The sequence below is a fragment of the Mixophyes fleayi genome, chromosome 5 (genome assembly GCF_038048845.1).
Source record: "Mixophyes fleayi isolate aMixFle1 chromosome 5, aMixFle1.hap1, whole genome shotgun sequence".
Taxonomy (NCBI): Eukaryota; Metazoa; Chordata; class Amphibia; order Anura; family Limnodynastidae; genus Mixophyes; species Mixophyes fleayi.
Genome location: NC_134406.1, coordinates 241,975,016 through 242,047,104, shown reverse-complemented (window position 1 = coordinate 242,047,104; position 72,089 = coordinate 241,975,016). Strand labels below are relative to the sequence as shown.

General features: G+C 43.6%; 1 protein-coding gene across 1 annotated transcript; it reads right to left on the bottom strand.

Moving 5' to 3' along the window:
* Nucleotides 1-14,516: 14,516 nt before the first annotated feature.
* On the bottom strand, nucleotides 14,517-68,785 carry ATP6V0D2 (ATPase H+ transporting V0 subunit d2). The gene is made up of 8 exons (XM_075213745.1): nucleotides 68,348-68,785; nucleotides 47,059-47,230; nucleotides 46,638-46,812; nucleotides 43,931-44,014; nucleotides 39,521-39,598; nucleotides 30,334-30,510; nucleotides 27,994-28,077; nucleotides 14,517-15,906 (listed from the first exon to the last, which is right to left on the bottom strand). The coding sequence occupies exons 1-8, from the start codon at nucleotides 68,472-68,474 to the stop codon at nucleotides 15,745-15,747; spliced, it is 1,059 nt and encodes a 352-aa protein (XP_075069846.1). The 5' UTR covers nucleotides 68,475-68,785; the 3' UTR covers nucleotides 14,517-15,744.
* Between the last annotated feature and the right edge of the window lie 3,304 nt (nucleotides 68,786-72,089).

Below are 72,089 nucleotides of genomic sequence, written 5' to 3'. Positions count from 1 at the left end.
GAAGATCTGAGTATGCGGCATGCTGGCATCCTCAGACCTTCGGAAGGCATTATATGGGTACAAAAAATAAAAAAAAACACGATTGGACAACTGATTGGACAATTGTTGTTTTAAAGGCGCTATTTTGTTTGAGATAGAGACCAGTGAAACCAATAATCCCATTCAGTTATTGTGATTGCCATTTTATTATTGTTTACAATCTGCATTATTTACACCCTGTTTACAACTTTTTCACAATTGTCTGTTGTCAATTTCCTTTGATCCCAAATCCACCAATCAGAGGCAGAACTAGTGAGCAGGGAGGTGGGAAACTGAGCCCCCTAACTTTCTGCATCTGCCATGCAGCGGGCCCCATTATCTCCATTGGCCCCGTTGCACTGCATCTGCCACACCAATGGTAGTTCAGCCCCTGCCACATAGCCGGATTAAGGGGGGGGGCACAGGGGGCACGTGCTCCGGGCCCCCCTCTCTCCGAGGCCCCCCGCCGCTGCGCGCATAACCTCTACTGATTTTTTTTTTTTCTTAATGGCGGCGGCGGCGGGGGGCCCTCGGAGAGAGGGGGAGGGTTGTGGTCGGGTTCGGGGCTCCCTACGTTGGTGGGGGGAGCAGGATAGTGAAAAAAAATATATATATAGATACTACTCACCTCATCGCAGCGCCGGTGTCCCTCCTCCCTGCACTGTTAACACTGAATGACAGGCGTGACGTCATCAAGTTACGCCTGTCATTCAGTGAGGAGCAGCGCGGAGAGGGCCAGGAAAGAAACAGGAAGACAGAAGAGAAGAAAGAAGCTACAAGAAAGGTAAGTAAAAAAAAAAAAAGGGAATAACGAAGAAAGGGACACTATGTAGGAAAAAGGGGGAGAAGAAAGGGACACAATGTAGGAAAAAGGGGGCGAAGAAAGGGACTCTATGTAGCAAAAAAGGGGAGAAGAAAGGGACACTATGGAGGAAAAAGGGGGAGAAGAAAGGGACACTATGTAGGAAAAAGGGGGAGAAGAAAGGGTCACTATGTAGGAAAAAGGGGGAGAAGAAAGGGACAGTATGGAGGAAAAAGGGGGAGAAGAAAGGGACACTATGTAGGAAAAAGGGGGAGAAGAAAGGACACTATGGAGGAAAAAGGGGGAGAAGAAAGGGACAGTATGGAGGAAAAAGGGGGAGAAGAAAGGGACAGTATGGAGGAAAAAGGGGGAGAAGAAAGGGACACTATGTAGGAAAAAGGGGGAGAAGAAAGGGTCACTATGTAGGAAAAAGGGGGAGAAGAAAGGGACACTATGTAGGAAAAAGGGGGAGAAGAAAGGGACACTATGTAGGAAAAAGGGGGAGAAGAAAGGGACACTATGTAGGAAAAAGGGGGAGAAGAAAGGGACACTTTGTAGGAAAAAGGGGGAGGAGAAAGGGACACTATAGAGGAAAAAGGGGGAGGAGAAAGGGACACTTTGTAGGAAAAAAGGGGAGGAGAAAGGGACACTATGTAGGAAAAAGGGGGAGAAGAGAGGCACACAATGGAGGAAAAAGGGGAAGAAGAGAGGCACAGTAAGGAAAAAGGGGGAGAAAAGAGGCACAGTAAGGAAAAAAGGGGAGAAGAGAAGCATAATAAGGTAAAAAAGGGGATAAGAGAGGCACAGTAAGGAAAAAAGGGGGAGAAGAGAAGCACAGTAAGGAAAAAAGGGGGAGAAGAGAAGCACAGTAAGGAAAAAAGGGGGAGAAGAGAGGCACAGTAAGGTAAAAAGGGGGAGAAGAGAGGCACAATAGTGGGGATAATTAATTAATTTAAGATGGGGTGGTTTGGGCGCTACTGAATGTGGGGGGGAGAATGAGGTCCCTTTATTAAAATGTGCCTATGAATTATTTAATGGCAGTGACGTTTGCGAGAAATAGGTATATTTCTGAAATGTAAATACTATTAATTTATTGCTGGGGCTGTTTGTAGGGAGGGAAATAGGTTTATTTATTAAATGTGAATACTATTATTTTAATGTTGGGGCTGGAGGAAAGCCTAATTATTAATCATGGGTGGTACTGATTTAACGCCGGGGGTGGCTGTAATTTTCTAAATGTACCCATTTTTTTTTCCCAAGTAGGGCCCCTAACATTCCAGGATCCAGACAAGCCGCAACTAAAGAAACCTGCAGCACAGGTGGTGAAAGTGAGAAGAACAGGTAGGAGAGAGCAGCAAAGTCTGTGAAATGTTGTGATTCTAGTGGGACAATCCCAATTTTTGGTGACCGTTCAATGGTGTATACAACAATGCAGGTTTTTTGTCTGTAGGAGGGTGGCCTGGCCATGCCCAATAATGCTTTATCAATGGTATTTTAATTTGCGGTATCATTGCTAGTTTTAATGTGCATTATAAATTTTATTTTTAAAGTTCGGTATCATTGCTAGTTTTAGCGTGCGGTATCATTGCTAGTTTTAGTGTACGTTATCAATGGTATTTTTAATGTATGATATCATTGCTAGTTTTAATGTGTGGTGTCAATACCCATTTTAATGTGGTGTTTTGATGATTGTTTTAATGTACAGTATTTTAGTTTGTGGAAGCAATGATTTTTCTTATGCAGACAACCTAAGCGAGCCATCTGGGAGAGCTGTAAGTGTCATACTGTGTGGGCTGTAGGTTATGTAATGCAGGATGTGTCACTATGCCCTTAATTTTAGATCTTAGGGGCCCCCCTGTCTTAAGTGCCCCGGGCCCCCCGAAGCCTTAATCCAGCTCTGCCCTACCACCAATACCCTTATCTCCCTTTAATAACTGTGCCATGGTGATTTTTATGAAGTGTTGCCTGTGTGTGTGGTTCTATACGTAAGCTTGGTGACAGGTACAATGAGTATCCTGAGTCAACCCCTGGTAGGAGAATCCCTTCTGCATCCTTCAAGCGACAGCGAAGATTCAGGTGGAGGCATTGTCCCAGGGATGCAAACAATTATTTAAAACCTGAGTCTGTCCCTGGAAAATATACAGAGTTGACAATTATGCCTGAATGTACTGCACAGTGTTCTATTGAATGTATCACAACCATGAACAGGTGGCTTGGAACTGCATATATATCAGATAATAGCCCAGTTACACAGAAAAACCCTAATGCCTACCAAGATGTATGCATGGATGGCTATTCAATGTGAATGCAAATTCACTGATTGTGCTCTGGTTATTAATTATTATTATCATTATTATCCTTTATTTATAAGGCGCCACAAGATTACCGTACACAATACAAACAATAGACCATATAATGAAAACAGTACAGAACAATAAAGGAGTAATACTATGACTTCAGAGGCTCCAGGCATCGCAGGCATCGCAGTTAAAGTGAAGTTGGAGCAGAAGAGTAGGTAGAAAGAAGGCAGGGAAGAGGGCCCTGCTCGTAAGAGCTTACATCCTAAGGGGAGGGCAAACAGATGGCTGGCACAAAGGGAGTCAGAGGAGGGGAACAAGCGCAGGAGTCGCAAGGTGATGAAAGGAGCGAGGACATGAGAGCGAGTATGGAGAGAGGGGAAAGGTGATGAGAACGAGCATGAAGGGTTAGGTGAAAGGCTGGTAGGCTTTGAGGAAGAGATGATTTTTAAGTGCTCGTTTGAAGGAACACAAATTAGGGGACAATCTGATGGAGCGTGGGAGGTTGTTCCAGTGCAGGGGGCAGCTCAAGTGAAGTCTTATATTCTGGAATGGAATGAGGTGATCAGAGTGGAGGAGAGGCGGCGGTCATTGGTCGATCACAGGGAACGGGCAGGAGTGTGAATGCAGAGGAGATTGGAGAAATAAGGGGCAGTAGAGTGGGAGAGGGACTTGTAGGTGAGGATAAGAGGTTTAAAAAGTATTCTGTAGGGGAAGGGGAGCCAGTGTAAGGCAAAGCAGAGTGGGGAGGCAGAAGAGAAGCGTAGAGAAAGGAAGATAAGTCTCGCAACCGCATTGAGTACAGAACAAAGAGGGGCCGAGATGGGAATGAGGGAGGCCGGTGATAAGAAGGTTGCAGTAATCTAGTTTGGAATTGATGAGTGCATGGACAATGGTTTTGGTTGCATCCTGAGATAGGAAGGGCCAGATGTGGGCAGTGTTGCGTAGTTGGAAGCGACAGGATTGGGTAAGGGATTGAATGTGGGGAGGGGGGCAAAAGAGAGGGAGGAGTCAAGGGTGACGCTCAGGCAGCAGAGTTGGGAGACAGAAGAGATGGTGGTGTTGTTAACAGTGATGGAGAGATCTAGGTGGGAGGAGGATCTAGATCAGTGTTGGCTAACCTGTGACACTCCAGGTGTTGTGAAACTACAAGTACCAGCATGCTTTGCCAATATATATAGCAGCTTTTTGCTGGAAGGGTATGCTGGGACTTGTAATTTCACAACACCTGGAGTGTCACAGGTTAGCCAACACTGATCTAGATGAAGGGAAAACTATGAGTTTGGTTTTTGCAATGTTAATTTAAGAAAGCGTGATAGATCAAAAAACATTTCCTACTGCACTTGCATATACAGGGGTAGATTTATTAAACCTAAAAAGGAAAAGTAGAGGTGTTGTCCATAGCAACACCTCCACTTTGTGGTGCCTTATAAATAAAAGATAATAATAATAATAATAATAATAATAATAATAATAGCGACCAATCAGATTCTAGCTATCATTTTTTAGAATGTACTAGACAAGTGATAGTTAGAATCTGATTGGTTGCTATGGGCAACGCTCCACTTTTCCTTTTTAGGGAGTTTAAGAAATCTACCCCACAGTGTTTCAGTCACAGGGAGCAAAAAAAATGGGTGGTAATCCTATTAAGTTGAAACAAGGGTGAATCCAGATCCAAGGTCGCTCTAAATCTGTGGAGTATAAATACCCACCCCTTTTACCCTAATACTCAGTTTTCTGCTTCATCCGATTGATAATTGCATATCTGTATAATAATGTCCATAAAACTGTATTTTCTCTGATAAAAAAATTTGACAAATTTAAATTCTAAAACATTGTTTTTATGCACACACATTTCCTAAATAAAAGGCAGTTACTTGAGCATTCCTTCAATAACAAAAATTAACAATTGAATTAATGCTCACAACATCCTTATCATGGTCATACATTGTAACTAGTAAACCAGTCAGAACAATGTTTATCTGTCCTATTCTGGATTCATACCGCACACTTGTGGTGGAGTGACGTGACAAGATTGACTAGACAAGAGCAGAATCTGCAGATTCACCTTAAAGCCCAATCTAACCCAATTCCCCACATTGTCTGTATTAAACTTAACAAACTGTATGATAACAATCATAGCATTCCAGTTAGCCTACGAAGGGAAAATTGTGGTGATGTAGTCACTATCAGCTGAGCCCACCGGGAAGGAGATCTGGAGGAGGGTGGAGGTGGGGGGTGACTGCTGATGTAACTTGTAAAAAAAAGGCATTTGTTTGTTCCTACCCAAATTCTGCTTGTGATTTGCTCTGATTCACTATGCCCTCTTTCTACTAGTCTTCTATAATCTGTGTGGGAGCAGCAGGCAGCTGAGTGACAGCTAGGGAGGGTGCATCAAAATTAAAAGGTAGGGTTTTGTTTCTATGTGTTGAAGTGTGATTCATTTGATAGTTTCCTTTTGTTAGTTTTTCTTTTTTAGATAAACGTGTTTTATTTTTAAGAGGTTTGAGGAGTAGGCTGAACAGGAGCCACCTTGGTCCTCCACCAAATGCTCCCCCAGCCTCAGCTAACAGTGACCGCAGAGAAGCAGGTCAGGCGGTTGGACAGCCAGAACCTTCTGCTGACCCCACCAGTAGCAGCTCTAGTAAAGCATCGGCAGTGGTACTACCTGTGGCTGCTGAGAGAATCCGTTCTTACAGCAGTCATCATTGCTTCCACTTCCTAGATATGGAAAGTTTGAAGGTCGATAGCTTTGCAAAACTGGGGCAGTGTGGAGACTTCTGCGTTGGTCTTCCTAGTTACGATGGACCAATTCTCATTATGTTGCAAGCATTGCAAACATTGTCTGTGGCTGACGTGGATGCGGTCGTGGCTGCAGATCTCACCCATACTGTGTCATCTGTCGGACAGCTCTGGCAGCACAAGCCTGATTGGCAGTGCTCCTGCAGTAGACACTCTGGGTCTGAGTCATTAAGGAGAGCAAGGCAAAAAAGGAGTAAATTTGCACCTTGACAAAACCGAGTTGGGTATCTCCTCCAGCGTCCCGGGACGTCATTTTCGGTTCCCTTCGTCCCGACCGTTGCCATGGAGATGGTCAGGATGCTTTCTAATACAGCTCCACGTCCCGGCAATGTTGACAGCCGGACGCGAGCGCAGAATAAAAGAAACAGCCTGCGGGCTAATTAATTACTATTGAATTAATTAGGCAGGTCCTGGGGATAGCTTCAGGGTTAAGCCCTGATTGGCTCCCTTCAATATTTAAGGCAGGGAGGGCTTAGCCTCCCTGCCGGTTATAGCATTCTGTTACCAGTTTGCTGACCTGCTCCTGTGTTGTGTTTGGTGAAAACCTTTGGATTGACTTCTGTGTATGATCTCTATATGTAGAGAAAAGAGAGTGTATGATCTCTGCCTGTTTCCTAGATCCTGATACCTGCTAGTTGCCCTGACCTTCTGCCTGTTACCTGGACTTTGAACCATCGCTTGTGGCCCTGACCTTCTGCCTGTACCTGGACTTGAATCATCGCTTGTTGCCCTGACCTTCTGCCTGTTAACCGGATTTGCATCGTTGCCTGTGGCCCTGACCCTGCTTTTATCTGACAGTCCGCCTGTGCTCTGTTAGCCCAGTCAGACATTACCATCTGTGTTCCAGTCCGCAGACCTCTGGCCTGTCCCTACTCTGTGTATTACCTCCCACTCCTGAGTGCTGCTGTGTGATCATAAACTTGTACTACACTGAGTATAAGACCTGGGGGCATCCGAGTACCTGTGAGCATAACCAGTCTCTACGGGAAAGGCAGCTGCTATAGGTGAAGACCTCTTCCGCAAGTTCTACAAGTTTATGACGCACTGGTGGTCCTAACAATAACAACAAAATAATGCCAATGGTACTAACTTTGAGGAAATGCTGGCAGTTTGACGTCACTTACAATGGAGACATGGAGATTTTAGTTTTTAAATCGGCAATGCCGCTTTCGTTTTAAAGCGGCTAATCTTAACCCTAAGCCTAACCCTAACACTAAACCTGACCCTAACCCTAACCCTAATCCTAAAAGTAACCCTAACTTTAATACTCTGATTACTTTATGTAGACGGCGGGTCCTGGCATTGCCGCTTTAAAAACGAGTGTCTCCATTTTAAGTGATGCCATTTTAAAATGCCTGCATTTCCTTCTTTCGGACTGTATAGAAGCCGTCACTACGTCCTATCGGAGATGTGGTTTGTCTTCATAATAGTAAGTCTACCTTTTATATATTTCGGAATTAGTACCATTGGCATTATTTTGTCGTTATACTGGTTGTGAACCCTTTTATCTTAATATCTCTCTAATAAATTCTGTGAATTCCCACTCATATATACAGTAGTCCCAATATTTTATGGTAATAAAATATTCCATTCGAAGATGTTTAATGTAATGAATATGGGTTACGGATACCTTCAGTGTTTTTTACAGGGATTAAAACCACTTTAACTTATGTGAATCCCTGTCTTTAAAGACTGCTGAACATATTTCATGCTAATTATTTGATATTAGTTATATTTATCAGATAACCATAGTTACGAGAGAGGTACCTCTTAGTTGTAGGATAATAGATAGAAGAGAATATATATTTATGATAGTATAGGTATTATTTATCAATTATATACTTGTTTGTTTATATAATTGTTTGTTTAAACTACAAATTATATTTTTGATTCAAAATACTAGAAAATTCTTTTAGAAACTCATAGCTCACCAATAAATGTGCCAGTGTGGCTTCTAGGGATAATTTCCATGTGATATTACTTATTTGTGTGCCTTTGGTGCAGTGAAGAGTGGTGGAGGGTTCCTTGGGCTTCCTCTGGAATTGCTACAACCAGGACACTACCCAAAGAAGACCCTGCGGTAACCAGACTGAGGTGGAGGCACTGTGCAATCTGGAGTACAAGGTACTGAATTCATTTGCAGACCGCACACACAAATTCATATATACACCGTAACTGGGAAAAGGGATGTTATATACAAATTGTGGATCTGCCAGAAACCCTGAAATGTCCCTGCAGAAATTTATCACCTCTATACTTTCATCCATGCTGAATGTAGCAGATAAGTGCAAAGGTTTGATCATGGAAAGATCACATTGCGTAGGCCCCGGAATAATATATAGAATAGATCACATGTGGTGATATTTCACTGTCTAAATTTTATTTACAAGGAGACTCTATGGTTGGCCTCATAGAAGCAAGGTGATCTGGTCTTGGAAGGCAAGAAATGATTCTTATTCCAGGATTATTTGGCCAAAGTTACGAGGACTCGTAAAGAATTCTCTATGATTTATGCACGCTTGATTAGAGATGGACAAAAATTTGCTCTCTTATGACCAGCACGCTTGGTGTTATTTGATAGCAAAAATTATAAGGACTTCAACACAGTAGAGGATGCTAAAGTCTTACTTCAGGAGGGTGATTACCACTTCATTTTGATTTTTGATCATGTATGTTTTCTTCCATATTTGTTATATTTTTCTGTTTCTGTTTTATTTCTGTCTTATATTAGGTTGAACTCAGATTCTCTTGTTACCGTCCATGTCTCTCTATACTCAGATATATTTCGGTGTATGTGAGTTAAACACGCTGGTGGGATCCATGGTCTTTGTATCTCTTTAACTTATGTCTGCTTTAGGGGACAAGTAAGCTCTATATAGCTTTCTGATATCATTTTATGTCAGGGTTAAAGATATGTTCTTGGAATGTACCTGAGAAACGGAAATAAATATCCCCCTATACACCTATTCACCTTAACAAACTTAGGAGGGAATTCAGTTGTCCACGGAGTGCCTCCAGAACGGTCGTGGGAACATTCCGTGGCTATGCAACATTGTGGACATCACCTCACACCACATAGAGGTGCACAGGAAAATCCATGATGTTGGGGTACCGTATTACCCGGAAATGTGCGCAGCCGCGATGTTAGGTGACACATAGCGCACAACTGAATACATTCCTAAAAGTTGATGTAGCAATGCTGCAGGATACGCATTTAGTTGATACTAATAAATATGATGAAAATGTGAGGTTTGCCTGATGCCACCTATAATTCCAAAGTAAGAGCCAGTAGAAAAAAAACTTGATACCAGTAAAAAAAAAACTTTCTGACAACTGTCCATTCCAATGATCCTGAGGAAGATTTGTTGTTGTCGATGGGGCTAGATATATTCTATGTATTTTATATGCCTCCAGTATATGCAGTAAAACCTTACAGAGACTTGTTGGAAAATGTTATACCCAGGCCAATGCTTCCCTAATAGTTGGAGGGGATTTTAATATAACAGCCTCGCTGTCAATGGGCATACAGATCCAGGGGTTGCCAATACACAACCACCAACAACAACTAAAATGGGGGTACATTATTTTGCATGTCAGTTCAATCTCATAGACATTTGGAGGTCAAGGAATCCCCCAGACAAAGAATTTTCTTGCCTATCGGCCATTGATTACTTACAAGTGTCTGGGAAACTATTGCCTAGCGTGATAGATGCGAAAATAGAATCTACATGTTTGTCAGACAATGCAACAGTCTGGCTTCAGGTGTCATCTCGACTTCACAGAAGGCCCTGTAATCAATGGGAATTCCCAGCGTATTTATCTAATCCTCTACAATTCAGAAATACCCTAGATGCTACCTGGCAATCTCTTGTAACTGCTAATCAGGAACATAAATCGGATCTTCTTTTATTGTGGCAGACTGCTAAAGCCGTACTTCAAGGTGAAATGGTTTCTTATGTTCAGAAACATAACAAATCTTCTGGGATGTATTTATAGGCACAGAAGGAATTAACAGATGCTTTTAAAAAGTTTAAATCTATCCCCTCTCAGACGAATAAGATGACATATCTACAGAAAAAGGTACAATATGATAATGTTCTAACACAAATGGGAGATATATATTCCTTCCATAGAAATGATCGTCTTTACAAACTTGTCAAGAATCAGTAGCTGATAAGGAGTGCTGGTGCTGAATTGCTGTTTGGAGGAGTTTGGGGTACCTCTTGGTAAGTTAGCTCTCAATTTAAACACACATATATGTATGGGCCAAAAATATGGACTCTCATTGTTCAGAGTTAGGACCACCCTATTAGCGCCGTGAAGTGGCGGGTGGCTTCCATACATTTGCAAATGAGTGCAACTGAGAGTTCTGCATTTTTATGTACAAATAGAAATAGCAGCTCCTTTGCTGGCTATAACAGTGTGCTGGGGGGGGGGGGGGGGTGGTTCTTTGAATTTGTTGCTTGCAAGCACCTGCCATGAAGCTATAAATTGATTGATTAACTTCCACTTCTGTATTGTAAGAATCCGAGTTGTCTTATAGCTAACCTTTTGAGAGGTGAATGATCTTCTAATAATATTGTGGCATTGTGTCATGAGGATGGATGGAAGGCAGTGGCGGAACCAGGTCGCCTCCCCCCCCCTTCCTACCAGGGGCTTGCTGCCAACAGCTGCACACTGTGCAGGTCCGTTCAGCAGTGACAGTATGTTGCCCGGCTGCTCTGATTGTGTTTTAAACACAATCAGAGCAGCCAGGCAGCACATTGTCACTGCCGAGCGGACCTGCACATACTGTGCAGCCGCCGGCAGGGGTAGACACTTTAGAAAGGGGCGGGGCCTAAATCCCCCCCCCCCCCTAAAATCGCCCTGGGTAAGACAAATGTCTAGATCCGCCCCTGATGGAAGGTGCATAGGGTATAGACATTTCTAATACTTTAAAGGTGAAATAAGGGTCATTTTGGAATAGACTGTCTCTTCCCCAGGACACAACAGGGAGAAGTGCTTACTGCTCCTATTACGACTAAGGAGCTGAGCAAGGCGATTAACCACCTTCAGCTCTCCAAGGCTACTGGTCCTGATAAACTAAGTGTAGAATTATATAAGATCCTCATTCATAGGATTAATGACACCTTACAGTCACTCTTCAACACATACATTAAAGAGGGGCTTTACCAGCTTACATAAATACGGCTCTTATTAAGGTCCTACCAAAACCCGGTAGAGATCTGGAACAAATAGACTCTTATAGGCCGATCTCTCTACTAAATGTAGACTATAAATTTGTTGACAAGAATATTAGGAGAGGCTAAAAGTATTTCTTTCCTTGATTATGGACAGGAACTGGACAGGTCTTGTTTGGGGACTGCACTCTGCGGGTAATATCAGAAATCTAATCGCTGTCACTCAAAAACTCTGAGAGCCACGAGCAGAAATCCACGTTAAAGTTACCGTACTAACGAGTAACTCGGTAAATTGAATCCCCCCATTAAAGTTATCTGTTCATTGGATGCCAAAAAGGCCTTTGATTTAGTCACGTGGGATCTCCTTTTTGAGCCCCTTTCCCTTCGAAAATTCAGTTTTCTAGGCAAATTTGTTCACTTAATACAAACTTTACATTCAGACCCCAAAAAGCAGGTAGCCAGTAATAGTTATTTATCAGCTCACTTTTTGGTGCAGCAGGGAAGTTAGCAGGGGTGTCCCCTCTTGCCTTTGTTATTTGCAATTGCTTTGGAGCCTATAGCAATAATCTTACAACTAACTGCCAATTTTAGGGGAATTTGGATAGACTCAACCGAGACAAAAATGACATTATTTGCTGATGATCAGATTTGTATCTGCTCCAGCCTCCTTGACTCATATAATAGTTGATATTGTTAATAACATACTGGTAGGTTAATTGGCTGCTAACAAAATTGACCCTAGTCTGTGTGTGTGTGTGTGTGTGTGTGTGTGTGTGTGTGTGTGTGTGTGTGTGTGTGTGTGTGTGTGTGTGTGTGTGTGTTAGGGACTTTAGACTGTCAGCTCCAATGGGGCAGGGACTGATGTGAGTGAGTTCTCTGTACAGCGCTGTGGAATTAGTGACGCTATATAAATAAATGGTAAAATGGTAATAATAACTTTGGTACTTTCCCAGCTTATAGAGTCAATTTCCAAAAGTCAGAGATTATCCCAGTGACTGGTAAAGATCGGATTAAAAATTTCCCCATCAATTTAAATATCTAGTTAGAAGTATAGCATTTAATATTAACTGTCTATATAGAGGCAATTTTGCTCCTGTAATTGACAAGATATCCAAATTACTAAAAAATTGTAGCCTTCTCCCTTGTCTTTATTTGGTAGGATTGTGGCACTTACAAAGTGTCATTTTTCCAAAGAGATCATTTAGTATTTAAATGCTCATAATACATTTATTAAATGCTGTGCCTCTTTATTCTCCAGAGTTTAATGACAAAATAAAATAATTTGAAACCTACAGTCTAAACTGCAATTAAATAGACAACAGTATTCCATAGACAGTAGTATTCTTCCAGTATAGTTCTCAATGGTTGCTAGATAGAGATGATTTTACTAAACACCGGCAAGTCTACTACATCTTAGCAGAAAGCACATTCCTTCGCACATGAAGGATAACATACTTTTATGGATACTTACCTATCATGGTTATCTAGAAATAATAAATAAACACATCATTTTACCAGTTCTGGGTATATAATGTGCTGGGTAATCCGGGTTTTCAGGAGCTAAAGTCTAAACCTGACTTCCCAAATTCGCATTTCTTTATGTATTTACAGATCAGACATTTCATCCGTTCTGTTACCATGCCGACAGAGAGTGATCAGGATGCTGGTTAGTTTGCTGGGCTTTCTGAGGACAAACAAACAACTAGATGTATCTGAGCCAGATAACGTACAGTCTAGATGCATCAATAGCTGCCAGAGAGATGGAATCGAAATTAAATCTTTGGGAACTTTGCTCAAGAATTTTGAAGGCTCTATGAAAGTCCATTTTAAACTTATTAATAGGGTTTACACCTCTCATCTGATTTTCTGAGGAATTGGGCAGATGCCTAAAGTGTAAACATTCTCGTGCAACTGTTTATCATTATATGTGGGAGTGAGAGAATGTTCTGAGATAAAGATATGTTACTTAATAACTCCACTTTCCTTCATGCCACATCTGGTGAAGGAGCCACTGGCCAAGCTATGCTCCAATGTTGATAACTGGGTAGGCAGACGAGAGCCATCGGTCCATTACTCACTGTGATTGTCACCGTCGCTAAGAAAGTGATCTTAAACAATTGGACATCTCCCATCCACCGTTTCTGGGAATTGTTTGCAATTCTTGTATTTTTTTATTTATTTTAAAGAACTTTATTTAAAAATTCCATCACACATTTTATAGAAAGAAAGTAAGAGTCGAAAAAGAGCCATAGTAGATGGTGTCATAAATCCAGCAGGGATGGTGTTCCAGCCAGAGCCAATATTATAATTGCCAACATTGGGTCGTGGAAAATTGTGTCACCTTGCCCCCTCCTCGATGAAAGCGAAAGTGACAGGCCACTTCTAGGTTCCAATGAGATTTAACCTCACCTTGTCCTATGAGTGTTTGTTATGCAGATCTTGTTGTAGAAATCCTTGTCATGGCGCAGTGGATTGTACCGGGAGATTGCTAATTGCTTATAATTACTCCACAAACTGCTTTGCAGTTGGTTGTACTTGTGAGGAAATAAAACCTACTCAAATGGCGCCATCTAGTATGAAGTAGAGCAAATTACATCCACATATTAAAAGAAAAATGTAATACTGTGAAAAATCATACTTGCCAAGTTTAAATATCTCCCCACTGCGATCTAGGTCAAGTGACAAGTTAGGGGGGGGGGGCGTCGCACCACAAATTGCACCATTTTGGCTGCCATTGCATCATCACGCCAGAAGAAAAGACTGCAAACAACTTGAGTATAATCCTGCTCTTCAAACCCCAAACCATACACACGTCTTTCATACATTTTATATAAGAATCATCATCATCACCATTTATTTATATAGCGCCACTGATTCTGCAGCGCTGTACAGAGACTTCATTCACATCAGTCCCTGCCCCATTGGGGCTTACAGTCTAAATTCCCTAACACACAGACAGACAGACACAGACGGGGGTCAATTTTGTTAGCAGACAATTAACCTACCAGTATGTTTTTGGAGTGTGGGAGGAAAGACCCCAGTTTTGAACCAATGTGAATTGCAACGAATATGTTTTATTTACATTTAAAATATAATTGGCAAATAATTAAAATTACAAATAAAAAAATTAATGTTTAAGAAAGGGTTAGACAAATTTTTAGCGGAAAGGTGTATCCAGGGATACGAACGTTAATTTAAAATGAAGGATAGTAGTGGATATAGGGTAAAAATAGGACTGCAATATTGAGTCTGGGGGGATTTTCAAAATTGAAACAGATTGGTGGTTGTTCACTCTGGATTAATTTCAAATATAAGTGCAGGATCGCAGGAGATCCAAAATAGGTTGAACTTGATGGACTGGTGTCTTTTTTCAACCTCATCAACTATGTTACTACGTTACTATGTAAATGTTCTTCAGTGATGCTGCACACCTACTTTACACAAATGCACCTGTTCTACAGAGAAGTACATGGATTTACAGATCAAAATAGCCATGCCCGTGGGTGGAGATGAGGTCAGGATTTGGACTGGTCAAGGCGCCCCTCACTAAGGGCCCCAAGTTTTGCACTAAAAACCATTACGCTCAACATTTGGGCGGTGCCTACAGCTTTTGAAGCGCTAGGATGCCCCATTCTCCCCTCCCCTCCAACCACCTTCATTGCTGAGCACAGGGCACATGGCACCTGTTCACCTCTGCTCTGCCATGCAGTGGTAAACGGGTGCTGCCATGCAGTTCACAGTGACCAGAGAACACATCCCAACTTTCCCTCCTGCGGGATAAAGCTGCCCCGATCTGGATAGTGGGACAGAGCCCTCAAATCAGGACTGTCCCACCTAAATCGGGCCAGTTTGGAGGTATCCTATAAAGCGGAAAGGGGGTTTATTTTGTAAGACTGGATTATGTAAATGAGCTTGCCGTGGTACAGAAGGTACATTTAGGGAGCCACTTGGCACTTGAGTTCTTTGGGGGGGTCAGAGGTGCCATAAACCCAATCTAATCCCTATACTTTTTGTGGGGCGTACTTTGTACCTCCAAGTGAAACTACATTTGTAAGCGCACTCTGAGCAATGTAGTAAAATCATCAAAGTTATAATGTCCCCTAATTCATGATAAGTTAAGGCATAAATTAAGCTAAACAGCAGAGAACTGAAAAGCTGAAATGAAGGAAGGGGTTGGCCCTAAGGTAGAATCAGGTTGGATTTTGAGTATCCACAAAACTGCAAATAGAGGTGCATATTAATTTTTGGCAGTTCTGTAAACCGGGAAGAGGGCGCTGTGAGGCTGAGCATGCGCTAGCTGGACAAGTAGTCCCACTTGTGCACATGAAGAAGCATTGCGGGTTCCAGGGGAGGGCTAGCAAATGTTAGCCTGGGGAGCAGACTTGACTCAGTAGGTGGCCCAGTGACCCAGCCCAAGGTAGTCCACTAGGGGCCCCTGGCAGGTACACACTATTTGCGGTTTGTGGATCAACCTTACTGGTCCAACCTGTGTAATATTGGACATTTTAGGTACAATGTCTAATGATAATCGCGTTCTACAGTGCTAAAGAATGTAATAGTGTTTCATAAATAAAAGATTAGATAACACCTCTATCTGCTAATACATTTACTACATTTCTTGAGGGTTAAACCGACTGGTGACATTTTACAGAATGGGGATGTAGTTATTGATTTTAGTTCTGTGCCTCTGAGAAATGCATTCTGCAATCCAGACAACATTCCGGCATTCCTGTTCCTTCAACTTGATGTAAGAGTAGAAGACACCGAAGTGGAACTGATTGTTAAATGCCAGCACGTTCAATTTCACCTAGAGAGAAAACAAAAATATATAAATATATATATTTTTAATATTGAACATGTAAATCACAAAAAAGCACACAAAATGTACTTTCAAAAATCATATAAAGTAAGAAAACCATTAAATATGCATGAAATCTACTTGTAATAACTATCTCAAAGTTCTTTTTAATTTACAAAATTGTTGCTATAAATTGTAATTCTATGCAGTGATAATGTAAGATTTAGTAGATTGTAGTTACGACAGAGGCTGTCAAATTTGTCAAAATCAACCCTGTTAGGGCCAAGTTCTAAATACAAAACAAACAAACAACCCCCTTCCCATTACATAGTATATTTAAAGGTGTACAATATCCAAGTCACATTGTAAGAAATACTATGTGATGGCCTCAGGGTTTTCTCCCACTTCAGTACTAATAACTAAAAAGAAGATATAACGTAATAGTTGTACTATTTATTGCTTTAAAGAGCAAAGTAAATTTGATCACCTTAATGTTAAATGTTTTGTTTTTTCAGTTATCCCATTGGACTATGGTGGAGGAAGATATAAAGGGAAGTCTGTGATTTACATTTTAGTTAAGAACTTTTTATTGAGGTAGGTGGGGCGGGTTTATATTAATGTATAACGTATATAAATACTAACACAGCTCCCTCCCTATGAATAGAGGACACCATAAAGGTTTATCACTAACACAATTACCTTTTCTTTTTTTAAATGAAGGTAGCTATATTTTCTATTTTCTAGTAATTGGAAGCCTGGCAAGTGGAAGGACCCCCTTTAGTGCTGCCAGACAGTATTGCTGGGGACCAGGTTTTCTATCTCTGAGACAAGCAGTGATAATTAGAACTGAGGGAGGTAATTGTGCGCAGGCCAGGTATGGTACGGGTGTGCTCGGCTAGCCTCGATGGTATGTGGAACCAACCGGTGCATGGGATCGCTGCCGGTACTGGAGTCCTGAGGCTGGAACAGCTTTTGGAGTGGCAGGAGAACATTATACGGGCAATAAGCAAGGTTGGTAAAAAGCACATTGATGATAGTTAGGCATTTGTAACCCATTCACTTCAAAGAGGTTTGGTGCAAGTACATCCTCTTTGGGCTGGCTTGCGGTGCATTGTCATTAGCTCAGAAAAGTTGGGTTCCACAATGCCTTGGGAATTAGTGTCCCAGTTTAAGGATGCACTACAGCGGTGCGCTTAAGTCAAATGGAAGATAATATGGATGTCCCGAGGATGGATGACTCGTAATGGGACATCCTGATCAGTATTAATCAGTAGCAATGGCTGAGTACAGTGTTCTCCCTCCACCATATCTGTCACGGGCACTAGGAGTCTTTACCCAGGGATCACCAGGTGGTAAGCTTACCAGAGCAATGTAGATGGTAATAGAGTACTCTGGTAGCAGGGTGATCACGGAACAGGCAATGGTAGATGATGAGATGCTCAGGAAAGTCTATGACTAGCAGCACTGGTAATATGGAGGTATTAATACACGAGGAACTGTATGGACAAGGACACGTGAAGGTAGTCAGTGGTCTGCGATAGCAAGTTGTACCACTGCTATAGTGAGGAGGAATGTCCAACAGCAACGAGGAGGTGATGAGAGTCAGCGGTCTGCGGAGAGCAAGTTGTACCGCTGTCTGAGTGAAGGAATGGAATCCAAGTGGAGGTATCCGGGTAGTCAGTGGTCTGCGATAGCAAGTTGTACCACTGCTATGTGAGAGGATACTGGAACAGGTGATACAGGAAACAGGGATCAGTGGTCTGCCTTCAGCAAGTTGTACCACTGAATATATATGTGAGGAGGTGTACGGGGAGAGACTGCAACACAGGATGTACACGGGCACCTTAAACACGATCCACAATAATATGCACAATATATATAAATGACTGAACAGGTCTGCAAATATAGAACGTCTCTTGAAGTAATCCAGCACAAGATAACACAGTCAATGATGGCAATAGACTCAGCGGATAGCAGACTCCAGAGGAGAACCAACACAGTCCAGCAAGGTATGCAATACACCAGCACAGTCAATGAGAAGTATGCATACCGTGGTTCAGAAGTAGGCAGTCAGATAGGAGTGCAGCAATACCTGAGCGGCAGGAGGCCGGCAGGATGAGAAGTCCCTGGAGGAAGAGTCTAGTAGGTGCAGCGCACAGGTAAGTAGACCAACAGGGACACGAATCCACAGGAATCAGTAGAACGTGGAACTGGACTCATGGAGGACCCAGGAGAATGGAGATGATCTAGCAGAGGAGTAGCTGATGAGATACGAATCCAATGCTGACAGGAGGGTAGAGACCAGCAGGACACAGGAAGGCGTGGAGAGCGGATCAGCAGCGGGTGGACGATAGCGCTGACAGCAGCAGCAGGGCTCTGCGGACACACGGAGGTAACCAGTAGCAACCAACAGGTACCAATAGCGATGGAACACGGGAGAGCAGAGTAGACCAGGAGCTGTTGATCACGAAGAGAAGCAGATGGTAATAATAGCAGCAGTCTCGAGGAAACACGGGAGAGATGAGATGAGGCTGAGGTGCACAGGAGCAGCGGATAGGAATCAGCTAACAGTCACGATGGTGAACACAGGCGAGTAGCAAGCTGGAGGCTGTAGTGCACGGAGGCAGCGGATAGGAATCAGCTAACAGTCACGATGGTGAACACAGGCGAGTTGCAAGCTGGAGACTGTAGTGCACGGAGGCAGCGGATAGGAATCAGCTAACAGTCACGATGATGAACACAGACGAGTTACCAGCTGGAGACTGTAGTGCACGGAGGCAGCGGATAGGAATCAGCTCACCGACTTGATGATGAACAGGTGAGTGGATGTGGAGAGAAGGCTGTAGTGCACGGAGGCAGCGGGTAGGAATCAGCAAACAGTCACAATGGAATATGATAGCGTTGAAGTGGTATAGAAGACTGTAGTGCACGGAGGCAGCGGATAGGAATCAGCAAACAGTCACGATGATACAGTTGATGGTAGAAGCGGTATGGAAACCACAGTAGTAGAAGTGGTTTGGAAACCACAGAGGTAGAAGTGGTTTGGAAACCACAGGAATCAGCAGCGCTGAATACACGAGGAAACATAGGAACACCTTCAGAGACTCATGGGAATGAGACTCCAAGATCAGGCAACGTGGTGTTGACCACAGGTGCTTAATATAGGGAGGTTGCCTGATCTGCCAATTGACTAAAAGGAACATACACTGAAGGGTAGAAAAGGGCTGCGCATGCGCAGACCCTCAGGATGGAGGACGGCCACGGTTCCTAAATGTCCGGGAAGAGGCACTCACGGTCCGGTGAGTGACAGTACCCCCCCTTTTAAAGGTGGGCACAGAACGCCTGGAACCGGGCTTGTCCGGATTTTTGGAATAAAACTTCTTCAAAAGGGCAGGAGCATTAAGATCTTCAGCTTTGATCCAAGAGCGCTCCTCAGGACCAAAGCCCTTCCAATGAACGAGGAAACGGAGGACTCCTCGCGAAATTTTTGCATCCAATACCTCAGTAATCTCGAAATCCTCCTCCTGATGAACTTGAACTGGCTGCGGAGCTGATGGAGTAGTTGAGAAACGGTTGATGATAAGAGGTTTGAGTAAAGAGACATGGAAGGCATTGGAAATCCGAAGATTCTTAGGAAGAAGAAGTTTAACACATACTGGATTGATTACTTGAATGATCCTATATGGACCAATAAAACGAGGGGCGAATTTCATAGATGGAACCTTCAAACGAATATTTTTGGTAGATAACCAGACACGATCTCCAATTTTTAGTGGTGGAATAGCCCGCCTCTTCTTATCTGCGAAAGACTTATATTTGTTAGATGTCTTCTTTAAACAGGTTTTGACCTGAGACCAGATATTTTTGAAGGTCTGACAAGCAGTCTCCACAGCAGGAACTTGGGTGGGAGGGAGGGCAGGAAATTCCGGAAAAGACGGATGGTGACCGTGAACCACCAGCACTTTTGAAGATGACTCCTGAGATCCATCTTCAACGTCCGATGACGTCACGAACGCCCGATGAGAAGGAAGGCGTTCAGACTGAACCTTATCACACAGATCCGTAGATGAAGGATCCTGTGGAGGAGGACCTGGTGGAATATACGAATGCTGTCTTTTGAATGAAACCATTTGAGAGAGACAACGATGATGACATTCAGCTCCCCAAGATGTAACTTGAGAAGTGCGCCAGTCAATCTGGGGAGAATGACATTGAAGCCATGGAAGGCCTAAGACAATCGGACTTGTCGTAACAGGAAGAATTAAAAACGAAATCTCTTCATGGTGTAGCCCACCAATCTGAAGCGTTACTGGAGACGTACTCTGGGTGATGAGACCATTGATGAGACGTGATCCATCCATAGCAGTCACAGTAATCGGTGTTTTCAAAGTAATCACTGGTAGGGACCATTGATTCACTAGGGATTTAGAAATGAAATTTCCTGCTGCTCCGGAATCAATCAATGCCTGTGACTCAAAGGATTTGGTAGCAAAGGAAATCGTAACATCAAAAGCGCAGGCTTTTAATTTCGTAGAAGATGGGGAGGACTCCAGGAACCCTAACCTTATCTCCCCAGTATTGGTTAGAGCCCGGCATTTCCTGGGACAAGAATTGAGCATATGCGTAGAATCGGCACAATAGATACAAAGTCTATTCTTTATTCTTCGGTCCCTCTCCTCTAAAGTTAATTTGGAGCGACCTATCTCCATGGGTATCACCGGAGATGAAGCTGGGTGAAATTGAGGATTTGAGAGAAGAGGTGTTTTAACCGAAGTTGTTTTCTCAGGTTCTCTTTCACGAAACCTCAGGTCTACACGATGGCAAAGAGAGATCAAATCTTCTAAAGAGGAGGGTAGTTCTTGTGAAGTCAGTGCGTTTTTAATTTTATCGGAAAGCCCCTGCCAGAAGGCGGCAATTAATGCTTCAGTGTTCCACTGAAGTTCAGAGGCTAAGATCCTAAATTGAATGACGTACTGAGCCACAGTGCGAGATCCTTGGCGAAGACGGAGAATGCTGGATGCAGCGGAAATAACACGACCTGGTTCATCGAATACACTTCGGAACGTGGAAATAAATTCGGCACTATCCTGTAACAATGGATCGTTTCTTTCCCACAGAGGGGAAGCCCATGCGAGAGCTTGTCCAGAAAACAATGAAATAAGATAGGCCACTCTGGAACGATGGGTAGAAAAATTTTGAGGTTGGAGCTCAAAATGAACTGAGCATTGAGTAAGAAAACCCCTACAAGTTTTGGGGTCTCCATCGTATTTTGACGGAGTAGGCAGGTGAAGCGTGGAAGCCGTAAACACCTGGGATGGCACTGGGGAAACGGAGGAAGGCACAGGAGCATCAACAGTAGTTGTGGCATCTTGCACGGACGTTCTTTGGGAAGCTAACGCCTGGTAACACCGCAGTAAATGCCGTTGGCGAACTTCCTGTTGCTCAATACGGGTAACCAGATGCCGCAGCATCTCTTTGGCTGTAGGTTCCGTATCTGGGTCTGTCATGGCCTGATCTTACTGTCACGGGCACTAGGAGTCTTTACCCAGGGATCACCAGGTGGTAAGCTTACCAGAGCAATGTAGATGGTAATAGAGTACTCTGGTAGCAGGGTGATCACGGAACAGGCAATGGTAGATGATGAGATGCTCAGGAAAGTCTATGACTAGCAGCACTGGTAATATGGAGGTATTAATACACGAGGAACTGTATGGACAAGGACACGTGAAGGTAGTCAGTGGTCTGCGATAGCAAGTTGTACCACTGCTATAGTGAGGAGGAATGTCCAACAGCAACGAGGAGGTGATGAGAGTCAGCGGTCTGCGGAGAGCAAGTTGTACCGCTGTCTGAGTGAAGGAATGAAATCCAAGTGGAGGTATCCGGGTAGTCAGTGGTCTGCGATAGCAAGTTGTACCACTGCTATGTGAGAGGATACTGGAACAGGTGATACAGGAAACAGGGATCAGTGGTCTGCCTTCAGCAAGTTGTACCACTGAATATATATGTGAGGAGGTGTACGGGGAGAGACTGCAACACAGGATGTACACGGGCACCTTAAACACGATCCACAATAATATGCACAATATATATAAATGACTGAACAGGTCTGCAAATATAGAACGTCTCTTGAAGTAATCCAGCACAAGATAACACAGTCAATGATGGCAATAGACTCAGCGGATAGCAGACTCCAGAGGAGAACCAACACAGTCCAGCAAGGTATGCAATACACCAGCACAGTCAATGAGAAGTATGCATACCGTGGTTCAGAAGTAGGCAGTCAGATAGGAGTGCAGCAATACCTGAGCGGCAGGAGGCCGGCAGGATGAGAAGTCCCTGGAGGAAGAGTCTAGTAGGTGCAGCGCACAGGTAAGTAGACCAACAGGGACACGAATCCACAGGAATCAGTAGAACGTGGAACTGGACTCATGGAGGACCCAGGAGAATGGAGATGATCTAGCAGAGGAGTAGCTGATGAGATACGAATCCAATGCTGACAGGAGGGTAGAGACCAGCAGGACACAGGAAGGCGTGGAGAGCGGATCAGCAGCGGGTGGACGATAGCGCTGACAGCAGCAGCAGGGCTCTGCGGACACACGGAGGTAACCAGTAGCAACCAACAGGTACCAATAGCGATGGAACACGGGAGAGCAGAGTAGACCAGGAGCTGTTGATCACGAAGAGAAGCAGATGGTAATAATAGCAGCAGTCTCGAGGAAACACGGGAGAGATGAGATGAGGCTGAGGTGCACAGGAGCAGCGGATAGGAATCAGCTAACAGTCACGATGGTGAACACAGGCGAGTAGCAAGCTGGAGGCTGTAGTGCACGGAGGCAGCGGATAGGAATCAGCTAACAGTCACGATGGTGAACACAGGCGAGTTGCAAGCTGGAGACTGTAGTGCACGGAGGCAGCGGATAGGAATCAGCTAACAGTCACGATGATGAACACAGACGAGTTACCAGCTGGAGACTGTAGTGCACGGAGGCAGCGGATAGGAATCAGCTCACCGACTTGATGATGAACAGGTGAGTGGATGTGGAGAGAAGGCTGTAGTGCACGGAGGCAGCGGGTAGGAATCAGCAAACAGTCACAATGGAATATGATAGCGTTGAAGTGGTATAGAAGACTGTAGTGCACGGAGGCAGCGGATAGGAATCAGCAAACAGTCACGATGATACAGTTGATGGTAGAAGCGGTATGGAAACCACAGTAGTAGAAGTGGTTTGGAAACCACAGAGGTAGAAGTGGTTTGGAAACCACAGGAATCAGCAGCGCTGAATACACGAGGAAACATAGGAACACCTTCAGAGACTCATGGGAATGAGACTCCAAGATCAGGCAACGTGGTGTTGACCACAGGTGCTTAATATAGGGAGGTTGCCTGATCTGCCAATTGACTAAAAGGAACATACACTGAAGGGTAGAAAAGGGCTGCGCATGCGCAGACCCTCAGGATGGAGGACGGCCACGGTTCCTAAATGTCCGGGAAGAGGCACTCACGGTCCGGTGAGTGACAGTACCCCCCCTTTTAAAGGTGGGCACAGAACGCCTGGAACCGGGCTTGTCCGGATTTTTGGAATAAAACTTCTTCAAAAGGGCAGGAGCATTAAGATCTTCAGCTTTGATCCAAGAGCGCTCCTCAGGACCAAAGCCCTTCCAATGAACGAGGAAACGGAGGACTCCTCGCGAAATTTTTGCATCCAATACCTCAGTAATCTCGAAATCCTCCTCCTGATGAACTTGAACTGGCTGCGGAGCTGATGGAGTAGTTGAGAAACGGTTGATGATAAGAGGTTTGAGTAAAGAGACATGGAAGGCATTGGAAATCCGAAGATTCTTAGGAAGAAGAAGTTTAACACATACTGGATTGATTACTTGAATGATCCTATATGGACCAATAAAACGAGGGGCGAATTTCATAGATGGAACCTTCAAACGAATATTTTTGGTAGATAACCAGACACGATCTCCAATTTTTAGTGGTGGAATAGCCCGCCTCTTCTTATCTGCGAAAGACTTATATTTGTTAGATGTCTTCTTTAAACAGGTTTTGACCTGAGACCAGATATTTTTGAAGGTCTGACAAGCAGTCTCCACAGCAGGAACTTGGGTGGGAGGGAGGGCAGGAAATTCCGGAAAAGACGGATGGTGACCGTGAACCACCAGCACTTTTGAAGATGACTCCTGAGATCCATCTTCAACGTCCGATGACGTCACGAACGCCCGATGAGAAGGAAGGCGTTCAGACTGAACCTTATCACACAGATCCGTAGATGAAGGATCCTGTGGAGGAGGACCTGGTGGAATATACGAATGCTGTCTTTTGAATGAAACCATTTGAGAGAGACAACGATGATGACATTCAGCTCCCCAAGATGTAACTTGAGAAGTGCGCCAGTCAATCTGGGGAGAATGACATTGAAGCCATGGAAGGCCTAAGACAATCGGACTTGTCGTAACAGGAAGAATTAAAAACGAAATCTCTTCATGGTGTAGCCCACCAATCTGAAGCGTTACTGGAGACGTACTCTGGGTGATGAGACCATTGATGAGACGTGATCCATCCATAGCAGTCACAGTAATCGGTGTTTTCAAAGTAATCACTGGTAGGGACCATTGATTCACTAGGGATTTAGAAATGAAATTTCCTGCTGCTCCGGAATCAATCAATGCCTGTGACTCAAAGGATTTGGTAGCAAAGGAAATCGTAACATCAAAAGCGCAGGCTTTTAATTTCGTAGAAGATGGGGAGGACTCCAGGAACCCTAACCTTATCTCCCCAGTATTGGTTAGAGCCCGGCATTTCCTGGGACAAGAATTGAGCATATGCGTAGAATCGGCACAATAGATACAAAGTCTATTCTTTATTCTTCGGTCCCTCTCCTCTAAAGTTAATTTGGAGCGACCTATCTCCATGGGTATCACCGGAGATGAAGCTGGGTGAAATTGAGGATTTGAGAGAAGAGGTGTTTTAACCGAAGTTGTTTTCTCAGGTTCTCTTTCACGAAACCTCAGGTCTACACGATGGCAAAGAGAGATCAAATCTTCTAAAGAGGAGGGTAGTTCTTGTGAAGTCAGTGCGTTTTTAATTTTATCGGAAAGCCCCTGCCAGAAGGCGGCAATTAATGCTTCAGTGTTCCACTGAAGTTCAGAGGCTAAGATCCTAAATTGAATGACGTACTGAGCCACAGTGCGAGATCCTTGGCGAAGACGGAGAATGCTGGATGCAGCGGAAATAACACGACCTGGTTCATCGAATACACTTCGGAACGTGGAAATAAATTCGGCACTATCCTGTAACAATGGATCGTTTCTTTCCCACAGAGGGGAAGCCCATGCGAGAGCTTGTCCAGAAAACAATGAAATAAGATAGGCCACTCTGGAACGATGGGTAGAAAAATTTTGAGGTTGGAGCTCAAAATGAACTGAGCATTGAGTAAGAAAACCCCTACAAGTTTTGGGGTCTCCATCGTATTTTGACGGAGTAGGCAGGTGAAGCGTGGAAGCCGTAAACACCTGGGATGGCACTGGGGAAACGGAGGAAGGCACAGGAGCATCAACAGTAGTTGTGGCATCTTGCACGGACGTTCTTTGGGAAGCTAACGCCTGGTAACACCGCAGTAAATGCCGTTGGCGAACTTCCTGTTGCTCAATACGGGTAACCAGATGCCGCAGCATCTCTTTGGCTGTAGGTTCCGTATCTGGGTCTGTCATGGCCTGATCTTACTGTCACGGGCACTAGGAGTCTTTACCCAGGGATCACCAGGTGGTAAGCTTACCAGAGCAATGTAGATGGTAATAGAGTACTCTGGTAGCAGGGTGATCACGGAACAGGCAATGGTAGATGATGAGATGCTCAGGAAAGTCTATGACTAGCAGCACTGGTAATATGGAGGTATTAATACACGAGGAACTGTATGGACAAGGACACGTGAAGGTAGTCAGTGGTCTGCGATAGCAAGTTGTACCACTGCTATAGTGAGGAGGAATGTCCAACAGCAACGAGGAGGTGATGAGAGTCAGCGGTCTGCGGAGAGCAAGTTGTACCGCTGTCTGAGTGAAGGAATGGAATCCAAGTGGAGGTATCCGGGTAGTCAGTGGTCTGCGATAGCAAGTTGTACCACTGCTATGTGAGAGGATACTGGAACAGGTGATACAGGAAACAGGGATCAGTGGTCTGCCTTCAGCAAGTTGTACCACTGAATATATATGTGAGGAGGTGTACGGGGAGAGACTGCAACACAGGATGTACACGGGCACCTTAAACACGATCCACAATAATATGCACAATATATATAAATGACTGAACAGGTCTGCAAATATAGAACGTCTCTTGAAGTAATCCAGCACAAGATAACACAGTCAATGATGGCAATAGACTCAGCGGATAGCAGACTCCAGAGGAGAACCAACACAGTCCAGCAAGGTATGCAATACACCAGCACAGTCAATGAGAAGTATGCATACCGTGGTTCAGAAGTAGGCAGTCAGATAGGAGTGCAGCAATACCTGAGCGGCAGGAGGCCGGCAGGATGAGAAGTCCCTGGAGGAAGAGTCTAGTAGGTGCAGCGCACAGGTAAGTAGACCAACAGGGACACGAATCCACAGGAATCAGTAGAACGTGGAACTGGACTCATGGAGGACCCAGGAGAATGGAGATGATCTAGCAGAGGAGTAGCTGATGAGATACGAATCCAATGCTGACAGGAGGGTAGAGACCAGCAGGACACAGGAAGGCGTGGAGAGCGGATCAGCAGCGGGTGGACGATAGCGCTGACAGCAGCAGCAGGGCTCTGCGGACACACGGAGGTAACCAGTAGCAACCAACAGGTATCAATAGCGATGGAACACGGGAGAGCAGAGTAGACCAGGAGCTGTTGATCACGAAGAGAAGCAGATGGTAATAATAGCAGCAGTCTCGAGGAAACACGGGAGAGATGAGATGAGGCTGAGGTGCACAGGAGCAGCGGATAGGAATCAGCTAACAGTCACGATGGTGAACACAGGCGAGTAGCAAGCTGGAGGCTGTAGTGCACGGAGGCAGCGGATAGGAATCAGCTAACAGTCACGATGGTGAACACAGGCGAGTTGCAAGCTGGAGACTGTAGTGCACGGAGGCAGCGGATAGGAATCAGCTAACAGTCACGATGATGAACACAGACGAGTTACCAGCTGGAGACTGTAGTGCACGGAGGCAGCGGATAGGAATCAGCTCACCGACTTGATGATGAACAGGTGAGTGGATGTGGAGAGAAGGCTGTAGTGCACGGAGGCAGCGGGTAGGAATCAGCAAACAGTCACAATGGAATATGATAGCGTTGAAGTGGTATAGAAGACTGTAGTGCACGGAGGCAGCGGATAGGAATCAGCAAACAGTCACGATGATACAGTTGATGGTAGAAGCGGTATGGAAACCACAGTAGTAGAAGTGGTTTGGAAACCACAGAGGTAGAAGTGGTTTGGAAACCACAGGAATCAGCAGCGCTGAATACACGAGGAAACATAGGAACACCTTCAGAGACTCATGGGAATGAGACTCCAAGATCAGGCAACGTGGTGTTGACCACAGGTGCTTAATATAGGGAGGTTGCCTGATCTGCCAATTGACTAAAAGGAACATACACTGAAGGGTAGAAAAGGGCTGCGCATGCGCAGACCCTCAGGATGGAGGACGGCCACGGTTCCTAAATGTCCGGGAAGAGGCACTCACGGTCCGGTGAGTGACAATATCAGTGCAAGGTTAATTTAATAAATAGAGTTAATTTCCCAACAAGTCGGTGTGGTGTCTCTTATTACATAGTACAAGTGCTAAGGTTAAGTTAAAGGTTTATGGTTATGTTATCAACCGCTAAGCATTTCTAAAAAAATCTGTTATTGCCCCTAGATAGTAAATCGACCCCAGAGTGAGATATATTGCCTCATGTACTCAAATCAATGTGGGTATATCACATGTGAGAACTACAGATCCTGGTACATGACTCTGTATACACTTCTGCTGGGTGATACAAATGGTTCTAGAATCAGGGACACTGACCTGACACCTGGGATAGTACACGTCACATCCTAGAGATACTATGATTCTGTTCTTCTTACCTCATGTTCAAAGAACTTGTCTTCTAATGTCTTTTCTCCAGTCGCAGTTCCAGTTCCAACCACTTCAAACAATGCTCTGTACTCCTGCAAGAGGCCAATGGGAGAGTATTTGCAGCAGATCAAAGGGATTTCTGGGTTTTCAATGTTTTACCCAGAAAAAGGCCACAGCACAGTAAGGGGATGGATTGGTACTGTCTAAGGACAGCTTGATGTATATTATATAGAGGTGTGTGTACAGCACAGTAAAACAAATGCTCACGATTCATATCGACGTCTGCAAACTACACAGATACTTGGGGCTCATTCACATATTTGGGTTCTCAAATACATTTTACCTGCCGGAAATCTGGTGACGAATGCATGAAAAAGGACATAACGTAGGTTAACGGTTTGTTTGTAAACATGTATCATGCTGCAGGGAATTTTTTTTTCCACTAGACTGGAAGGGAATCTTACCAGCATTTTAAGGTGTATTTGGCAAGAGTAAAAACACCTTATTGTATTCAAGCTGTATCTTCTACTTGATACAATATGGATTTTTTTTTACTTCCTATTTTTTACTTCCTACTCAAAATAAAGAAAGTGGTTATAAGTGAATTGAGAGTGACCTGTATACAAGTGGGGCTTAGGGATCAAATCTATCTGAAATCATCTTCAAATCTGCACAAAACAACTTTGTTGCTGAGTTTTTACTGCATTTTTTTTAGGTAGGAAGAATAATGTAACACAAACACAAGTGGTAATGAGCCAAGGATTTTGCTATTGAAGTTGGAAATGGAAAGTCCAATTTAAGGATCAAGAATTCAAGGGGCTGGATATAAGAACTGCAGATACTTGTACAAAGTAAAAAAACAAGAAACATAACACAAATATTAAAAAAGAGCACATGTGATACTAGTATGTTGCTAAGTTAAACAAAGTACATGTAGAGAAATGATACAATTAAGTTTTACCGTGTACTCCAAAATCATACTAGTAGGTTAACTGGCTGCTAAAACATTACCCTAGTCTGTTTATATGTTAGTGAATTTAGACTGTAAGCTCAATGGGACAGGGACTGATGTGAGTGACAACATATTTTCTGTACAGCGCTGCAGAATTGATGGCGCTATATAAATAAATGATGATGATGATGATGATGATGTATAACTTCTGAGAATGAGATTATCCATTCTTGAGTGGATAATAGGGACAAAGTAGTCCACATAACTGGTCCACCCAAACCTCTGACTGTGATTGTTGTCATGTTTATTTTGTTAGCCAAATAGAGAGAAGTAGGTTTGCGAGGTCAGCAAAACATAGCAATATTTTTCTTTTGTTTGCGAATGTTATTGTTTTTCATGTAAAAAGGTCTAGAAGTATGGTCTAGAACAGTGTTCCTCAAATCCAGTCCTCAGGACTAACTAAAAAGAAGATTGCCAGGTGACCAGTGAAATAATTATACCACCTGCTACACTGTGTCAGTCAGTAATGAATACACCTGTGCTCCAGCAAGGAGATATGGAAAACATGTACTGCTAGGGGGTCCTGAGGACTGGATTTGAGAAACACTGGTCTAGAAGTATGGTTTGGTGACAGATCTAGGTTACAGTGACAAGATTTGTATTACCACATTAAAATAGATAGTTATGTTTAATTGACAAAGGCAGTATTTCAGGTGCTTTTTTTGGACTGCAGAATAGATCAACCCCTTCCCTACCCTTCCTCCCATCTCCCTACCCTTCCTCCAATCTCCCTACCCTTCCCCCTATCTGCCCCCTACCAGAACATTGGCTCTGCAGAATAAACATTTCTACAGGAAACTTACACATACTTCAAGTGTTCCCATTTTTGAGGGACAGTCCCAAATTCAACAGCAAAAACAGATTGCAGCCTAGTAATTTAGGCCATGGCCTGTGAGGATCCAGTGTGACCTGGGCTTTCAAATCAGAAATGTTATGAGGTATGACGTCCCCCATACGTGAGAGTTCTATGGAAGTTACAGGAGGTGTAAATCAGATTGCTACACTTAAAGTTCTATCCACCACCCAGTACGTCTCAGCTAAAGGTGCAACTCTACCAGCCAATCGGGTAATTTAAATGCTAATTGGCAAACAATTGCACTGTGTATGTATGTGTGGGGTCACATCTAGGAGACCTGGCCACTGGATCACCCTGTGTATAAACACTTTTTAAAAGAAAGTATTACTGCTATAGCACTTGCTTGTGTCTCCACTTTGAAATGTGGGAAATACATACGAAACCGCTGTATATACACTATATATAACATTACAAAGTAATGCTATAATTGTGTCCACATCCCCCATACAAATAAATAGCAAAAGCTTAATAGCTACTTACAGCATAGAAATCTGCTACGCTCTTCACTTGTTCATAGTCCTCTGCTTTGGCAAGTAGCCGCAGTCCCTCTGGGTAGAGCTTGCCACAAGTCGGGTACAAGGTCTCTCTGTCTGCTTTGTTAAGCTCAGTGCCAAATGAATTGATAGTGATAATAAATGCCCGTCTGTCCGCTTCAAACTAGAAAAGAAAGTAAATTATGTCATAGCCGTAATAGAGAAAAGAATGCATATAAATAGAGTTGAAAGCTATTTAAATCCCAAACATATATGAAACATGGGTGGCATACTGTACCTACTCTACCTGTGCTCAAATAAACTAAAAAACCAACAAAAATATATGAAACTCATAAGTGCAAAACAGAAGAGCAAACGGTCTTGACAAGTGCACTTTTACTGGAAGGTGCATGGTTTCGTGGGTCAAATTAGCAGTGTCTGCACGGACAACATTTGCACCGTTTGGTGGGAGAAGTTAGACAGACTGTGGTCATTCCTGGCCTACTGTGAACGGACGTGCCTAATTTTGTACTGAAGTATAGAAGTGAGATTTCATTTTGAATACCCGGATTATGTAAATTAGATAAAAGGGGTGTAGAGTGCACACTTACAGGACCTACCTTTTAAGATGGCAATTATGGACTATCCCTATGAAATCAGGACAGTTGGGAGGTATGCTTTCACCAATGTAACACACAAGAGTGACACATATATCCCCTCACACTCATGGTTCATTTAATACATCAACTGAGCTAAACTGAGCAATATTTTAGAATAAAATTATAAAAAGTGGAACTATAATGTCCTATATAAATATCAAAATAGTAGTTTGTTTGTAAAATGTTACTGTTTTCACCCTGCGCATTATCCAGATCATCCACCAACCCACAAAACTAAATGCAGTGTGATGTCAAAGGGGTCTTTCCAAAGATCACGCAGTGGGTGTACCCCTGCATAATTAAAGACCTGCAGATTCTGTGGCTCGCAAATTACCCACAAAATCTTCCTAGAAGACATGCTGAGTTTTGAATGTTGCATTGATAAGTGATTTTTAGATTGCTCTTATGCCACATTGTAGTGAGCTGGACGTATCTGTTTCCATTTGAGAATATTAAAAAGATAAGGATATTTGGATGTTACACTAGTGATAAAGATGTAGTAACACCGTAGCATGGAAAGCTGAAAACACACTAAGGGATATATTTACTAAGCTGCGGGTTTGAAAAAGTGGGGATGTTGCCTATAGCAACCAATCAGATTCTAGTATTCATTTATTTAGTACCTTCTACAAAATGACAGCTAGAATCTGATTGGTTGCTATAGGCAACATCCCCACTTTTTCAAACCCGCAGCTTAGTAAATCTAGCCCTAAGTTAGTGCTGGGTAACCTGTGACACTCCAGGTGTTGTGAAACTACAAGTCCCAGCATGCTTTGCCAACATATAGCAGCTTATTGCTGGAAGGGTATGCTGGGACTTGTAGTTTCACAACACCTGGAGTGTCACAGGTTAGCCAACACTGCACTAGGTATTCTGGAAGTGGGCAGAGTATTGAGTGAAACAACACCCTGATAATTACTCCTCAGGTGGTCTTACATTGTGCTCAAGTTGTACTCAAACTCACAAGTTCTGTAGCAGAATTTAGATATAATATTTTCCACACATAAAGGTGGCACCTTGAGTGTAATTTTGCTCCATTATTCAGCCGCTGCATTACATGAATGCAGGTCTATGTAATTCCATCAGGTAGCTTGTTTTATTATCCTTTCCCCGATATCAAATAGTGCAAAACTGCCCAGACCAGCATCCATATACAGTGGGCCTGAGTCATTACGAAAAGTAAAGCAAAAAACAGGAGTAAGTTTGCACCTTGGCAAAACCATGTTGCATTGGAGGGGGAGGTAAATTTAAAATGTGGGGACAGATTTGTAGTTGGGGTAGGGCATGTCCTAGATCAACTTTAAATTTCAGTGTAAAAATAAAGCTATCAAGTATGTGTGTGCTACATGGAAACACAGCCAGCATTTAACTTATGTGCAAAATAATAAACTGATTTGCACCCTTTGTATTGTAACACGGTTTGTCCAGGATCAAATTTACTCCCTTTTTTCCCTCTCCTTAATGAATTAGATTCTATATGTTCAATGTACCAGATCAATAATGGAGCAAAATGAAGGATTTCAGAGCCTGCAATTTGATTTTCTTATAATCATAAAAAATCAGCTCAATCCATTCTTGCAATATTCCAGATATGATTTCTATTAATATCAAAACAAACAAACCTTTTTATACCTCTTATGTGTAGTAAGTAAAACTTCCATAGGACTAAGCACAAGACTGCTCAGCACAATACAGTGGACTAAAAACACATCAGTCAATGCATCGTTGATCTTTTGTGTAGATATGAGACATCTAGGTGTATATGTTTAATGAACAATAATGTACACTAACCATATCAACCAGATATCAGTTCTTGGGCTAAAAATGTTAATATATTCAAAGATTTTCCAAAAATCTGTTGTGTCTTGTTGTCTTGAAGCAAGCCATCCCTTTAATTAAAGTGGGCATCAATGTATTTATAAAATCTACCACCAGGGGGACTAATGGAAACTTACTGATACAAATATTCCCCTACCCACAAATCAACCTGGAAGTATTGTGGATGACATTCTTATCAGCCTGGCTGGGCAGCTCTCCATCTCTCCACCACCAGCCTTTGTGCTCTACATCAACACTCTTGACGTGAGAAGCTCTGATGTGGTCCAGGATGACTGGTGTTGAAAGATAGATCATAGGGTGCAAAACGTACCTGTCCCTTTTCTAGTTGTGGTGGAAGAAGTTTTTTTTCAGTCTCTACTTAATGAAAAAACCCTGGGGGCAAATGATTTAAGCTGAGAGTTTTCTGGAGGGTTTGAAAAACCACCCACATTCTAGCTATCATTTATTTTGTACATTCTACAAAATGACAGCTAGGATCTGATTGGTTGCTATAGGCAACATCTCCACTTTTCAAACCCGCTGGAAAAGTCTCAGCTTGATACATTTACCCCCTGGTCTTGCAGTGACAGGTACTATAAATGCCTCTAGGCTTATTGGGGCTGCTTGAATAATTACATGGTAAGCAAACGGTAGAGTTTACGTATGTCTGGGAGAATCCTTTGTTGTAAATGAGCCATATAATAAAACATTACTTGTGTATATATATATATATATATATTATTATTATTATTATTAATATTTATTTATAAGGCGCTACAAGGCATCCGCAGCGCCGTACAGAGACAAACAAAATCACAATACAATGGGAGACAGCACAGTACAGTAAACACAGCAACTCAGTACGCTCAATGCACAGCTAGAGAGGGCGGGGAAGGGGGAGGGAGGATCCGAAAATGACGGGGCCCAAGAAGGGGGGCGTGGAAGACAGGGAGACCCCCAGGGGGGAGGAGGGAGCGAAAGTGGATGTGGGGTGGAGGACCTTTGAGGAGGAGGGCTAAGTAGCTGGAGAGCAGAGTTAGAAGTGGTGGAAACAGGAGGAGAGATGGCCCTGCTCAGAGGAGCGTACAATCTAAGGGGAGGGGTGGACAGACAGAGAGACGCAGGGGAGAGAGGGAGAGTAGGGGGACAGAGGCAGAAGATAAGGTAGGAAATTAAGTGGGAGACAGAAAGGCTTTAAGAAAAAAGTGGGTTTTTAGGGCCCGTTTAAAGCTGGATAGATTAGGGGAAGTTCTGATGGAGGGAGGGAGCTTGTTCCAGTGGAGGGGGGCAGCGCGGGTGAAGTCTTGGATACGCGCGTGGGAGGAGGTTATAAGGGGGGAAGAGAGGCGACGGTCAGAGGCAGAACGGAGAGGGCGGGATGGAGCATGAATAGAGAGGAGGGTGGAGATGTAGGGTGCAGTGGAGTTGGCGAGGGCCTTGTAGGTGAGTGTGAGGAGCTTAAAGAGGATTCTGAAGGGGAATGGGAGCCAGTGAAGGGCTAGGTAGAGGGGGGAGACAAAAGAGGAGCGGCGAGAGAGGAAAATAAGCCTAGCTGCAGCGTTAAGGACGGATCGAAGGGGATCGAGATGAGAGTGGGGGAGGCCAGTGAGGAGGAGGTTGCAGTAGTCCAGGCGGGAGATGATCAGAGAGTGGATAAGGCATTTGGTGGCATCTTGGGAGAGGAAGGGCCGGATGCGAGCGATGTTGCGCAGCTGGAAGCGGCAGGATTTAGCAAGAGAGAGGATGTGGGGGCCAAAGGAGAGAGAGGAGTCGAGGATGACACCAAGGCAGCGAAGTTGGGGGACAGGGGAGATAGAGGTGTTGTCGACAGTGATGGAGAGGTCAGAAGGGGATGGGGTATGAGAGGGAGGAAAAACTATGAGCTCAGTTTTGGCAAGGTTAAGTTTGAGGAATCGAGAGGACATCCAGGAGGAGATGGCAGAGAGGCAGGCGGACACCCTAGAGAGGAGGGAGGGAGAGAGATCAGGAGAGGAGAGGTATAGTTGAGTGTCGTCAGCGTAAAGGTGGTAGCTGAAGCCGAAGGAGCTGATGAGTTCACCCAGGGAGGAGGTGTATAGAGAGAAGAGTAAGGGTCCCAGAACAGAGCCCTGAGGGACCCCGACTGGAAGGGTGGATGGGGGGGAGAGAGACCCAGAGGTGGTGACAGAGAAGGAACGGTGAGTAAGGTAAGAGGTGAACCAGGACAGGACTGGGCCGGAGAGGCCGAAAGACTGGAGGGTGTGAAGGAGGAGGGGGTGGTCAACGGTGTCAAAGGCTGCAGAGAGGTCAAGGAGGATGAGAAGGGAGAAGTGGCCCCTGGCTTTTGCAGAGAGGAGGTCATTGGTGACTTTAGCCAGGGCAGTTTCAGTGGAGTGGAGGGGGCGGAAACCAGACTGGAGAGGATCAAGGAGGGAGTATTCAGAAAGGTAGGAGGTGAGACGGCTGCAGACGAGCCTCTCAAGAATTTTGGAGGCAAATGGGAGAAGAGATATGGGGCGATAGTTCGAGAGAGAAGTGGAGTCGAGATTAGGTTTCTTAAGAATGGGGGATACGAGAGCATGTTTGAAGGAGGAGGGGAAGATGCCAGTGGAGAGGGAGAGATTAAAGAGGTGAGCGAGGTGGGAGCAGGTGGTGGGGGAAAGGGAGCGAAGAAGGTAGGAGGGGATGGGATCCAGGGGGCAGGTAGTGGGGGGGGATGATAAAATGAGAGAGTGGACTTCCTCGCCGGTGGTGGGACGGAAGGAGTGGAGGGGAAGGTGGTTGGGGGGGGAGGACAGAAGAGTGGGAGGGGTGGAAGAGAGAGTGGAGGAGGAGATTTCAAGTCGGATGGCCTCGATTTTAGAGGAGAAGAAGGAGGCGAAATCAGAGGCAGTCAGGGAGGAGGGGGTGGGGGGAGGGGAGGGGGCCAGGAGAGTGCTAAAGGTGGCAAAGAGGTGGCGGGGGTTAGAGGACTGGGAAGAGATGAGGGATTTAAAGAAAGATTGTTTAGCGAGTGAGAGGGCAGAGCTGTAGGATGAAAGGATGAATTTAAAGTGGAGGAAGTCAGCCAGGGAGCGGGATTTTCTCCAGTGACGTTCGGCAGAACGGGAGCATTTTTGGAGGAAGCGGGTAAATTTGGAGTGCCAAGGTTGGGGTTTGGAGCAGCGGGGGTGGACGGAGTGGGCAGGGGCAACCGCGTCCAGAGCGGAGGTGAGGGTGTGATTGTAGAGGGAGACCGCCTGGTTGGGGCAGGCCTGGGAGGAAAGGGGAGAAAGGAGGGTATCGAGAGAGGAGGACAGAGAGGCAGGGTCAAGAGCATCGAGGTTGCGTATGGACAGAGTAGGTTTGGGCAGGGGGAGGGGAGCAGGAGAAGAGGAGAGAGAGAAGGAGAGGAGATGGTGGTCGGATAGAGGAAAGGGAGAGATGGAGAAGTCGGAGAGATTACATAGGTAGGAGAAGACAAGATCAAGGGAGTGACCAAGGCAGTGGGTAGAGGAGGAGGTCCATTGGGTGAGACCAAGGGAGGAAGAGAGGGTGAGCAGTTTGCTGGAAGCAGGGTAGGTGGGGTTGTCGATGGGGATATTAAAGTCACCGAGAATGATCGAGGGGAGATCGGAGGAGAGGTAGTGAGGAAGCCAGCTAGCAAAGTTGTCAAGGAAGAGGGAGGTGGGGCCAGGGGGGCGGTAGATGACAGTGACGCGGAGATGGATGGGGTAGAAGAGGCGGATGGAGTGAGCTTCAAAAGAGGAGAAGGAGAGGGAGGGTTCAGGGGGAATGACACGAAAAGTACAGGTGGAGGAGAGGAGGAGGCCAACTCCACCGCCAGGGCGGGCACCAGGCCTGGCGGAATGGGTGAAGGAGAGGCCACCATAGGAGAGGGCAGCGGGGGAAGTAGTATCAGAATCGGAGAGCCAGGTTTCAGTAACGGCAAGAAGGTTAAAGGAGTTGGATAGAAAGAGGTCGTGGATAGCAGTCAGCTTGTTGCGGACGGATCTGGCATTCCAGAGGGCACAGAAGAAAGGGGGAGAGGAGAGGGGGGAAATGGGGATGAGGTTAGCAAGATGAGCAGCGCGCGGGGGGTGGCGGGGAGTACCGGGAGAGGTAGGGCGGGGGGAGAGTATGGGTATGGAGTGAGAGCGGGGAGGCATAGTAGGGAGAGAGAGTAACAGAACAGTGAGATAGTGGGGACAGTGAAAAACAGGTAAGAACAAAGGCAGGAAGACAATGAAAAGGTGGAAGATAATAACGAATTAGGGCGTGGAGGGCATGGAACAACAGTACAGTGAGATAATAAGGACAATGAAGACAGGTAAGAATGATAGCAGAACAGTAAGATAATAAGGACAGCGGATAACAGGTAAGAATAAGCAGGGAGACAATAGCAAGATGGAGGACAATAACCAATTAGGGCGTGGAAGGCAAAGAATAATAGAAGGAGAGGTAATAAGGACAATGGAAATAGGCAAGAATAATAACAGGTAAAACTAGTTGCTGGTAAATATAAAATCAGGAAAAACAAGATAAAGGCATATAAATAGTAGAATAATAACAGGTAAAAAGTAGAAACTTGTAAATGTACAATCAGGAAAAACAAAATAATGGCATATAAAATAATGTTTTATATGCAGTTGATGCAGTTAAGCCAGGGATTCAGCAGGAGAAGGGTTAACTGACAAGCCGGGTCGGTACACAGTTGATCAGTTGCTGCAGATAAGCCAGGGATTCAGCAGGAGAAGGGTTAATTGACAAGCCGGGTCGGTACACAGTAGATCAGTTGGTGCAGATAAGCCAGGGATTCAGCAGGAGAAGGGTTAATTGACAAGCCGGGTCGGTACACAGTAGATCAGTTGATGCAGATAAGCCAGGGATTCAGCAGGAGAAGGGTTAATTGACAAGCCGGGTCGGTACACAGTAGATCAGTTGGTGCAGATAAGCCAGGGATTCAGCAGAAGAAGGGTTAACTGACAAGCCGGGTCGGTACACAGTAGATCAGTTGATGCAGATAAGCCAGGGATTCAGCAGGAGAAGGGTTAATTGACAAGCCGGGTCGGTACACAGTAGATCAGTTGGTGCAGATAAGCCAGGGATTCAGCAGGAGAAGGGTTAATTGACAAGCCGGGTCGGTACACAGTAGATCAGTTGATACAGATAAGCCAGGGACTCAGCAGGAGAAGGGTTAATTGACAAGCCGGGTCGGTACACAGTAGATCAGTTGATGTAGATAAGCCAGGGATTCAGCAGGAGAAGGGTTAACTGACAAGCCGGGTCGGTACACAATAGATCAGTTGGTGCAGATAAGCCAGGGATTCAGCAGGAGAAGGGTTAATTGACAAGCCGGGTCGGTACACAGTAGATCAGTTGATACAGGTAAGCCAGGGACTCAGCAGGAGAAGGGTTAATTGACAAGCCGGGTCGGTACACAGTAGGTCAGTTGATGTAGATAAGCCAGGGATTCAGGAGGAGAAGGGTTAACTGAAAAGCCGGGTCGGTACACAGTAGATCAGTTGATGCAGATAAACCAGGGATTCAGCAGGAGAAGGGTTAACTGACAAGCCGGGTCGGTATACAGTAGATCAGTTGGTGCAGATAAGCCAGGGATTCAGCAGGAGAAGGGTTAATTGACAAGCCAGGTCGGTACACAGTAGATCAGTTGATACAGATAAGCCAGGGACTCAGCAGGAGAAGGGTTAATTGATAAGCCGGGTCGGTACACAGTAGATCAGTTGATGTAGATAAGCCAGGGATTCAGCAGGAGAAGGGTTAACTGACAAGCCGGGTCGGTACACAATAGATCAGTTGGTGCAGATAAGCCAAGGATTCAGCAGGAGAAGGGTTAATTGACAAGCCGGGTCGGTACACAGTAGATCAGTTGATACAGATAAGCCAGGGACTCAGCAGGAGAAGGGTTAATTGATAAGCCGGGTCGGTACACAGTAGATCAGTTGATGTAGATAAGCCAGGGATTCAGCAGGAGAAGGGTTAACTGAAAAGCCGGGTCGGTACACAGTAGATCAGTTGATGCAGATAAGCCAGGGATTCAGCAGGAGAAGAGCCAACTGACAAGCCGGGTCGGCACACAGCAGATCAGTTGATGCAGACAAGCCAGGCACTCGGCAGGAGAAGGGCCAACCGGTAAAGAACTACCCAAAGATTATTAATATATATATATAAGGATTGAAAACTCAGCTCCATTTCCGGTTTAAAGCTGTCGCCATTTTGCATCTGGCGCATGTTCATGAATTTTGGTCTTCTTCCATTTCTGATGCAACGGTATATTGCATCTGAGAGGTGAACTCAAATCGTATATAGGTGGGGGTAAGGAACGGTGGAATACTTACCCTAAGACAACTTGTGTATATATACATAGGCAGATAGGAGGTAAATAACAACTTGTCGATATTGACTTCTTTTTACATATACACCCGTTAATAAATGGGGTATTAAAATGTCAATATTGACTCTGCATCATGAATCCCCTCTCCCACAGCATCATATTCAACTGAAAACTCGTAATTTGACAGTTTGATATACACACACACTCCCACACACACAAACACACATACACGTGGTATGTGCTAAGGGTTGATGGAGACTAGCGATCTAATCTCAAAATGAACTAGCTGAAGCCTGAAACCTTCTAGTGAAACTAGTTAAAACTACAGTGACCCGGAACTGGAATGCTGTTTTTACACTAGTACTTTTTTTTGTTTTTAATAATAAATATAAATATGTTTGTACCTCGAGAATTGGACACATTATTTCTTCGGTCGTCCCTCCTTGAACTTTGCAGAAGTTGTAGAAAGCCTCTAGATATGACTAGTAGAGAAATACACACAACACAGAATATAGTTATACCCCGTATAATAAATTGTAATATACACTTAGATAACATTTATTTAGTAGTCACATTTTAAAATGTAGTACTTCTTTGTAAATTGCACTTGTGGACATTTACAAAAGAGATCCAAATAGCAGGTGTGCAAGTATATGGTATCTCGACTAACACCAGGGGGTAAATGTATCAAGCTGAGAGTTTTCCAGCGGGTTTGAAAAACCAAACAGATTCTATCTATGATTTATTTAGTACATTCTACAAAATGATAGCTAGAATCTGATTGGTTGCTATAGGCAACAGCTCCACTTTTCAAACTCGCCGGAAAACTCTCAGCTCAACATTTACCCCCAGGATTATGGTACAGCAAGATTTAATTATGAGGTCAAAATAGATGAGAATAAAACAGCATGAGTCCACATATTTTTCTTTAATAACTGAAATAACGAACAAACATCAACTTAACTATTTTTCCCCAATGGTTCGAAACACTGACCAGCCCATTGCCAGTCTGTCTCGTGCCCTAATTCATATATAAAATATACTCTAATCTAATTTTACTAATCTATACCTGACCTAATTAAACACTAATGTCCTATGCTAACTACCAACTACCTTCACCAGCGTTATAATAATACTAACCTATGCTATACTAACAAGCTAACTAATCTACCTATACTAAATATGGTTAGTAAAATAAACTAAAAATAAATAATAATAAAATAAATCTAAACAGCCGTCTCAAGATATTCCTTCACAAGGTGTATTAAAGCTCTCTGTATTCTTTTTAACTACTGTTAATTCACCAAAGTTCTAAATTTCCATCATTTATTTATTAACATAAAAACATTATTAACATATAGCGCCATCATATTCCAAAGCGCTTTACAATTGAGAACAAACAGGAATAAAACTGGGTATTAACGTACAGACAAAGAGGTAAGAGGACCCGGCTCCCAAGCTTACCGTCTACAGGAAATTAAGACTATGACACATATGGGTTAAGTGGCACATATTGCATATTTAACCAGCCAGATTCCAATGGGAAAAAGTGCTTAATGAGGCTAGATAGTCCAGTCACATAACACTGTTGGTTTGGGGTTAGTAGGTTGGTATAGAGGAAGAATGAATGTAAGATTTGTGTGAGCTTTGTACAGATGGCCATCGAATAGAATGGCCTAGAGAGTTTAAGAAGGTGGTTTGTATCTAAAGAGACGAGTTTCCAGGGAACGCTTGAAGGCTTACGAGCTAGGGGCAAGGATTGTTCTGTTATCGAGAATAGTGGCAGGTAATAAGCAGTTAATGAGTGTGGATTCGAGATTCGATAGTAATCTGCGACAGATTTTGGGTCAGAATTTTTTTACAGAATAGTGTAATACAGTAACAGAGAAAAGAATGATAACCCCATGCTTGAATAATGAAGGAAAGATACGAGTGGGAAGAGAGAGAATACAAATTTTAGTCAGGTGGGATAAGTGCAAGTTCAGCTGTAATCTGATTTGTGGTGGTATAGGGTCAAGTGGGTGGAGAAGAAGAGAGTAGCTGCTTCATCCTCGTTTGTGGGCTGCGGCTGACTGTGTCGTGGTCAACTTTGAGGGTAAATAATGTCAGGCCCGAATAAAGAGGAACACTAACCGGTATTGGCACTACTGAGCAGATAGGTGCGGAGTCTAACGTACCCCTGGTTTTCACCAGGGACCCCCGCAAGGAGGTATGGACTTTGCTGCACAGGTCGCAGTCTTATTAGTCAGTTACCGGTGTAGTGAAGAGGAGTCAGACGGTCCGGGTCAAGCCAATCGGTATGCGAGGTACAGAGGGAGAATCCAGAAGAAACGTCAACAAGCCAAGGTCGCAGGAACACGGTGGGTCACACAGAATAGAGAATGGTCAGCAAGCCGGGTCACAACAGGGAGGCAGAGACTGGAGAATGGTTGAAGAAGTCGGGTCAAAGCAAGGAGCACAAACACTGTGGGAGCTAGAGGCAGAAACCTGTTACTCTGGCACCCTAATGGCGCCAGAGCCAGGTTTAAATAGATGCAGGAGGCAGATGATAGGTTCTGTGAAACAGGCACAGGAAGTGCCGAAGAAAGCTTCCCGTTGCCTAGCAACGGGACGGGCCACTGCGCATGCGCCCCACAGGGCTGAGGGGCGTGGCTATCCTGTTGCCCGGCAACCGGCCGGGCAGAGCAGCGGTGACAGGCGTCCGTCCCTGCCGAGTGGAAGTACGGCGGGGACGGCGCCTGACAAAGAATAGTTGGAGTCAAGAGCTGTTGCTAGGATTTGGTAAAGATATAAAGAGGTTTGAGAATAGTCATTGTAGAGAGGTTGAAAGTTGGTGAAAATGAATACAACTGAGATGTCTGCGGGATTGAGGAGGCTTGGATGAGTTAGAGTGCAAAGAGGTAAATGGTGGAGGAGAACTTGCAAGTGATATAGTTATGGTCAGAAAGGGAAAGTATCAATAAAGAATCAGAAACAAAGTCTGTAAGATAACTTAATGACCATCACAATGAGTGCAAAACTCAGTCCACTGGGAGAGCCCAAGATAGGAGGTTCGAGAGAGTAGTTTGGAGACACAATGTTAATGTGGATAATCCAATGGGATGTCAGAGGATAGGAAAGGAGTTAGCCAAGCAGACAATTGTACAAGAAAGTATTGATGTGATCCAAGGAGACAATTAATCACAGCCACATGTAGCAAGAGTGCGTTGAACACCTAGATAGTATGTATTTCAAAGGGTGGGTACATGAATGATGGAACAGTTGTCAAAATGTCCAATGTGGGGAAAGGAATAGTCCAACCCCACTTCTGTGTCTGTTTCCCGACCTGGAGGTATCAGTGAAGTCTAGACCCCCATGTGAAAGGGCTGCAGGTGAGGAGTGATTGTGTGAGCAATGTTTCTGTTATCAGAAAGTGTCGGTTGTTGGAGAGGAAGCGGTTATGGGTGGCGGTTAGTTTATTACAAACAGAGCATTCAGTTAATAGGGTGTTACATCACAATGATGTGTATGGGGTGGGTCAGGGCTGGATCTGGTGATAAATCACTAGCTATTAGAAACAGAAGCAGAGAAGTAGAAAATATGATTACAGTTAAGGAATGAAGATAGGACAAAAGTTCATGAGTGTTAATTAAGGGAGTGGAGTGGTCAGGAGGCGTAATATGAGTAAAGGAGTATAATACAGGGGGGAGAAAAGGACATTATAGTTGTAAGGATAATGCTGTGGAAGGAAAGAAAGAAAAAAAATTTGGTAAGCAATGTGGGATTGAAAGGGATTTTAGAACAAGTGACAAGGGACTAAGGCAAAAAAGTTAATGAAATTTACAGTATATAAATTCATATTAACTTAGCAAATTATAATTTCCAGGGCAGAGAGAAGAAAAATGCAGTGTGTTGATTAACTGTGTTTCTCCATCACTTTATGAGTAAACCATTAACACATCTGCCCCCAGAAAATGCACCCCTCCCTAGACTGACAGTTGTAGATGGCTTTATAGTGAGACACTTTTATAAAACAAGCCAGGCGGCGGGTCTGCCCATTGCCACCTTAAAACCGGCATTCTCACTCTGGCCAATGTAAGTGACGAGAATTCCACCTTTTGTACAGTCGCAATTTATAGCAGCATTATATCAGGTGTGTTAGATATTGGGCAGCACGGTGGCTAAGTGGTTAGCAGTTCTGCCTTACAGCACTGGGGTCATGAGTTCAATTCCCGACCATGGCCTTATCTGTGTGGAGTTTGTGTGTTTGCGTGGGTTTCCTTCGGGTTGTCCGGTTTCCTCCCACACTCAAAAAACATACTAGTAGGTTAATTGGCTGCTAACAAATTGACCCTAGTGTGTGTGTGTGTGTGTGTGTATGTTAGGGAATTTAGACTGTAAGCCCCAATGGGGCAGGGACTGATGTGAATGTACAGCGCTGCGGAATCAGTGGCGCTATATAAATAAATGGTGGTGATGATGATATATTGTCTATCTGAATTATGGTAAGTCTCTATTTCCTCAATGTCATCCTTATAATAATCGTCATTTTTAGTTCGGTCTAACTATTGTCTGCATTACTCTATTTTGAATACTGCAGACTACCACCATTCTCCTGCACTAGGTACAGCTCAGAAAAAAATATTTCTGAGGTTAGACGTAGAGACCCATCATAAGAGTCTATAAGAAAACCTACCAGATCTTGGGAAAGTATGTTACAGAACTCTCCTGTTTAATGTAATGCCTTTTAAATGCATTTCCACCAGGTATGAACTATTGATTTTCGCTTGTCATATAGAATTAGTGTTTAGATGATCATGTGTGACAGACTATACCTTGTAGAGCTTGTTGCGCATGATTTCGATATTCATCTCGTCCATGTCATTTTCTGACAGGCAGTCTTGGAAGAAGTCAGCTAGGTATAAAAAATAACATTTACTCACTCTGTAAAACCTGTAAACAATTACTAACATTCCAGTGATATTTATACCGAGCTGCTGTCCTGGTACTTGGATAAAAACATTATCATCCCTTTAAAGGTCAGTTTACAACAGACACTCAAAGATACATGTTTCCTTCGCTAGCAGCATTGTTTAACTTTATTTCACTAAAAAATTTCAATATCTGAGGAGTCATAAGAATTACCAACCACATAACAGTCCACCCCTCTCCTAAACACATTGTAGGCGGCTCTGGGCAGGACCAATATTCATTGGAATGTACGGCACACTGCAAAATACCAGTGTTGCTCCAATACGCGTTGATTGCCGCCCCGTGCACCTCAAGGTAAACATTTTCTGTCCGCACTCGGAAGCAGCCAAAGCAGAGAAAAAGTGCTCCTCTATGTGGGGAGAGGCATATGAAAACATTAGGAGGTGCACTGTGCGAGTGTAAACATGTGCACAACTAAGGGCCGGAGGAACACGGTAAGCCCAGTAACTGCAGCAAAAGGGGCTTCACTGCGCTTGTGCCAATTTAAGGTAGAGGGTGCGGTGGAGATCCCAGCAACATCCCTGGCACAACCCTTTATTTCATTACAATAATTTTGCTCCGCAAAATGAAAATTAATTTCTCCACTCTGCAAAACTAGTCATATTGGTATACCCTATTCTAGCCTTCACTCCGACCAACTGGTGCTGCGTCTCCAAAAAAAGTGGTCATCATTGCTCTACAACCCTGAGCACCCTGGTGGAAGCCTAGGCATAGTTTCTCCAATCAAGTAGCACATTTGGGCCAAAGCTGCATGAAGTGGCCGGTCTGACCTCCATAGTATTCCCTCTATGATCAGCGCACATTATGACTCCTTCATATGTAGGGTATGTGGGCAGGACTGGGGGGATCACAGAAGTGTTGTCACCTCATTACCAACTGATGTTAAGTTTTGTTAGTTCCCCCTGCGCTGATTTTAGGTCACCCTATAGAGTGTAACTAAGGAAGCCAAATAAATGATTGCTTATATATATTAACTGTAAGTTACTTCCCTTATAACTATATATGGGATAGGCCTCAGGAAACAAAGGGGGTAAGTGAAAAAAATAACCCGGGGCTTTGAACATACACTTGGATTAGAGCAAGTTGGATGTCTGGACTTTCATATAGAGGTACATATGACACTACAGTCCCATGGGTGCACGCAGGGGGGGTTTCTGGGTCTCCAGATCCCCTCCCCTCCGCTAAAGAAGTGCCCCTACATAGCAGCACTGCACTATACAGCAGCCGCGGCTCTGTCAAAGAAGCATCCACGGCGTACAGCACCGCCGCGGATGCTTCTTTGACAGTGCAGCGGCTGCTGTTTAGTACGGTGCTGCCGAAATCGAGCTGCTGCGCATGTGCCCGCGCAGCAGCTCTCTCGCGGGTTTTCTTTTTTGGGTGGGATTAAAAATCCTGCGTGCGCCCCTGAGTCCTCCCACATCCGTGTAACAGGAGAATCACATCACTACTCTATCATGCTGGAGGACCCTGCTCCTTCTACTGTGTAACTGTGTGGCTCCCTGCTTGACTCTATTTCCCCCTCATATCACATGCAGCCAGGGACTGGCTGGGTTTGGGGGCATCAACCGCTCCCCTTAGCGGACTACCTTGGGCTGGGTCACTGGGCCAGCTGAATTTTTTGTCCTTTAAAATAGGCTGTTGAGTTGAGTCTTGCCCTTCCCTGCATTCAGCCCTATACTCACTTACATAATCACAACAGTGGATGAGTGATCACTGCCTCCACAAGATCAACATACTAATATCCTGAAATACTTTGTGCTGAAAGTTGTTGTTGTTTTTCCCTGTTAAAAATGTAGAGCACACCATCAATTGTCCCAATGTCAGCAGGACACTCTCAATTCGTAAGCTGGGGAGGGGGGTTTAAGGAGAAGTGAGTGGGTCAGAAAGTGGGAGTGATTATTTGGAAATTGGGCACAACTGGACGGATTGGACTGGGGTTTGTGCGAATTGGGAGCCTGGATAAATGTTGGGAGCTATGTAAACAGGAGACAAAGACTGGTAACAAAAAGTTGCATGGACTCAAATGTGTCTTAAACAATGGAGCAAACTTTCTATGTTGCACCCAAAATAGGTCCAAAAATGCATGTTAGTACACATATAACCCATACTTACCAACATTTGTTTTTCTTCTTCCGGGAGATGCCGGCTGGGACGTGGGCGTGCAGGGGGCGGAGCGCCAAAATCGCGTCATTTTGGCCCTGCCCCCGTGATGTAATGACGCAAAACGCATCATTTTACAGCGGGGCGGGGCTAAATGCCGCGATTCCGGGTGAATCGCGGCGTTTAAACCGAATTCTGCCCACTTCACTAGGAATTGGGCAGATCAGGGAGATTGCCACACTCTCCCGGGAGTCCGGGAGACTCTCGCAAAATGCGGGGAGTCTCCCGGACGTTCCGGGAGAGTTGGCAAGTATGATATAACCAAAAACACACAAAAGTCCAAATTGCTATATAATACATACAGTGTACTAAAAGCTTAATAAGTAGTTTGGCCCTAACTTATTGTTTCACAAGGCCGTAATAAAAGAAGGTTTTTCATTTCTCACCTAGAGGAGTGTCCACGATGATAGCGCTGAACAGATCTGCAGGAGTCTGAGCAATGTTCACTGCTTCCATCTGCTCAAAGCTGCCCAGCGGGTGACACTTAGGAACCAGTTCTGAAATAGCTCTTTGGTGTAAAGTCCCTGTTATCAGCAGGATCATGTTATCAATCATGTAGCTATACCTGGAAGAAAAACAGCCATGTAAATTAAATACTGCAATCTTTCCCATAACTACAAATGACATAGGCAACATCTCCACTTTTTCAAACCCACAATTTGGTAAATATACCCCGAAGACTTACTGCAACCCCTTATTGTATCCAGTAACCCTTTATAACCAGACTATAAGCTGCAAGTTAGGGCCCTCACTGTAGTATACGAAAACATTTTGGTCAAGGCCGATTACCAGAGGTATAGGTGTTACGTACGTTATAAAGTCCAGAAATGTGGCAAGAGGTTGAAAGGCGTGGTTTCTAAAGTAGTGAAACTCAGTCATCAGCTTTTCTTTCAGTTTTCCATCAATTATAGATACTGTGAGTTGTCCAGTCTCATTGGCCAGGAAGCTTGCATAATCCGTGGACTGTAGATGTAACTTCAAGTCTAAAATGAGAAGACATAGAGGTCAATAAACAGTGTAAAAAGTTTATTTGATAATAATGCCCTTTGTTGTTTAAATCAAGCTATTTCATTCAGGCAATTTATTCAAAATGTATACACTAATGTGTGGATATTTATTTAAAAGATAAATTCATCTTTGTAGATTTTTATTTTTAGGGGATTAATGTGTAAATATGACACGTATTCTCCATCTGTTTGCTAGATACATTTTCCAGCAGTATGTATCTAACACTTTCCTGCAGCTTCTCTATCTTTGGTGGGACAAGCATGCCGACTGCTCCACGCACACCCAGCCCCCACCACAACATCACCTTGCCGACCTCATTGCTTTGAAATTAGTAGTGTGAAAACTATTATCACTACTCAGTACAAGCCCGAAGGCGTCTGTTCTGTGGCACGGTGATGGAGGCCAAGCTTTGAATTCACAAGGAGGCAATCTCAGATCTGAGGCTTAGGCAGACAAAACTGTATTTTAAGTAGATAGAATCACAGGGTTTATATATATTTGCTGATGAATAAAAGGGGCAAGAGATTAGTAATCACAGAGCCACCTGCTGAAGGGTATTCAGAATAACAGTCCATAAGGAATGTTGTTGCCTGCCTTCTGCTGAAACTGGAGACTGGAAAAGTGGACATTAGAGACTAGCAGACTGCTGCCTCCTAAATCTGACATACATTGTGCTAGAGCTGGCCTGGCCAACCTGTGGCTCTCCAGGTGTTGTGAAACTACAAGTCCCAGCATGCCCTGACAGCTATCTGCTGGCTATCTACATGCAAAGCATGCTGGGGGTTGTAGTTTCACAACATCTGGAGAGCGACAGGTTGGCCAGACCTGTGCTAGAGAGTGTAACTAGCAAACGATCAGATGTAGGATAGGGCTTATAGTTAACGCTCAAAAATGTAACCACTAATATAGACGACTTTTCCTGGCCTTTAGTCTGCAAGTTTGACTGTTACATCTGCTGCCTTTGGAGTTTTTGATGGTTGATTTCAAGCACCCTCATGGGACAGACATCAGATCAGCAGAAACGTCATTAGATAAATGTAACCCCTGGGGATGCTGCAGTTGGACTTGAGCACCCAGGGGCTAATAATCACAATTGCATCAGTAAGAAAAGAGATGCATATAGCTATTTACCAGTCAAGGAGAAGGAACTACATCTCCCAGAAAGCTGTTATGAAGAGGGGGCGGAGCCTAAGAAGACTGAGAAACGAGAGGGCGGAGAGAGAGAGGAAGAGAGGAGCATCCTGGGAGAGACTGAGCTGTGTGACCAGTTCAGATAGGTGACCCTAGGCAGAAGGGCACTGGATGAGTGATCTGAGCAGAGAGAGCAGTCTGCAGAGATATCAAAGCTCGGTGCAGTTCTGAACAGAACCTGCTGGAAGCCACAGTTTGAAGCTGTAGGAGGAGGTTTGCATGCATCTCTGAAGAAGGACATTTTACAAGTCAGCCATTTTGGAGATAATCAAGTTCAGACCTGTGACACACTGGTGCAGATAAGTTACTGGTTATTTTTATCTATCTGTTGTTGTTCAAGTGGGGTTTGGACTATATCTGGCCACAAGGGCTGAAGAGTTAGGGATAGATGGGTGGGCAGGTAAATATGCACCAAGTGTGTGTCTAATCAGCACTTGTGGAACTACAAGTCCCAGGATACAAATTAGAAAGGATTTTACAGTTGTTGCTAGAGGAGGGTCTGCATACTGTGACTGCTGTACCTCACTGCAAGTGATTTAAAGATCTCCAAAATCTGCAAACTGGACACATGATGTTTCCATGCCATGCTGCATACATACAGAAGGGCCCCAACTTGCAGTGCACTGCTCTATTTGTGTGGTGTGTTTGAGTACTGCTGTGTGTGTTTGGCAGTACATTGTAGGGCTATAAGGGAAAATATATAAATTCACCCTGCAAGATATTCACAGTATCAGGAGCAAGTAAGATATCTGATATATTTTTTCATGTGTATAAAGCTGTGACAGTTAATGGTTATATTGTTATATATTATATTATATTGTATGCTGTTATTGATTTATTGCGAGTTTTTGTGTTAACTTGGTGTGCATAGTAAGAAGTGGTGCGCCACTTTCATCCACATTTGTTTTATTACTGTATTGTATTGTTTGCACTATTATTTCAAATTATACCAAAGTATATTTTTCTATAAAATTACAAAGCTGCATTTAGGATTTCCATTTAAATAAATGTGCCTGGCTGGCTTTTGCAGCACACATTTTGTCACAGAGTGTTAGTACTGGGCAGGGGGTTTCCCGAATCTCCCCCTGGTGTATCTTTTGAACACCCCCCAGAAGAGAAAGCAGAGATTCGGGTGGAGGCACTGAAAACCAAGTACCAAGGTGAGAAGCATCTGCGTGGTTCAATATATATATATACCCTCACAACGCTTAATACACAAGGGGGTGTTACAGTGGAGGCACTGCTGAGATACTGAAGACACACTCAGTGAAACCCATCAGCACAGACGTCATGGATAGTATAAGAGAAGAAGTGTTTCTGTGGTGTGAACAACAGACTGTGGCCCCAACTCGATGTTTAGGGATCTATGGTGACTCTCAGGGAGTGACAGATGAGGAAGTCCTGCATGTGCTCCACAGGATTTATGGGGTAGAACATCCTAAAATCCTTGGATGGAAAGGTAGAGATCAGCATAAGACCAGTCTGATCCTCTGTGAGACGCAAGCAGAATTGGATAAAGATTTTCTTCCCTCCCTCGTTTCTGGGCCACAAAAACAACAATGGCATATTGTGATACCGTTAAAGCCAAAACAGCTAGTCGCAGCACCTCTTAATGCTGAACTTCCAGATGGAGATATTAACCGACAAGTATTCCCTCAGGCCAGGGAAGAGAATTCTCAGTCACCCTCCAGTACTAGGAAAACTGATGAGGATCAAAGCGAACTGTTCCTCACTGCTGTACAGAAACTGGTAGACCAGTTAGGAAAGTCACAGCATGAAGGGGGCTACAGAAGGCTCCGGCTCTTCTCAGGAATAAAACCAGTCCCTACTGGGGAAGAAACTTACGAGGCATGGAAAGAGATGGCTTCCCAATACCTGGAGGAATGGCATTGCTCCGAACCCTATAAGAGACAGCGGATCGTTGAAAGTCTGCGAGGTCCCGCTGGAGAACTAATCCAAGCTGTACGGAGAAGTGACCCCCAAGCCACTGCACGACACTACTTAGCGACTCTAGATCAGGAATATGGAATGGCAGAGGATGCAACAGATCTGCTCTATCAGCTACGCCACACCTATCAGGAGTCAGGGGAGACATTGTCCAATTATATCTATCGGCTGGACAAGCTGATCCACCTTATTGTGTCAAAGAAAGGAATACCCCTAGCAGAAGTAGACGACAGGCGTATGCAACAGTTGTTACGGGGTGCTCTGTCCCATGACCCAGTAGCGATGAAGATAAGAAATGCTCAACTGGGACAACCATCACCTACTTTTCTTCAGTTGATACAAGATGTTAAACAAGAGGAAGCTATAGTTAAATCCCGAGAGAGGGTGACCAAGAAAGTCAAGGTCGTACAGTCAAAGCCCGAGGCTGACCTTCCCAGCACTGAGTTAATGAAGATTGTGGAGAAACAAGGTGAGCAGATTGCTCAGTTGTTGGAGATGCAGAAGCAGATTCAAGCACAGATGTTGAAATACCACACTACCGAGCAACTGCACCCGAACATCCACCCCCGGCAAGTTCTCGAAGCTAACACTACTCGGAAACAGAACAATTGTTTCACTTGTGGAGAAGTTGGGCATCTCGCTAGACAATGTCCTCAGAGGAAGGGAGGAAGGTGGTCACCCTCACCATCCCACCGGGATAGGAAGCTTTCGGAAAACTGAAAGGGAGGACCAGGAACCCCCACACTGGCCCTCTAAAGAAAGCTGACATTAACACTGTGGGGAACTCTCACCTGGAATGGGGTCTTTTGCCCAAAGGATTGCTGGGACCTTCTCCTCACGTGCCGGCATGTCTAAATGGGAGACCTTGTATGGCCTTGCTAGATAGTGGTTCACAGGTGTCCATTATGTTCGAGAAGTGGTACCGAGATAATCTATCTGACTTGCCCATAAAGCCATTGTGTGGACTGACCATCTGGGGTCTGAGTGACAAGAATTATCCCTACCTTGGGTACATCACTGTACCTTTGAAGTTCCCACGGGAAGTAGCTGGAATAGAAGAAGAGGTGAACGTGCTTGCACTTGTCTGTCCTGAGGCCGAAGGAGAACCTCGAGATGTCTCAGTGATTATTGGAACTAACTCCCATTTGTTCGAGATACTGGCCAACTGGTGCCAAGAGGTGGGAGGAGCAAGTTATAGTAAAACACTTAAGATTCATCCTATGTGCCTTGCTGCTTATAAGAAGAAAGAGGAAAAAAAATCTCAGAAAGAAACCACATTACAAATAGGAAGTTTTGATCAATGCTTTAATGGTAGTGATGCTAGTCAAGAAGACCGACACTGGCTAGTTATGCAAATGCTACAAAGAGAGGCTGCTTTCTCTTCGGGGGACTGGGATTTAGGTCTAGCGACAGGAGTGGAGCACCACATAAGGCTAACGGACGACAGACCTTTCCGAGAACGGTCAAGACGCCTAGCCCCTGCTGATTTGGATGATATTCGGGAACATTTAAGGGAGATGCTAGAGAATGATGTGATTGAGAGATCTGAGAGTCCCTATGCTTCTCCTATTGTGGTGGCTAGAAAGAAGACGGGAAAAATACGGATGTGCGTGGACTACCGGACATTAAACAAGCGCACGATTCCTGATCAGTACACTGTCCCTAGGATAGACGAAGCCCTTGATTGTCTTCAGGGAAGCAAGTGGTTTTCTGTGCTAGATCTACGCAGCGGGTACTATCAGATATTGATGAGTCAGAAGGATGCTGAGAAAACCGCCTTCATCTGCCCGGTTGGATTCTTTCAGTTCAAAAGATTGCCACAAGGATTATCAGGGGCTCCAGCCACTTTCCAACGATGCATGGATGATGTTGTGGGTGACATGAATTTCAGGGAAGTGCTGGTATACTTGGATGATTTGATAGTATTTGGCCAAACATTGAATGAGCACAACGAAAGACTCCTCAAGGTATTGGATCGCTTAATAAAGAAAGGGTTGAAGTTGTCCCTTGACAAGTGTAGCTTCTGTAAAACCCAGGTCAAGTATGTGGGATATGTTGTGGATCGGGAAGGAATTTCTACAGATTCAGCGAAGATAGAAGCGGTGAAAGAATGGCCTCGACCAACAATACTGAAGGAATTAAGGTCTTTTTTGGGGTTCTGTGGCTATTACAGAAGGTTTGTCCCAAACTACAGTAAACTTGTCAAGCCTCTTACAGATCTAACTCGAGGTTATCCTGCTCCAAGAGGTTCCCATCGGAAAGAGAAACCATTGTTCCGGGTAAATGATGCGTTCGGGGAAAGGTGGAGTGAGGCTTGCGAACAAGCTTTTGAAGGATTGAAAACCTGCCTGATTCAAGCGCCTGTTCTGGCATATGCCGATCCAGAGTTACCATACATTCTGCATGTAGATGCCTCCTTTGAGGGACTTGGGGGAGTGCTATACCAAGTGCAAGAAGGAAGGTTAAGACCAGTCTATTACATCAGTCGAGGTCTCTCACCCAGTGAACGGAACTACCCGGTGCATAAGTTGGAGTTCCTGGCCCTTAAGTGGGCAGTTGTTGACAAACTTCACGACTACTTGTATGGAGTACCATTCGAAGTGCATACAGACAACAATCCCCTCACATATGTGCAGACCACAGCAAAGCTAGATGCAACTGGGCACAGATGGTTGGCGGCGCTGGCCATTTACAATTTCACAATAAAGTACAGGCCTGGGAGAAGAAATGTAGATGCCGATGCTTTGTCAAGATTACCGGGAAGGTTTGTGGAATCTCAGGAAGAAGAATGGATAGAGTTGCCAGCTCCAGAGGTGAAGGGGATGTGTCACGAAGGACGTGTGGTCGTGCCTCCAGTCAAAGAATGCTTAACAGCTCTAGGGGCAACGACAGATGCACTACCAAGACAATATTGCTGGCTGAGTCAAATGGAGCTCAGTGATCTTCAGAAGTTGAGTTCAAGCCAAGTCAAAGAAGATCAGCAGAATGACTCCTCTATAGCAGCAGTTAGGTGGACTGTTAAACACAGACAAAGAATCCACCCGAGTAGTTTGAAAACGGAGGAAGCTATTTTGCTAAGCAGACAGAGAGAGTCATTGGTGGTGAAGCAGGGGCTACTGTATAGAGAAACCAGCCGCAAAGATGGCAGAGAGAGGAAACAGCTAGTATTGCCAAAGAAGCACCGTCCCATGGTTCTCCGTGCGTTGCATGATAAACACGGCCACATGGGAATAGAGAAGACCATGAGTTTAATTTCAGATAGATTCTACTGGCCGAAAATGGAGATAGACATTGAGAGTTATTGTAAATCTTGTGGGACATGCATACTTCGGAAATCCCTCCCAGAAAAGGCTGCCCCCTTAAAGAATATATCCAGCAATGGGCCTTTAGAGTTAGTCTGTATTGACTTTCTATCAGTGGAACCAGATGAAAGCAACAAGTGTAACATTCTAGTGGTGACAGATCATTACACCCGTTATGCTCAAGCCTACCAGACAAAAGACCAGAGAGCTGTGACCGTGGCAAAAATCCTATGGGAAAAGTTCTTTGTCCACTATGGACTGCCTGCCCGCATTCATTCAGATCAGGGTCGGGATTTTGAGAGCAAGCTAATAAAAGAACTGTGCGAGGTCTGCGGGATAAAGAAGTCCAGGACTACTCCTTTCCATCCCCAAGGAGATCCGCAGCCGGAGAGATTTAATCGGACCCTTCTCAGCATGATGGGCACTTTGGACACTAAAAAAAAGGCACATTGGAGTAGGCACATCAGCCATTTGGTCCACGCCTACAATTGCACGAAAAACGAGTCCACGGGGTACTCCCCATATCTCTTAATGTTTGGAAGGGAGGCTAGATTACCAATCGATATCTGTTTTGGAATGGACACTGCTGATCCCCAAGAAAAGCCCCATTTGAAATATGTGGAGCAGCTGAAACAAGAACTAAAGGAGGCCTACAGACTAGCGGAAGCAGCTGCATCAAAAGCTGGACAACGAAACAAGGGTCGTTATGATCTACAGGTCAAGGAGCATATTCTGGAGCCAGGTGACAGGGTTTTACTTAGACACTTGGGCCTCCCGGGGAAACACAAGTTAGCCAATCGTTGGCGAAAGGATCCTCATGTTGTGGTTGCAAAATTGCCAGACATCCCAGCCTATCGAATTAGGCCCGAGGGGCTAACAGGCCCTATAAAGACATACCATCGACAACATTTGCTTCCCATCAGAGATGGTGTCCGGTTTTGGGAGGAGCCTGAAACAGATGAGCCAAAAGTGTCCACACCCAGAAGATCACGGCGAATCAGAGAACCGACCACAGAAGAAGATGATGGAGATGATTGGGGGTATGATGCTCCAGGTAAATTGGGAGAAATAGATTGGAGACAAGATATCAGAAGGCTCACTAGGTCTACCGAGGGGGCCGCTGTAAGACCTCCACAAGTAGAAAAAAGGAGAACTATGCCTGCCATTTCAGATGAAAGTGTCAACCCAAGAGTAGCTGGACGGTTGGATTCTCAGTGTTCAGTAGAGGAAGGCTCTAACCAGGAAGTTGACATGGATGGGGACGTCGTTGATCCAGATGGAGGATGCACTGAACGCCCCAACAGGGTGTTGGGGGGAGAGGAAGGGAACCCACCAGTCCAGGGTCGGCCTAAAAGGACCCCTAGAGCCCCAATGATGTTGACTTATGATAGTCTAGGTCATATGACTGAGATTCCTAAGGTGATTCATCCTAGTTGGGTCTATCAGTGGCCATATCTGACTCCCATATCTGTTATGCCAGGGCCTGTTGTGTATGGATGTGAAAGTGTATTTAGACAGGATGTCTTAACCCCTTTAAATTTGCAGGATGTGGGACAAGCCTCATCATTTGTTCATTGTGGACTTGCCCCACAGGGGGAGTGTGTAACCCCTGGGGATGCTGCAGTTGGACTTGAGCACCCAGGGGCTAATAATCACAATTGCATCAGTAAGAAAAGAGATGCATATAGCTATTTACCAGTCAAGGAGAAGGAACTACATCTCCCAGAAAGCTGTTATGAAGAGGGGGCGGAGCCTAAGAAGACTGAGAAACGAGAGGGCGGAGAGAAAGAGGAAGAGAGGAGCATCCTGGGAGAGACTGAGCTGTGTGACCAGTTCAGATAGGTGACCCTAGGCAGAAGGGCACTGGATGAGTGATCTGAGCAGAGAGAGCAGTCTGCAGAGATATCAAAGCTCGGTGCAGTTCTGAACAGAACCTGCTGGAAGCCACAGTTTGAAGCTGTAGGAGGAGGTTTGCATGCATCTCTGAAGAAGGACATTTTACAAGTCAGCCATTTTGGAGATAATCAAGTTCAGACCTGTGACACACTGGTGCAGATAAGTTACTGGTTATTTTTATCTATCTGTTGTTGTTCAAGTGGGGTTTGGACTATATCTGGCCACAAGGGCTGAAGAGTTAGGGATAGATGGGTGGGCAGGTAAATATGCACCAAGTGTGTGTCTAATCAGCACTTGTGGAACTACAAGTCCCAGGATACAAATTAGAAAGGATTTTACAGTTGTTGCTAGAGGAGGGTCTGCATACTGTGACTGCTGTACCTCACTGCAAGTGATTTAAAGATCTCCAAAATCTGCAAACTGGACACATGATGTTTCCATGCCATGCTGCATACATACAGAAGGGCCCCAACTTGCAGTGCACTGCTCTATTTCATACTTGCCAACTTTTTTCAGATGGCTTCCGGGAGCTGCGGGAGAGAGGTGGGCGTGTAGGGGGGCGGGGCTCCGCCAATCGCGTCATTTTAGCCCCGCCCCCGTGACGTAATGACGCAAATCGCGTCATTTGACAGCAGGGGGCGGGGCCAAATGCCGCGATTCCCGGTGAATCGCGGCGTTTGAACAAAATTCTGCCCACTTCACTAGGAAGTGGGCAGATCAGGGAGATTGCCACACTCTCCCGGGAGTCCGGGAGACTCTCGCGAAATGCGGGAGTCTCCCGGATATTGCGGGAGAGTTGGCAAGTATGCTCTATTTGTGTGGTGTGTTTGAGTACTGCTGTGTGTGTTTGGCAGTACATTGTAGGGCTATAAGGGAAAATATATAAATTCACCCTGCAAGATATTCACAGTATCAGGAGCAAGTAAGATATCTGATATATTTTTTCATGTGTATAAAGCTGTGACAGTTAATGGTTATATTGTTATATATTATATTATATTGTATGCTGTTATTGATTTATTGCGAGTTTTTGTGTTAACTTGGTGTGCATAGTAAGAAGTGGTGCGCCACTTTCATCCACATTTGTTTTATTACTGTATTGTATTGTTTGCACTATTATTTCAAATTATACCAAAGTATATTTTTCTATAAAATTACAAAGCTGCATTTAGGATTTCCATTTAAATAAATGTGCCTGGCTGGCTTTTGCAGCACACATTTTGTCACAGAGTGTTAGTACTGGGCAGGGGGTTTCCCGAATCTCCCCCTGGTGTATCTTTTGAACACCCCCCAGAAGAGAAAGCAGAGATTCGGGTGGAGGCACTGAAAACCAAGTACCAAGGTGAGAAGCATCTGCGTGGTTCAATATATATATATACCCTCACAACGCTTAATACACAAGGGGGTGTTACATAAAGAAAGAAAAATAACCTCTATAAAGTTGTGTAATAGGACTGCAGTGCTGGTAGACTGAACTAGAAATATCATCTAGTGATGTTTGTGCATTAACTAAAACATACAGTATATTGACGGTATCCAACTTAAGCACAAACAATAACAGATATATCTGAAAAACTTTAACCAAGCAAGGGGAACAATGCTGTAATTTCCAGATAAAGAATGTGTCATGAAAGACGTCTTTATTGTTGCTAAACTTAGAGACCACATGACAGATACTGTGAGTTATTGTTTCTGGGATTGGGAAGACTCTACTGTGAAATCTAGTTCCCTGTTTGCTTCACTTATTCCTGATGACGGTCTTATAATATGTACCAGGATATAAATACAACTGAACATGACATTTTATGACGGGAAACATTGAATTTGACAGTCACCAGCAGACATCAAAAGAGAACATAGACAAAAGACTGTGTATTACTGAGCTAAATTATATATCTACCTGGAATAACTGATGCGTTTAAACCTTAACTAAACCTATCTGGCATTCTGTCTGTTCTGTTGTTCAGTAAAAAAGCAAAACAACTATGGATTAAGGGGGTGGCATAGGCAAACCGAGAGGAGGGGGGAGGGGGGGGGGGTTCTAGTGCCTGGTAACCCCCCCTCCAAGCTTTGGACTCTGTATAATTCAGGTGGCTGGACCCTGCCCCGGCTTCACACGGCTCTGCTCGAAAAGAGAGAGCTGCATGCACCTAACAGTAGTGCACGCAGCATTGCCCATGTATATTATGGGGATAGGGAGAGTTGGAGAGCAGCCAAGCACTCTCTAAAATTATAGCCACGCCCCCATGCATGCTGGTCACGCCCACTGGCAGCGTGGTTTGGAAACCCCCCTCTGCAAATCCTGCATTTGTCCCTGGGTGGTAATAGGGTACGGACAGAACTTAAGCGGTTATATTCCCAGTCTTCTATGTAACAAAATTGCACAGATTGCTGTGGTGGATTTACATACAAGCAGGGACAGTCATGTAATGTTACAGCTGTCTGTAATGTAGGGTATAGGTAAAACTATGAAATGTTACATTCTAACAGAGTTGTAAGGAGAGTTATAATGATACAGAACTGTGTACTGTCTTTAACCTCATACTAGCAGCTAACTACACATTAGGAACATTTCTGATCTTTGGATCCCTAATATTAGAGGCCCCTCTTAGCATATCAATAGGTTCAATATATTAATACATATCCCCATCATTAATGATGGGGATATGTCAGTGGGGCTCGCTATGATATTACACTAGGGCACACGGTCTTAAGCAATGGTAGTGTTGGTGGGACGGGCGTGTATGTTCTTTTGGCCACTGGTGCCAATTTGCAGAGCCAAGTTTGATTTATGCTGATAAATGTGCAGATCTTGATGGTCCTTGACGTTTTATTCAGAGGAACGAATCAGTTCAAATTTAATGACTAAGATTTTAGATGTAGATGACCCCCGATATTGAGCTCATTGGCTGACCAGTGGCCTTATTATTAATCCTGAATGAACAGATCTATGCCACTAAGCTCTGCAAATGTGATGCCAAACTCTTCACGGTCCAAGTCAGCAGCCGGATCGCACTGTGTATCAGCACATTTAGAATTGCATCTTTTCTATACATTTTGCTCTAGTTGAGTTGAGCCATGAAATTTTGTTCCTGATTGTATCCTTGGGTTCTCATGTAGATTAAATGAATAAGTAGCTGTAAGTGGAACTAAACTCATAAAAATAATCAATAAAACATTTTGTTCAATGTAGCTCCTTTAACTGAGGTCTTTTTATTGTAATGAGAGACGTTAAGCTATAAGACTATGTAAGATATTTACTTTGTATAGCAATGTAAGCTTTCCATGTGGATGGACTCTGCTCCTCTGCATTGCTCTGGAGAAGCTACAGAGAAGACGCAGGCAGGTCAGATTACAAGCTACAGGGTAAGAGGGCCTTCAGTCAATGCCGCTCTACTTTTAGTAGTGCCTCTGGCTCAACAGCGTTGTGGAACTACAAAGCACTGTATGTCCTGCCAGAGGACAAGCTGGGACCTGTAGTTCCAAAATAGTTGGAGAATCATAGGTTACACTTTTATACAGCCAGCCACAAGATAAACTTAAAGCTGCTCATGCTCTATGGTCCAGTTCTGCGTCCTTGCCTTCCAGGATAAAATTTGCTAGCCTGCCCTTGACTCCAAGGGCTAGATTTACTAAACTGCGGGTTTGAAAAAGTGGAGATGTTGCCTAATAGCAACCAATCAGATTCTAGCTGTCATTTATTTAGTGCACTCTACAAAATGACAGCTAGAATCTGATTGGCTGCTATAGGCAACATCTCCACTTTCTCAAACCCGCAGTTTAGTAAATATACCACCAAGTGTTACAGAACTTGCAACTTCTAAGCAACAACTTATCTCATTGAACAGATCACTAGTATAATTTAAATGTATTAATCTTTTAGATTGGATTACGGTCATGCCAATGTGTCAAAATCAAATCTACAGCATATAAGTCTAAACAAAGACTCTTCACCCAAAAAGGTCAGTTATATCAGCAAGTAACATGAGCTACTTAAGATATTACCAAACCATACCGATCGGTACCAGCATAAACTGCTTCAGCTGTAAAAGATGTTTGTCCTCTCATCAAGTGCTGCAGTCAGGACAGCTCAAGTCTCTGTTGCCAAAACACAGGAAAGGTCACCCTGCTTGAGATGCCTGGGAGTAGTGACAGAGCTGATGCACAAGGTTCTGTGTCATTAAGCAGGGACATTAATTGAAAAATGGAGAGGTAGGCTACGATTAGAGGTTATTATTATTGCTAGGTTATATTACCATATTATATATTACTTTATTACTATATTATACAACATTGGAATGCATAAGAAATGATATGAAATACAAGTAACATTAAGTGACTTTTCTTCTTTATTAAGTATATGTGCTCTCTGATTGACAGTTTAATTAAAGCTTAAATATCAAACTCTGGTGACTTACAAGTAGTGAGGGAATACATTTTCTACTCAAACTACAAAATACCTGTCTCCACTGGACTTCATTGTTGAGAAGCAAAACAGCCCAGATGCAGCACAAAATCCAGTTTTGTGTCGCTGTGTGCCTGTATTTCCACCAAAGCTAATGATTTTGCAGAGCAAGATGGCGACATTTACTAAGGAGAAGTTTGCACAGGTTAATAGAAGGTGGCGGGTGGACTGAGGGAGTTCCTTGATAATTATGAAGTAGAAGCATCATCATCATCATTTATTTATATAGAGCCACTAATTTTGCAGCGCTGTCCAGAGAACTTACTCACATCAGTCCCTGCCCCTTTGGAGCTTACAATCTAAATTTCCTAATATACACACACATAGGCAGACTGACAGACTAGGGAAAATTTAAAAGCAGCCAATTAACCTACTAGTATGTTTTTGCAGTGTAGGAGGAAACCAGAGCCCCTGGAGGAAACCCACGCAAACACAGGGAGAACATACAAACTCCACACAGACAAGGCCATGGTCAGGAATCGAACTCAAAGGAATTCCAGAGTTCCAGAGGAATATCTGAGAGAAAAAAGTGGCCACTATGGTATAATTTGGATAGCAAAATTATTATCCAGAATTTATGAAGGGCCAACAGTTTACACAGTGCTAATTTGTCTAATATCTCTACTTACATTTCATTTTGCTATATACCTTAGTATTTGGATATGGAACATTTCATATATAACATCATTTAATTAATTAATAAATTTAAACTGTAGGACAGACAAATATGGACAAAAATGATATAAATGTTGTCTTTGCAACAAAGGAAATAAACTCTTCATAAAATAGTAATTTCTATTCCTATAGATATGACATGGTGATCAGTATTGTATATAGTCCATAGGGTGAATGGACCCATATGTCAATATTTCCTACTATATTTTTCCATTAAGTCACTAAGAAACGGACACTAAGAAACGGAGGCAGGCTGGGCTGGGGGCAGGGGACATCTGTCCCATAGTGGGGGCAGGACAGAAATTAATTTATGTTAATTTTGTTTTATTATCTTTTTTTTCCTGCTATTTAAAATAATGGAGGATGGGTGTGGAATACTGTGGAATAATCACGAGGGTGAACAATTGATAATTTTAGATTTGTACCTACAATGCCTAGGGCAGCACCAACTGTAAATACTGTTCTGTTGTTGGAAAGCTCAAATTCCAATATTAACAATCCACAAACTACAGACAAAAACAAAAAAAGCAATTTAGTCGATACTATATGTAGCAACTTAGTTGCTGTCCCTGTGACACAGTGTGTATGTAAAGCTGGGAACACACCTATAGAAAATTTCTCCCAATGCCATGTCCTTAACGATTTTACCAACGACTGAAAGTCCCGATCAGCATGTCGATTCATGTGTACGCACTATACACATTTTGCAAGATTTACCATCAGGTCTGTGCTCTTCATCTGTCATAACCATCTGCTGAAAAGATGGTGACTCTGTAAACTCTATGGAGATCTGACTACACTGCTGGTCATGAGTACATGCACACTGCAGAATTTGCACGACATTGTTCCATCATTTCTAGAGATTTTTAGTCCATTTATAAAATCAAATGAAACGATACTATGTGCTTTGGAACGATACAACATGATCGTTGGAGCTTACACACTAATGCGATATCGGACCTAACAGTTGTTTATCGTGTGATTGGTGAGATAATCGGGTGGAAAACCTGTACCCAGGTAACAGGCTGTAGCTTTCACTAGACTATGTTTTGTAAACAGAATGCAGAATTGTGTATTAGGTTTGTACTAAAGTCTTGTTTAGAAAACGGGTGTGGTATTTTTACTTTGAAGAGTCCTTCAGGGCAGCAATGACCTAGGAAATGTATTTCCAGTTTCTGCTGTAGAAACAAAGAAAGTGGCAGAAGAATGGATCTGAATGGTCCACCCGGACTTCTCCATTCCCTCCTTTATGATTTATGTGTGTACCGGTTATGTGATGTTTAGAGCTTACAAGGTTTGTTTTACACTGGTAAATCTTTCTGTCATTATGGTGTCCCATACACTTTTGTATTTATTTAAATCTAAACAGACATAAGGTTATCACTAAGAAGAACTAAACCTCCTGCAGTTTGGTTCATAGGACAGTTTGCGATATTTGGCCATTCAATGCCTGGAAAACTTTACTATTTAGGACATGAAGACAAATCGTGGGACTATATTGAGCACTGCATAGAAACATTTGGTGAAATCTCCCCTGTGATACTCATACAAAGTGTAACACAGTGGAGGATATAATTCCCATCCTCCTCTGTAACCTGCCCTCCCCACCTTCCTCCTTCTATAATCATATAAGCATAAATAAAGATATAACATTAGTAATGAGTCATTGGTTCGCATCTGGTAATTGTGTTATTACTCTTGCTGTAGCTCAGCACCACATGCTTGTACTTATTGGTTTTCAAACTGATGATATTACTGTCTACAGGCTGCCACGGAATTATGAGAAATAATCTTCATCTTCATCCTATAAGAACCTATTTTGCCCATTGTGATTGTCTTACCTGACCGTAGCATTGAAGCAGAAATTCAGTCTATAATAGGCTACAGTACAAGTGTTACTGAGTCACTGAACCGCACGGTAATGTGGGCACGCCCCAGTAGGTCACATTGAACACACTGATAAGCAAATAATCTGCATTAACATAAATGTCCCAGGGTGAAGTAAAATTGGTTTAGTAGTAAATCCCAATCCATATAAAACAGGAGAAATGCAGCATAGGCCTGAACAATAAAAAAAATCCTTTTGCATATGGAGCAATTGTGTGAGCAGACTACCTCCAGTAACTACTGTCCGATCTAGCAATATGTGGGATGTACAGCTGCAGATACTACCTCCATTCCCTGAAGAAATGGCCCCTATGACAGTTCTATTTAATCATTCCTAACACAATAAACACTTATCCTGTAGTCACAGAAGACCAGTTGTCATCTTAAATTAAATCTGTCCAAGGTTGAGTTTATCATTTCTCTACTTAATCCATTCCCAGAATGCAACTTTTCAATATCATTTAATGGGAATGTAACATCCTCTGTAGGTTCTTAGGGCGGATATTTCACTGGTTCCATTTATTCTCCAAATATATTAACAGTTCAGCTAAGGAGTGAGCTGCCCGGTCACTGATCATAACGTCATTAATAAGTCCCCAGTGTTTCGTGTCGGGTTCCTAAATGTGTGCCCCCTTCCAAATTTAGTGATGTGTGCCACCATCCTGATGATGCAAACCCCAGGTGCATGAATAGTCATGAAGGGATGGTGACATCACTAAACTACACCGTGTAACAGTCAATAATACAGATCCCAGTTCGGTTCTGGCATTGTGATGTCTCGGAGCAGAATGACAGAGAAGATTGGGTAGAATATAATATAATATGTATATATCGCTGGAATACATAACTATATAAGTAAGACAGAGGGCCTGGGTTCCAGCAGTGTTGCATGTGCCTGGCACCTCTGGTGTTACAGACAGATGGGCAGTGAACATCTGGTTTTAGCGCTGTCCAAATGTGCCCTTGGGTCTGGGTCACAATTGTAAGTATTAGGACCCCTTATGTCACTGATCTATTATAGTTGTCATTAGATAGTATTTTCTTTGGCTCTACAAGTGTTTTCCAAAAACACTGGCATCCGGGCAAAACTTACATAGAGTAAAAATGTCACAATGGGTCTGGTTATTGTGGGTCAAACCCCCTCCACTTGGGCAGCACAGTGGCCTAGTGGTTAGCACTTCTGCCTCACACCACTGGGGTCATGAATTCAATTCCCGACTATGGCCTTATCTTTGTGGGGTTTGCGTGGGTTTCCTCCGGGTGCTCCAGTTTCCTCATACACTCCAAAAGCATACTAATAGGTTAATTGACTGCTATCAAAATTGACCCTAGTCTCTCTCTGTCTGTCTGTCTGTGTGTGTGTGTGTGTATGTTAGGGAATTTAGACTGTAAGCTCCAATGGGGCATTGACTGATGTGAGTGAGTTCTCTGTACAGCGCTGCAGAATTAGTGGCGCTATATAAATAACTGATGATGATAAATTCCCTGGAATGTACAGAATGGGCCTGAGTCATTAAGGAAAGTAAAGCAAAAAAAAAAAGTAACTTTGCACCTTGGCAAAACCATGTTGCATTGGAGGATGAGGTAAATTTAAAATACGATGGCAGATTAACAATTGTGGTAGGGCATGTCCTAGATCAACTTTACATTTCAGTGTAAACATAAAGCTATCAAGTTTTTGTGTGCTACATGAAAAAACAGCCAATATTTAACTTATGTGCAAAATAATAAACTGATTTGCACCCCTTGCACTTTAACGGGGTTTGTCCAAGAGAAAACGTACTAATGATTTTTTTCCTTACATTCCTTAATGAATCAGGCCCAATATGTTCATGATGAATTAATTTAAATTGTATATTTTGTACATTATTTTGTTTACATCTTTTGCTCTGTATTATGGAAATAACACTATAATTGCACCAATACGTATTGTACACACAGAAATTGTGAACTCCCTATCCCAGCTTGCCTCCCCCTTACAGATTTCACTACACCACCACCCTCAAAAAAACAGATTTCCCAAAAAGCTGGGTATTTAAGCTACAGGCCTCTCTGATGAAATTTTGTTGTTGCGTAAACAATAAATAAACACAAACTACAAAACACTAAGAAGAGAAAATCCCTTTCCAGATATTATGTTTTCGTTACATAAGCTACAATAGTAACAACATTTACATTTCCCTTTAGAATGTAAGCTCTCTAATGAGGAGGGTCCTCCATGCCTTACAAATCTAAGATAATAATAATAATAATAATAATAATAATAATTTACACTTGACACAGTTTATTGTTTTGTTTTAACTGTCAAAAACTGATTTTACAACACTGGAAAGTCAAAAAGTCTTTATTGATTTAATCAAAATGACTTTCAGTATCCAGACTTATTTTTGAAGACCTCTGCAATTCGCCCTGGCATGCTGTCAATCAACTTCTGGGCCACATACTGACTGATGGCCGCCCATTCTTGCCTAATCAATGCTTGGAGTTTGTCAGAATTTATGGGTTTTTGTTTGTCCACCCACCTCTTGAGGATTGACCACAAGTTCTCAATGGGATTAAGGTCTGGGGAGTCTCCTGCCATGGACCCAAAATTTTGATGTTTTGATCCAAGAGCCACTTAGTTATCACTTTTGTCTTATGACAAGGTGCTCCATCATCCTGGAAAAGGCTTTGTTTGTCACCAAACTGTTCTTGGGTGGTTGGTAGAAGTTGCTCTTGGAGGATGTTTTCGTACCATTCTTTATTCATGGCTGTGTTCTTAGGCAAAATTGTGAGTGAGTCCACTCCCTTGGCTGAGAAGCAACCCCACACATGAATGATCTCAGGATGCTTTACTGTTGGCATGACACAGGACTGATGGTAGCGCTCACCTTTCCTTCTCCGGACAAGCAGTGTTCCAGATGCCCCAAACAATCTGAAAGGGGATTCATCAGAGAAAATGACTTTACCCCAGTCCTCAGCAGTCCAATCCCTGTACCTTTTTGCAGAATATTAGTCTGTTCCTGATTTTTTTCCTGGGTACAAGTGGCTTATTTGCAGGCCTTCTTGACACCAGGCCATCCTCCAAAAGTCTTCGCCTCACTGTGCATGCAGATGCACTCACACCTGCCTGCTGCCATTCCTGAGCATGCTCTGCACTGGTGGTGCCTCGATCCCGCAGCTGAATCAACTTTAGGAGATGGTCCTGGTGCTTGCTGGACATTCTTGGTCACCCTGAAGCCCTCTTCACAACTATTGAACCTCTCTCCTTGAAGGTCTTGATGATCTGATAAATGGTTGATTTAGGTGCAATCTTACTAGCAGCAATATCCTTGCCTGTGAAGCCCTTTTTGTGAAAAGCAATAATCGCTGCACGTGTTTCCTTTCACCTAACCATGGTTAACAGAGGAAAAACAATTATTTCAAGTACCATCCTCCTTTTAAAACTTCCAATCTGTTATTCTAACTCAGTCAGCATGACAGAGTGATCTTCAGCCTTGTCCTCATCAACACTCTCACCTGTGTTAACGAGAGAATCACTGACCTGATGTCAGCTGGTCCCTTTGTGGCAGGGCTGAAATGCAGTGGAAATGTTGTATTGGGGATAAAGTTCATTGTCATGACAAAGAGGGACTTTGAAATTCATCTGATCACTCTTCATGACATTCTGGAGTATATGCAAATTGCCATCATAAAAACTACTCTAGTATTTCAATAGTTTTTAATCAGCTCCTATAAGGTTTAAATGATACAATCAGACTAGCAATGAGCAGGTTATTTTTGCAAGCATGATCATATATAAGAAAATAAATAGTGCAGAAATACAGGCAAATAAAAACAGTTCAGCGCCTCTGTCTGGGCTGAATAAGAAGTTGGGCAACTGGGGCTCTTCTATTCAGTGCAATGCGGGTCAGAACGTGGTGAAGTGCTCGTTATCATAAAAAAAAAAGTAAGAAATTGGGAAGTGGGAGCAATGTACGATCAATGGCTGGATTGCTTTAAAGTCAATCGCTCGAGAAGTAAAATACATTTTAACATTTTAGGATGTTAAGTAACTCACCCCTCTTCATGCCACCCCCACATTCTACTACTGCTATTCACCTGGCCTCATGGCTGAAAAACCCCAGGGTAAATGTATTAAGTATCAATTCTAGCAAATTGGCGATATATAGCGACTATGCCAGTATAATTTAAAACAGCTAATACTAATTGTAGCACAGACTCTTAGCATACATTAATGTGCTGACCTTGTGAGAGGCAGTGATCTGTGCGCTTGTGTGTATTTTAGAGAGGACAGGCCTGTCCCGTGGTGTGAGGAGGGGAGAAAAGCCTCAGACTAACAGATAGTGGAAGGAGAAGGATTCCCCCAAAAGCACAGACCAGAGAGACTCCGTTTACACTAATACAGGACCATTGTCACCTCTATATGAAACCAAAGGCATCCAATCTGTTAACGCCTGTTTGAGGTGACACTAAGGGCTATTTACCAGCATTGCTGAAAGGTACAAATCTGGTCAATTCCTTCTGCTATGTAAGATATAAGATTTGTTTAAAGTATCTAAATTACAGTAGTGCTATATTCTTCTCATGCTCAGTACTCATATCATATTCAGGGGTAGAGTACATATGTCTGGCCATGATATATTATATATGTATTGTGGTACTGCCTATCCATTAATCCTAAGCATTAATATCACATAGTAATCACAGTGGCATCATGCACATAAGTCACATGACAAGGAATGGGATCGTATGTTTTCTTTTTTAAAGACTGGTTCATGCTAATGGAACATCAGTGGTTTATAGTGACTGTTAATGTTACAATGTCCCTGACACAGATCAGTATAGGAATCACCATCAGGCTTAGGTTTATCATGAAAAGCAAAATGCAGTCAGTCCATAATTATTAAAGAAGGCTTTACAGAAACAATAAACTTAATTTCTGGATCATTTTTTCATCTCTTATTATTAATATGTGTAGTAGTACTTTTCAACATATGTCAGTGTCGTGTGATGTTAACATTGTTCTGATTAATTTAGAATCAATGTTTACAGAGTCACTCTCTCTCTTTAGCAGTTAATTTCTTGATCCATTGACTCAATTTCCCTGATCAGGCTACCTACAATACAGACCAAGCAGTGGGCAGCAGGTCACCCGCCAGCGACCCACCCAGCCTCCACACGCGGCCACCCAGACCGCTGCTCCAGACCTCATTCCCATACTTAGTAAGCAGAGAATAAAGCAGAACAGGGTCAGGTGACTTCTGCGTCACATGACCTCTTATACACGGTCCTGGGAGGTCACATGGTATACTCGGAGGAGGAGGGGGGTGCACTGTGCTCTCCATCTTTTTACTATGAGGCCCCTTTGAAGGCACAGGCGGCCCTCCAGCTATATCACGTAGCTCTCTGCTATAGACAGCAATGGGATTATTTACTAATATCTAACAAAAGTATAAATATGCTTTAATCCATGTACCTAGTCAGCAGTTTATTAAAATTATGCTGCAAATGAAAGCAGATCTCTAATTGACTGCGGGACTGCATTGCACAGTTATAGTTTGTTAGCAAATAACCACCAGAATTAACTAACTAGTGATATAACTGCTATAACTATTAAGATATAGTTACAATGATAAAAGCTGTAACATCTAAAAATGAAACAGTAAATATGGATACATTTGTGCATTTTATCCATACAAAATAGATACTAATTCTGATCTAATATATAATTACTATTTATCATTTACCCTCTAGGGTTTCACACTGTGCCAGGTTGACGTAGTCCGTAGTTTTCAGGATTCCGCCTTTAAATCCGCGGACCAATCCCTCCAGGTAGCCACAGTCGACGTTAAAGTAAAACTCAGAGGAAGGCATGGTGGAGCCGATCGCTGTATCTGTTCCTTGTTCTGCTGCTGGTGTGTAACACACAGAGACTGCTCTCTAACCGGAGATTATTTCCAGTGTGACACAGGCTGGCTATTGTCTTCCTCTTTCATTGCTTTTAGAACACTTCCCTTTTGTTTATTGTGAAAACAGCGCTCTCAGAACTGCAACAAACCAGCTTCTGATGCTGGTAAAGGTGACGGCAAATACTTACATGTAGAGCACACTGATGGACATTTGTGTAAACTGGTGCATGGATGTAACCAATAGCAACCACTTTAAAGGGGAGATATAGCTATTTTGTGACAGTAGTTAGGGTTTATTTTCAATTTGCTTTTCTATGGATGATTAGTAAATCATTTGTCCAAACAGTGTTCTGCTAAGTGGAAGTCTAATCTCTGCACATTTATAATGCAATATACCTGCCAAGTCACTCCAGGGATAGCATCCAGCTGTCCCAAGCATCCTGGCGCAGTCTCAGGTTATAAAGGTTTGACCTTGAGGATTTTCTGTCCCTGGATATGTTCCTATTTTTCAATAATGACAAAATGCACAGTATACTTTCTGATAGTCTGTACAGAATTGATAGCATCTATTCTTTGTTCGTAGAATTTATAAAATAATAATTTTTGAACAAGACTATTTAAATTACAGAAAATCACATTATTAGTTAAATATATGATATGATGGTGATTATAGTAAATCATAGTTCACTGACACTGGCCCTTGTGTGATAATATTTGATATTGAAAATATCTGCAGGAAATGGTCCCTTGAAAATATTTTAAAACCATGCACCATATGACACACAACTGGCTAAGATACAACTATTTCTTTATCAATCAACCACTAATGAATGAATATATGTCCTAAGTCTATCCTGCATTGACTACGGTCATCTTCTATCTGGTTATAATTTTGCTGCAGAGATTACCTATTGTTTAGCTGCATAAGGGCAAAGTCATCTCTCCACCTGCACCCCAGCGCCACCCACGGACTGCGCCGAACATTTTTGCCCCCATTCCCTCTCTCCTTCCCTCAAATTGGGACTGTCCTGCGGAAATTGGGATAGTTGTGGAGTTTGTATGTTCTCTCCGTGTTTGCAGAGGTATCCTCCGGATGCTCCAAAAACATACTAGTAGGTCAATTGGCTGCTGTTATTGTGCTACTGTTTGTACTTTGTACGGTGCTAAGGAAATTTTTGGGCAGCACAGTGGCTTAGGGGTTAGCACTTCTGTCTCACAGCACTGGGGTCATGAGTTCAATTCCCGATCATGACCTTATCTGTGTGGAGTTTGTATGTTCTCCTCGTGTTTGCGTGGGTTTCCTCTGGGTGCTCCAGTTTCCTCCCACACTGGTAGGTTGATTGTCTGCTATTAAAATTGACCCTAGTCTCTGTGTCTCTGTCTGTGTGTGCATGTCAGGAAATTTAGACTGTAAGCTCCAATGGGGCAGGGACTGATGTGAGTGAGTTCTCTGTACAGCGCTGCAGAATCAGTGGCGCTATATAAATAAATGATGATGATGATATTTTGTGGCACCTTATAAATAAAAAATAATAATAATATTAAATTTGGCCTTAGTCTCTCTCTGTCTGTGTCTGTCTGTGTGTGTGTGTTAGGGAATTTAGACTGTAAGCTCCAATGGGGCTGGGACTGATGTGAGTGAGTTCTCTGTACAGCGCTGCGGAATTAGTGGCTCTATATAAATAGATGCTGCTGCTGATGATAGTAGAGAGGCATGGCAGCATATGAGGGTGTGATATACACAATATATCTTTTGCTATAAAATACACATAAATACTTATGTTTTCTCAGTACTATACAAATAAGTATATCCTTTTTACCATAGCATGCATGTTAAGTATGCACCTTTACGCTGCTTTAAATTATTTTTTTGCCAATCCACTCATTTCAGATACATATCTTTTCACCGTGTATTGCACAGCAAACCACTTATACTGTTTTTGCTGAAATAGAGTCCTAATATAAATTCATGTTACACTAATTGCACATTCATGCGGTATCATGCAGTGTACTACATATACAGCATATTTTTTCCTCTTATGATGTGTTAAATAAAAAATAAAAATGTTGGCTCTAATTTAACACATTAGCGACACAAGTTACCAATTTAAAATTTTGTCATTGCACTTTGCAAAGTTTTTGATTTTGTACCTAGATTCTCTGGCCTCCCTTTTTCAATCACAGCAATCAGTGGTTTCAATGGGTAATGATTCGCTATAGAAGACAATGATCTCTGGGTTCACAGCTGATCAAGCTGCATTGTCCGCGTGGTGAACTCAGCCAAATGCAAGCGTGGCCACTGCCGCAGGGGAAATGTATGTGTGTATATATACAGTAATGAGCCCCTTCCTATCAGTAAGGACGGTGGGTAGAGGCTTCAGTGAAATGTTACAACACAGCTCTATTTCCTGTCCAACATACACACAAGCCGCAGCTACAGCATAATGTGACGTTTCCTCCTCTGTAATATCGCTGAACCCATATAATTCTGTCAATGTATAGTGGATGGAACATTCGTACCAACAGACAGATCATGTTAACTGATCTACGCCCTAAAAATGAATTGCTATTATAACCATCAGACGTTTGAATGGAAGGACTACACTATTGCTGAGACTCCCGAATTCCGGGTAGGTCTCCTGGACTCCCGGGAGAGATGGCCATTCTTCCGCATGGATGGAAACCTCCATGATGCGATTCATGGTAAATCATGTCATTCTGGCTCCACCCTCTGCGGCAAAATTATGTTTTTGTGTCATTGCGGCCCAAGGGTGGCGCTAAAATTACACGATCCGCTGCGTCCCAACCCCCTCCGTCCTCACACTTCACCTCCCCTCCAGGATCTTCCAGAAGGAAAGAAGAAAAAAGTATGCCCTAGAGGACCTCCACTTGTGTCACCACATCCTTACTGGATATATCATACTGGAAGTCTACTGACATAATACAGAGTGCACAGCTGCAAACGTATGTGTTCTGGGCGATATCTATAGAGTCAAATTCTAAGTTACCTAAAATTAAGAATCCTAATTCACCCATATTAACACAATCAGTGGGATAGGTTCATATATCAATTGGAGCAAAAGCATCATCATCATCATGATATAGCACCACTAATTGCGCAGCGCTGTACAGAGAACTTATTCATATCAGTCCCTACCCCATTGGAGCTTACAGTCTAAATTCTCCAACACACACACACACACATGTAATATTATTAATTTTTATTTATAAGGTGCCACAAAATATCCACTGCGCCGTACAGGGTGACTAAGATCAATTTGATAGCAGTCAATTAACCTACTAGTATGTATGCCATACATGCCAACTCTCCCGGAATGTCGGGGAGACTCCCGAATTTTGGGTAGGTCTCACGGATTCCCGGGAGAGCTGACGATTCTCTCGCATCTGGCCCACCTGCCCACTTCAATAAAATTAGAGCCAGAATGTACAGGCGGAGGGGACGGAGCTTCGTGATTCCGCCCCCAGTGATGTAATGCTTGTTTGGGGTCTTTTTACACTGCAAAAAGACCCAAAACAGCCATTATGTCAACGGGGGTGGGGCCAAAATGAAGTGAATCGC

What these genes read in the sequence shown, in the direction of transcription:
- ATP6V0D2 (XM_075213745.1), bottom strand. Translation starts at nt 68,474, where the DNA reads ATGCCTTCCTCTGAGTTTTACTTTAACGTCGACTGTGGCTACCTGGAG. An exon ending in CTATCATCGTGGACACTCCT is followed by an intron (nt 44,015 to 46,637) that starts CTAGGTGAGAAA and finishes TATTTTTTATAC; the next exon opens with CTAGCTGACTTCTTCCAAGA. An exon ending in ACAAGTTCTTTGAACATGAG is followed by an intron (nt 15,907 to 27,993) that starts GTAAGAAGAACA and finishes TTTTCTCTCTAG; the next exon opens with GTGAAATTGAACGTGCTGGC.